The 72,089-nt window shown below is 39.4% G+C and overlaps 1 protein-coding gene across 2 annotated transcripts; it reads left to right on the top strand.

The window, feature by feature from the left end:
- Window positions 1–14,029: 14,029 nt before the first annotated feature.
- LOC112117090 (V-set and transmembrane domain-containing protein 2A) lies at window positions 14,030–42,523 on the top strand. Of its 2 annotated transcripts, none has more exons than XM_024214965.2 (5): window positions 14,030–14,108; window positions 16,107–16,273; window positions 17,357–17,407; window positions 24,343–24,679; window positions 42,435–42,523. In XM_024214965.2, exons 1-5 carry the CDS (start codon window positions 14,030–14,032, stop codon window positions 42,521–42,523), a joined length of 723 nt encoding a protein of 240 aa, XP_024070733.2. The 2 variants fall into 2 exon arrangements, with proteins under 2 accessions (XP_024070733.2, XP_024070734.2); XM_024214966.2 differs by lacking the exon at window positions 42,435–42,523 and adding an exon at window positions 42,313–42,389.
- The last annotated feature ends 29,566 nt before the right edge of the window (window positions 42,524–72,089 follow it).

Consider the following 72,089-nt stretch of genomic DNA (forward strand, 5'->3'; position numbering starts at 1 on the left):
GTTGCCTGGTGGCCAGCATGGGGGCAATTGAGAGCAGAAGAGAAACATGCTTCCTTCTCTTAGTGCCAGTGACCTGCCTCACCCCGCCCCACAGCAGCTGGGATCAGCCATTACAGGAAAAGTCTAGCTTTGCCCCTGTAAATCTACACAGGAGCACACTCAGTAACTATAAGGATGATGGTATGCACAGTCTTGTCAGCACTAGGAGCAGTGAGAGGCTCAAGCATGCTCAGTGAGGATGGACTCTGAAGATTTTAGCTGTTATAAGCAATGAAGTCTCCACTGAGCATGTGAAAAATGTGATTGTACAGACATATAACTTGGTCAGTTTTAAGTGGCTATTCATGGGACATGGCAAAAGACATGAATGCCAACTCCCTGCCAAATTTCAATTCCCTGCTCCAAAGCATAGGGATACTAGAGCATTTCAAAGAAAAGGCTTCAATATATTATGTTTGCACATGGGAATACAACATATTGTTTCCTAACCTTGTTCTTGGAAACAGTTAAACCATTTTGGCTGAAGATTTCTAAAAAAGTTCAATCTAAGTCAGATACCTGGCATGATAAATTTCATCTCAAAAGTTATACACAACTGAAGACATAATGTTATAATGGAAAGTGTTGGGTAACCTTAATAATAGTCAGCTCTACAAGTCCCACCTATAATATTCAAAGGAAAGGTTCATATTAAAAATATATTCTGATTTTTGTAAGCTCCCCTATATATCTCTTAGAATCCTCTAAAGTCTCCCCCCCCCTGCTGATGTTAATTATTTAATATTTGCATTGATGTAGCATCTGGCAGCCTCAATCAGGGATTGGAGCCCCATCGTGCTAGACAATGCCGACGCATATAATGAAAGGACAGTTCCTGGCCCAAAGAATTTACAGTCCCAAGCCCTGATCATGAAAGGTTTATGCATGTGCTTAATTTTGAGTATGTGAGTAATCCTATCGAACCCCTTGAGATTGGTGCCTAAGTAATTAGTGCTTAGTTAGATTGGCAGTAGCTTTGATAAACTTGAGGCCCAAGAAACCTTGAATAACATTTTTTTTCTTTTAAAAATCAAGTGTAATTATCAGACTTGAATTATTTTTAAATTAAATATTACCAAGATATTTAAAGCAGTGATATGCTAGAATAGACTTGCATGAGCCCCTTGTTAGCAGAGCCAGAAGGGACCCATGAAGAAACCCAACTTCTTCTTTTTTAAAAGTTTATAGCTCAATTTTTTCTTGCAAAGATATCTTTGAAATGGTAAATTGATCTCTAGGATTGAAAAGAACAACCAACTGGGCTCCACTTTTGCAGCATGAGCATGAGGCTAAAGATACCTATGCACTGACTGACACACATACACATTCTTTTACACTTACACTTGTATAAAATGAGTCCAAAATTTGGGATGTATCCAAAGGCATCACCTGATAACATTACCAAAAATGCTTAGGCTGGCTTGACTCACAGTAATGTGATAATGGTGTCTGGAAATAATTGATGATTGGGTCCCCAAATTGTTTTTTTTTCCAGGCCCATCCCAAAACACTAATGCCAATTCTTATTCAGTCCTTTCTGATGCTGGGATCAAACTAACTGCTGTTCACCCTGGTAGTTGCTGCTTTGTGAGGATATCTGACACGATGGTGGTCATGGCAGCTGCTGCAAGATTAACTCCCCCACTTTTGTTGTCTACTAAGCACTAGGAATGTCCTCTACCCCTACCAGCAGCACTTAAGGACAAGAGGCTAAAAATGTAAATGATTTCTCATATTGAGCATAAAGTTGTAATACATCATTACTGTTCAAATTCAGTGAGAGGTTAACCTAAAAACAAACAAACAAACAAACAAACAAACAAACTTCTTTAGCCCATGTAACACATGTTCAAGGATCAAAGGTATAACAATTTGTATTTCACCAGGGCAAGGATCACAATCCAATGGCCAGATGTTGAAGCTAGAATCTATGAAAAAGGGGCAGATGATTGGGCAGAGAATGGTATTACACATTCTTCAATCACACTGAACTCTAATTAGTCTTAGCAATAAAGACATTTCACAGAACAGGCTAAACAAATGGTTCCTGAGAAAGCTCTTTTTGTGCTGCTGAGGAAGCCTACATAACAGTGTGATCAGCAAAGCCCTAAGGGCCTATTCTGCCTTCAGATGCCCTTTAGTAAGCCCCAATCACTTAAATAATTTAAATTATGAATTGTACAAATGTATCACAGGGGAGGATTCATCCCCAACAGGCTGCCTATCAGCATATACCTAGACAAGTACTTTATGCAGCTATGACTGAATATGTACGTATACAGACCATGTTGCTATCAGTAATGTATTATGTGTGTAGCTATCTGCATGGTTAGGCATGGTACGTAAATCGAAAACATTGCAAAAGTACATGTAGCTATTTTTTTTACTTGTATTTTATTCCTGGAAGAAAGGAATCATTTGCTTTATACAGAAAAAAATATAAAGGCATGATTAATAGTGGCAGGGCTCACATCTACAGAAAAGGTTGCACCCTTCTTGCCAAGTGCATATGAAAAAGCACATTTGCCCACTGCTACTAACTGGACACACTCAAGCAGCCACATATCCACATATCCTTTCTAGATTGAGTCTCAGCCAGCTAAATCTCATCTACATCTCAACCAGATGCTGGATGTATTGCTCAAATGAACCATCCAGTCCAAAGACCTAGATACATGGAGTTAGATGTCATCTACTTCCAGAAGGCAACATGGCCAAAATAATTTCATTAAGGATCATGGTGACTTCACATAAGTATTGAAGGGAAGGGGAAATATACTAGAATCTTGACAAATCTCTGATGAGAGATCCCCTGAGGACAGATGATCAATTGTCCAATACCACCCTCTGGGACCATTCCAAATAAAGAAATTAAGCCATTCAAGAGCAACTTTGTCAACCCTTGCTAGGATCAGCAGACATGCCAACAATACCTCATAGACTCATAGACTCATAGACTTTAAGGTCAGAAGGGACCATTATGGTCATCTAGTCTGACCTCCCGCATGATGCAGGCCACAAAAGCTGGCCCACCCAATTTCCCTTATCTCAGCTGTTGAAGTCTCCAGATCGTGATTTAAAGACTTCAAGTCGCAGAGAATCCTCCAGCTTGAGACCCCTGCCCTATGCTGCGGAGGAAGGCAAAAAACCTCCAGGGCCTCTGCCAATTTACCCTGGAGGAAAATTCCTTCCCGACCCCAAATATGGCGATCAGTAGAACCCCGAGCATACAGGCAAGATTCTCCAGCCAGACCCACATTTTACCAGCGATGGCACGTTATTGCCTAATTGACTAAAATCACGTTATCCCATCAAACCATTCCCTCCATAAACTTATCTAGCCTAATCTTGAAGCCAGAGAGGTCTTTCGCCCCCACCGTTTCCCTCGGAAGGCTGTTCCAGAATTTCACCCCTCTGACGGTTAGAAACCTTCGTCTAATTTCAAGCTTAAACTTCCCCACGGCCAGTTTATATCCATTCGTTCTCATGTCCACATTAGTACTGAGCTGAAATAATTCCTCTCCCTCCCTGGTATTTATCCCTTTGATATATTTAAAGAGAACAATCATATCCCCCCTCAGCCTTCTTTTGGTTAGGCTAAACAAACCGAGCTCCTCGAGTCTCCTTTCATAGGAAAGGTTTTCCATTCCTCGGATCATCCTAGTGGCCCTTCTCTGTACCCGTTCCAGTTTGAGTTCGTCCTTTTTAAACATGGGAGACCAGAACTGCACACAGTACTCCAAATGAGGTCTCACCAGTGCCTTGTATAACGGAAGCAGCACCTCCTTGTCCCTACTAGAAATACCTCGCCTAATGCATCCCAAGATCACATTAGCTTTTTTCATAGCCACGTCACATTGGCGGCTCATAGTCATCCTGCGATCAACCAGGACTCCGAGGTCCTTCTCCTCCTCCGTCACTTCCAACCGATGCGTCCCCAGCTTATAACTAAAATTCTTGTTAGTCATCCCTAAATGCATCACCTTACACTTCTCACTATTAAATCTCATCCTATTATTATTACTCCAATTTACAAGGTCATCCAAGTCACCCTGCAGAATATCCCGATCCTTTTCCGAATTGACAATGCCTCCCAACTTTGTGTCATCCGCAAACTTTATAAGCCCACTCCTACATTCGGTTCCAAGGTCAGTAATAAATAGATTAAATAAAATCGGACCCAAAACCGAACCTTGAGGAACCCCACTGGTGACCTCCCTCCAACCTGACAGTTCACCTTTCAGTATTACCCGCTGCAGTCTCCCCTTTAACCAGTTCTTTATCCACCTCTGGATTTTTATATCGATCCCCATCTTTTCTAATTTAACCAATAATTCCTCATGCGGTACCGTATCAAACGCTTTACTAAAATCGAGGTATATTAGATCCACCGCATTTCCTTTATCTAGAAGGTCTGTTACCTTCTCAAAGAAGGAGATCAGGTTGGTTTGGCACGATCTGCCTTTCGTAAACCCATGTTGTAATCTGTCCCAATTGCCATTCACCTCAAGGTCCTTAACTACTTTCTCCTTCAAAAGTTTTTCCAAGACCTTGCATACTACAGATGTTAAACTAACAGGCCTGTAGTTACCCGGGTCACTTTTTTTCCCCTTCTTGAAAATAGGAACCACATTAGCTATTTTCCAGTCCAACGGTACCACCCCCGAGTTTACAGATGCATTAAAAATTATCGCTAAGAGGCTCGCAATTTCTCGCGCCAGTTCCTTCAATATTCTAGGATGAAGATCATCCGGTCCTCCCGATTTAGTCCCGTTTAGCTGGTGAAGTTTGGCTTCCACCTCTAATACTGTAATGTCAATCCCCACTCCTTTATTCCCCTCTGTCGTGCTCCCTCTATTCCTAAGCCCTTCATTAGCCTTATTAAAGACCAATGCAAAATATTCATTTAGATATTGTGCCATGCCTAAATTATCCTTAATCTCCACTCCATCTACATTCTTCAGCGGTCCCACTTCCTCTTTCTTTGTTTTCTTCCTATTTATATGGCTATAAAACCTCTTACTATTGGATTTAATTCCCCTTGCAAGGTCCAACTTTACACGGTTAGGAGTAAAAAAAGTCATCTGATAGACCTAAAATAATTAAAAGGAACACTTCATATTCCTCCGTCTCCAAAAGGAGATGAGCAGTGCATTGTCCATACAATACCACAGCCTAAAACATGAATGAGTGGTGTCACTCTGTCTGGAGTGGCTCACGAGTGAGAATAACAACCTCAGGACAGACTATTAAGAAACAGTGCACAAACCCCAAACTGGTTGTGAGTTATTTACTTAGATTTCCCCAACCAAATAACAAATTTAAACTCCTCAGGCAATATGCAGCTTTAACAGAGTCACAGAAGTCTCCTTCAGCATTCCAATCTATCTTGCCACCCAGGCAAGCTTGACTCTGTGACAGATGGTCACTTTACTTCACAAAATATTCATGTTACTCCCAGTCCCAAAGGACCAGTCACTTACCCCAGGTCAATTTGCACCTTAGACCTCACACCAAAGACATATCTTGTAGCCAATCCTATAGTAAACTAACTACGGATATTTTAACTCGGAAAAAGAAATTAGAGTTATTTACAAGGTTAAAGCAGGTAATCCTACACACACAAATGAGTTACAGTCAGGTTTCAAAAGGTAATCACAACGTCTATTGTAAACAGACTTTGAATATTCTTTAGGGCTAACCCAGGCAAAACAGCTGGGGATTCCTCGCCCCTCAGAAGTCAAGCAGCAAAGAAATACTAAGTTCTTCTTAACAGGTATTTTTATTCCCTTTCCCCAGTGTCTAAGCTGTGATGGGACAAAGGCTTGGTCATATACCCTCTTCAGTGCTCTGGGCGAAGCAATCAACAAAGTCTTTGTTTCACAATGGCTCATTTGGATGCAATAGCCCTTCCTGATGGGCACGAGATAATACCTCTTATGGAGTATTTCACACTGGGTAATGCTTCTCCCCTGGCTGTGGGGAATTTATAGTCTCAGGGCTGGTCTACACTATGAGGTTAGGTCGAATTTAGCTGCATTAGGTCAATTTTATAAGCAATGCGGCTACACAACCAACCCCGTTCTGTCGACCTAAAGGGCTCTTAAAATTGACTGCTGTACTCCTCCCTTACTAGGGGAGTAGCACTAAAATCGATCTTCTTGGGTCGAATTTGGGGTAATGCAGAAGCAGTGTTGTGCAATTTGACGGTATTGGCCTCCGAGAACTATCCCAGAGTGCTCCAATGTGACCGCTCTGGACAGCACTTTCAACTCTGATGCACTAGCCAGGTACACAGGAAAAGCCCCAGGAAATTTTGAATTTCATTTCCTGTTTGGTCAGCGTGGCGAGCTCAGCGGAACAGGTGACCATGCAGTCCCAGAATCGCAAACGAGCTCCAGCATGGAGTGAACAGGAGACACTGGATCTGATTGCTGTATGGGGATAAGAATCTGTGCAGGCAGAACTCCGATCCAGCAGAAGAAATGCTAATATATATGTCAAAATCGCACAGGGCATGGTGGAGAGAGGCTACACCAGGGACACACAGCAGTGCCGCGTCAAAGTTAAAGAGCTCAGGCAAGCCTACTACAAGACAAAGGAGGCAAACGGTTGCTCCAGGTCAGAGCCCCATACATGCTGATTCTATGACTAGCTGCATGCCATTCTAGGGGGGGACCCTAGCAGTATCCCACCACTGTCTGTGGACACCTGCAAAGGGGGAGTCTCACACAACACAGAGGAAGATTTTGTGGATGAGGAAGAGGAGGAGGAGAATGCACAGCAGGCAAGAGGAGAATCCATTCTCCCGGTAGCCAGGACCTTTTCATCACCCTGGAGCCAATACACTTCCAAGGCGGGTTCCCGGACCCTGAAGGCAGAGAACGCACTTCTGGTGAGTGCACATTTGTAACAACACTACAGGGGTTAAAAGCAATTGTGTTTAATGTTTGATTTGCCCTGAAGAATCGGGATGCATTCGTGGCCAGTACAGCTACTGGAAAAGTCTGTTAACGTGTCTGGGGATGGAGCGGAAATCCTCCAGGGACATCTCCATGAAGCTCTCCGGGAGGTACTCTGAAAGCCTTTGCAGAAGGTTTCTGGGGAGGGCTGCCTTATTTCATCCTCCACGGTAGGACACTTTACCACGCCACGCCAATAGCAAGTAGTCTGAAATCATTGCAGCACAAAGCATGGCAGCAAATGGTCTTGGGTTTTGGTCGCATTCATGAAACATTTGGTCTTTATCTTTCTGTGTCAGCCTCAAGAGAGTGATATCATTCATGGTCACCTGGTTGAAATAGGGGAATTTTTGTAAGGGAACAGTAAAAGGACCCCGTTCATGCTGGGCTGTTTGCACTTGGTTAAAAGGGATCATCCCAGAGAATAGCCACGTGGGGGGTGGGGAGGAGGCTGGGTGTGCTACACAGCCACCCCAAAACCTCAGCCCCTCCTTTTAAATGGCAAACCCAACCGGGATTGCTTGCTATGGAAAAGGAGGGTGCTACAGTTTGAAACCATTCCCACATGTTATGAAGGCAGAAGAAGCCAGTCTCACATACCCTCTGGCTTACCATGGCTGCCTGGAAACAAAATTCTGTTTCCCAGCTGCGTGTGATGTATCACCATACCGGCAGGCGCTCAATATAAAAGGCAAAATGTGACCTTGTACGTAAAGCACATGTGCTGTCTGCTGTGAATTGCTTGATTCACTGTGAAAGAGTCTCCCTTTTGTTTTCAAAAATGTATCTTAAATTTTACTCTCTCTTTTTATCCTCCCTGCAGGTACAAATGTTTCTATGCTCCCCCTATCATCTCCGTCCCAGAGGTTATCGCAGATTAGAAGGCAAAAAACCGCACTCACGATGACATGTTTTCTGAGCTCATGCAGTCCTCCCGCACTGATAGGACACAGCTGAATGCATGGAGGCATTCGGTGGCAGAGGCCAGGAAAACATACAGTGAGCGTGATCAGAACATGCAGGAGGAGGCTAATGGGGGAGCAAACGGACATGATGAGGCATCTGGTGGAGCTGCAGGAAAGGCAACTAGAGCACAGATCCCCCATGCATCTATTGTATAACCCCCTGCCCTCCTTGCCAAGTTCCATATCCTCTTCACCCAGACGCCCAACAATGTGGGGAGGGGGGGCGGAGGCTCCGGGCACCCTGCCACTCAACTCCAGAGGATGGCCCAAGCAACAGAAGGCTGTCATTCAAACAGCTTGGATTTGTGGTGTGGCTATAGTAAGCAATGTGGCCTTGTCCTTCCCTCCTCCCTCACCCCACCCGGGCTACCTTGTCAGTGAATGGATTCAAAACAATAGGGACTTTATTTCCTTTGCCAGCTGTGGTCGAAGGGGGGAGGGTGGTTGGCTTACAGGGAAGTACATTCAACAAAGGGGGTGGTTTTGCATCAAGGAGAAACACACACAACTGTATCACCATAGCCTGGCCAGTCATGAAACTGTTTTTCAAAGCCTCTCTGATGCACAGCACGCCTAGCTGTGCTCTTCTAATCACCCTGGTGTCTGGCTGTTCAAATTTGGCCGCAAGGTGACTTGCCTCAACCTCCCACCCTGCCATAAACGTCTCCCCCTTACGCTCACAGACATTATGGAGCACACAGCAAGCAGCAATAACAATAGGAATATTGGTTGTGCTGAGGTCTAACCTACTCAGCAAACAGCGCCAGTGGGCTTTTAAATGTCCAAAGGCATTCTACCACCATTCTGCACTTGCTCAGCCTATAGTTGAACTGCTCCTCACTACTGTCCAGGCTGCCTGTGTACAGCTTCATGAGCCATGGGAGCAAAGGGTAGGCTGGGTCTCCAAGAATAACTATTGACATTTCAACATCCTCAGTGGTAATTTTCTGGTCTGGGAAGAAAGTCCCTTCTTGCAGCTTTTTGAACAGCCCAGAGTTCCTAAAGATGCGAGTGTCATGCACCTTTCCCGACCATCCCATGTTGATGTTGTCCCTTGTGATCCACCAGTGCTTGCAGCACCATTGAGAAGTACCCCTTGCAGTTTATGTACTGGTTGGCAAGGTGGTCCGATGCCAAGATAGGGATATGCATTCTGTCTATCGCCCCACCACAGTTAGGGAACCCCATTGCAGCAAAGCCATCCACTATGACCTGCACATTTCCCAAAGTCACTACTCTTGATAGCAGCAGCTCAGTGATTGCATTGGCTATTTGGATCACAGCAGCCCCCACAGTAGATTTACCCACTCCAAATTGATTCCCGACTGACCAGTAGCTGTCTGGTGTTGCAAGTTTCCAGAGGGCTATCGCCACTTACTTCTCAACTGTGAGGGCTGCTCTGATCTTGGTATTCTTCCACTTCAGGGCAGGGGAAAGCAAGTCACAAAGTTCCATGAAAGTGGCCTTATGCATGCAAAAGTTTCACAGCCACTGGGAATGATCCCATAGCTGCAACACTATGCGGTCCCACCAGTCTGTGTTTGTTTGCCGGGCCAAGAATCGGTGTTCCACTGTATTAATCTGCCCCCTACCACCATGATGTCCCAATTGCCACATCCCGTGCTTTCAAGAATGTCTGTGTCCATGTCCTCCCCACAATTGTCCTCATGCTGGTGGCTCCTAGCCAGGCTCTGCACGTACTGCAGGATAATGCGCAAGGTGTTTACAATGCTTGCAACAGCTGAGCTGAGCAGGCTCCATGCTTGCCATGCAATGGCATCTGCATGGATAACCCAGGAAAAAAGGTGTGAAACGATTGTTTGCCATTGCTTTCAAGGAGGGAGTGAGGGAGGGAGGGGAGACTGATGACATGTACCCAAAACCACCCACAACAATGTTTTTGCCCCACCAGGCACTTGGAGCTTAACCCAGAATTCCAGTGAGCAGAGGGGACTGTGGGATAGCTACCCACAGTGCACCACTCCGTGAATCGATGCTAGCCACGGTATTGAGGACGTACTCCACCGACCTACTGCGCTTAGTGGAGACCTACACGATCGTCTGTATAAAATCGCTTTCTAAAGATTGAATTCTATAATTTCATAGTGTAGACATACCCTTAGGCTTGGTCACTCAGGGGTGTGGGAGATCCACACCCCTGGGCAATGTAGTTATACTGACCTAACCCCCCTCCCTCCCCCGTGTAGACAGTGGTATGTCAATGGGATAGCTTCTCCCAGTGATATAGCTAGATATAGCTACCATCTCTGGGGGAGGTGGAGTACCTATGCCAATAGAAGAAGCTTTCCCAAGGGCATAGGTAGCATCTTCACTAAGCACTACTACTGGTGCATCTGCTTTACTGCAATGTTGTAAGTGTAGACAAGCCCTTAGCAATTTTTTCTTTATAATTACAGAGCAAACATATACATATTAACTTATAGTATTGGATACGGTCATTAGGGTGAGCCAGATTGGTTTCCAGCTATGCATTTGTCAGTGTTCAGTAGGGCCTGGGGCCTTGGCATGAACTGGCACCTGGTCTTCCAGTGTCACAGCTGGGATCAAAGAAAACTAGGTGTTATTAAAGTTGGCTTTCCCACAATTTTCTTGATAACCTTCCTCAGAAATGAGAAATCTGAGACAAATCAATAAATAAGATTTTCCACATCAAGAAATGGTTTCTTGAGAAGGAACCTAATGACAGTTTCTTTAACAGATGCTGGCACCCTTCCCTTCTTAAGGAGCTGACAAATTTTCTCCAACAATAGATCTAGATAAAGACATACTGTGAATGGGATCAATAATTCACCTAGAAAATTCATAATCAATATGAACCTTGAAGTCACTCAGACCAATCAATAGAGGTATACATTTCTTGAGCTTGTAAGCTGCTTGGGTTAGAGAACCCATCTTCCTATGTGTTTGAACAGTGTACAAGGACACACTGATCCTGAATGGGTGCTACAGTGATATACATATTAAACAATAATTATAATGAATGACCATTAGAAATAGGCTGAAGCTGCAATATTCAGATCCAGATCAATAGAATTTCTGCTGCTAAATCCTTAAGCACTTTTGAAATTCTCCCTTATTGTGTGCAGATGCTCCAGCCTATGCATTGAGTGTCCACAGCCCCTCCTTGCCAGTTATACATGTCTTAGAGCCACTCTAGTGGCAAAAACATCAATTTAATAACTCCTCCCACAAGCCACCATCAGTGACCTTCACACCATATTATAGGGGTCAGCATAAAAACCCTTTCTGCAGCACAAGAGAAATGCAGAGATTCCCAGCATATCTGGTCCAAGTACTTCCCTATAGCCCCAATGTGGGACGTACATGATGCAGTTGACTCTGGGCAAGGTCTCTGCATCAGAGTGCATTTTACTCAGACAGGCAGAAGAGGATTTTTTTTTTCCTATGTGAAACTGCTTAAAGCTAATCATTTCTACTAGCAACGTTTGATAACATTATATAACACTATTACATTGTGTGAGTAAAGCAATATACTGACCATAGTCCAAGTTTTAGGATTCTTTTCACTATTTCAACTTTCTAAAATTAACAAGGCCAGATGTTATTTTGTATATTCAGTAAAGAGTCCCCTTGCTATCATGGTAGCACAAGTTTTAGTTACTTCAGCTGATTATAATACCTTTCTGAGAAATCTATTTGCTTTCACCTGGAATTGCAAATTGCAAAAATTAAATTTTGTCTGGATTGGAAAGATTGCTCTCTTTATGGTTCCCTCTTTCCCTCCAAACCAGGTGATGCTGCATAAAATCTGTTTTTCAATCTAGTTTGCATTCAATTTGACTGCTGATAATGTATGTGTAATTTGTCATTTACATTGATTACTGATGACACGTATGTAGTTAAACTGAAGCATATAATCAGTCGGCCTATATTTTCAAAGGTGAGTAGGGATTTTGGCTGCTCAGCTTGAGACACCTGAAAGGTGCCTGACTTTTCAGAAAATGCTGAGATCCCACCATTGAAAAATCAGGTGTTTCATGTTGGGCACCTAATAACTGAGATGTCAAAATCACTAGTTCCTTTTGAAAATTCAGTCTTATCATGTTTAAGGACTTGTTTTTCTCTTCCTTCTTTTTGTAGACTTTTCTCTGGTTTTCGATACATTTATCATGACCTCCATAAGAACAACCTCTATAGCAAAATAAACCCTTCCAAATTAAGTACTTTTGCTGTATCTGCAGTCATTTTTTGAGTATTTATACTGTACTTTTTTTTTTATTAAAAGCCATCGCTATACTTAAAAGGTGACATCAGTGGAACAGACCATTATCATGGGGAAATATCTCCTTCTGCTATATAAATATCGAGGGGAAGTCTGACATTCGTAAAATAAATAAATGGTGAGGTGAAATCACTTTTAAAGCTGGAGACACTTTAATCCCATGTTCAGGTTCTAAATAGTTATTTTTCTTGTGTCAAATGTCTGATGTAGATATAATCACTTTATCTGAGAGAGATTGGTGCAGTGAGTAAAGCAAAAGTTGCTCCTTAACCATTGTGGAACTGCTGCATTTCCATTGTTTTAAATGACAGACCTCCCCAACGTTTCACTCAATGGGAAAACAGTTTGTCCATATGGATATAATGCAATTTTATGGCTACAGTTCTTTCCTAAATGGCTCTAAATGTTTAGTTTTTAGCTTATATCTATGAATGATATAAATGATCTGACAGTCTGACTACTTGTCATATACCCACTTCATGTCCTGATTTTTTCGTAGTCTTTGATATCCATGCAAAGGTATTTATTGTTTCCTTAGTGCCAGGAATACTTTCTGGATGGCCCTTTCCTATAGGCAGCAGGATATTTTGGACAGAGGGGTCTTTTTAAGACTCTTTGAACACCTATTATAGTCAAGAGTTGCCTCTTGACTGCAATATGGTATCATAGTCTTATGAATCCCGGTCGATACAAGTAATGTGCAATGAATACAGTCTGGAAGGAAAAATTCTTTATGTAGTTAAAAATCTCTCTGTACTATAGTTATATAAATTTTATTATGGCACATCAATAGAATATCAAAGTGTCAAAGACTGATTTTTTTTCTGGGCAAATCACACATACACATGTATAAGTGAGTATAGGTATTTCCCCATATATATCCTAACATCATATATAAATACATGTATCCTATGAGCAACTGATTATTTTTAAATCTTGTTAATCTATTTTGGAAAAAAAAAGCTGATCAACAACATTTTGAATGAAAAATATTAGGTGATCATAGTTATTTGGGACAGTGAACAAGAAGTTCAACAGCATACTCATAATATTAACTAATATTTAACTGTTTTCCCCTACATGAGAGAGAGAGAGAGAGAGAGAGACCCACCAAAAAACAAACCACTCCATTGCCCTCTTAGTCTCTGACCGATGTGAGATGCCAGACTGGAGATTGTATCAGTACAATAAAGGCTCCTAGGTTCCACAGTCATACGCAAAAGTCGGCTTTCCTCCAGCATGTTACCCAGCCCAAGTAACAGCAGGTGGAGAGGTATGGAGAACCCAGAAGGTGTGAAGGGTTAAAGGCATCATCGCAGCCATTAGAGGGAAAAGTTGAAGCAATGCAAGCACAGTAGACTCCTCTCCCTTCCTCCCATCCCCTCCCCTTTCCCCCACTCCCCACTTCCTAAGCCGGATCAGCGTTTAGGGAGGGCAGTCATCATCACGCAATCCTGAGCAGCTGGAGCTGACGTTGGACGGAGCTGCCAGGTAGCTGAAAAAAGGCAGAGAAGGCAGCTGATACCCACTTTTCAACGTTTCTTTTTTTTTAGTCTGGGTCTGGACTTCAAGCATCACAGCGCCCGAGCCAGCTCATCTGAACCCTCAATGTATTGCAATACCCTCTCTTCCCAAAGAAAAGATTCCACTGAGTAGCAGAATGCTCGCAGTGTCGCAGCCAGGGCTACAGCGCAGAGCCTTTCTGTAAATTTGTGTGTGTGTGTGTGTGTGTGTGATTCCTTTCTTTGAGGGCACCTTTGGTTTTTGTTACCCTGATGTGACTTTTGCTTCGCTTTGGAATGATGGGGATCTTTCTGGCTTATGTTGGATGCATTTTCTTTTCCGTTTTGTATATTCAACAAGGACTTTCTACCCAAGGTAAGATCGCTCTTTGTCAAATGTGTGTGTACTCCCTAAAATCCGAAGCAGGGCTCCCAAAAAGATGCATAGGAGAATATAGATTCCAAGCCTTAGAAATTACAAACAGCAAAAGAGGGGAGAAGTTTGCCCCTAAACCGACTGCTCATACTAGATTGCAAGAAGGGAAAATGAGAAATACCTTGGACGGACGAAAATGCTGTGTGTATATTTGTAATGAATGCATACATACGCGTGTTTGGGTTGTGTATATATGTATGTTTACAGCGAATACCCACCCATGCATACGTAATTATTACATGCACACATAATGTAAGATGGCTAAATCGTGTGCCTTCATTAAATATTGCAATCTATATAGGATCTGGCTCCTTTTCCACTCTTTTCCGTGATCCTCAGTCTCAGCCCTTTGTTTCCCTTTAGTGATTATGTATAGATCTCAAAAAAAGATCGACTTCTTTGAAGACCTCACTAAAAAGGGCGTCTTGCATTCCAAGCAGCCCCAGCTCTGCAGAATCCAGTTGTTTGGGACTTTGAGGGCTGCAGTGATCATTTCAGCACCATGGACAGAGCGTCTCAGGCTGCCCGCTGAACGCTGCATCATTTCTGCAAACACAACTCCTGTCCTGATGTATATATTTTTTTAACACTGACCAGGGAGGAAAACTTCTTTCAATCCGTGAGCATGCAGAATGAAGAGTCACTTTGCCCGTTAACTAGCTGAACAGCTAGCGTTGACTAAAAAGAATGTCGGGGGGGGGGGGGGAGGCACTGTAAAATAAAAGAAATAGCAGCTTTTTTTATGCCTCTGTCTCGTAGTACAAGTGTTTAGAAAGCAAACGGGGGTTCGGTATATTCCCAAATCACCCCACAAATAAACTTCAAATGAGGAGCTTGGACGCATTAGGGAGAAAGGGGAACACTGCAAACATTCCCTCCTAAGCGTTGTCAGCCTATAACAACACACAGCTGGGAATGGATAACTGGCTGTTGAATTCTTTGAGCAATGGGTCTGTTCCTGTCCAGTGTTTCTTAGATTTGAACCAGGAGGTTTATTTTTTTTTCTTTCACTGGCCAGGATGGGGTCTACAAGATTTATCATCAAGTTTGCTCGATTTTTAGATGAGCTACACACGAGCCTAAGGAACATATAGGGTGGCTCGATGGTGACTTTTAAGAAACATTGGTGTCTTGCACTGTGTGTATTTGTAGGAATTTTGCTCAACCGTAGAATGGTGTGGGAAGATGGGAGTAGTCATATTTAAAGAGGAGGTGTTTGTTCGTTTTGGAAAGTGGGTCTGCCAGGATGAAGAATGATAAGAAACACTGTTTATTCGTTTCACTGTGAGAGCATAAATTATCATAAAAGAAATACGTGACTCAGTTAATGTGTTTGAAACGTGCATTTTGATGAGTGATCATAACGCACCTCTTAGCACATTACACATTCTAAATATCTATTTCAGTTAACCATGTAGAGTTTAATCATTCACATGCACTCACCTAGGAAATGCAATACATGAGCGGTGCTGATTTTCCAAATTGCCTTTCACTGAAATCCCTCAATGTGTTTGGTGAAATACTGCATTCCACCCAAGGATATTTGGATCTAATTATATGTAACTTTCTTAACCCAGGGGAGCGATCAGAGGGGGTACTTAGCTTTCCCATTAGCGGGACTTGAGCACAAGAGCGGGAGTTGTGCGTATTGGCGAAAATATATAAATGTGTGAGACAAAGCGGGGGGCGGGGGATGGGGGCAAGAGAAGGAGAAGAGAGATGGGGAAAGGGAGTGAGAAAAGATGAGGAACAGAGAAATGGGCGCGATAGAAATGGGGAAATGTAAAGGAGGCAGTGAGAAAAGGACAAGGAAACAGGGAGGGGAAAAGGTAGGGAGATAGAGAACAAGAAAGAAAAACAGACGAAAATGGGGGGAGGGGGAAGAGGAGAGAAGAAGGAGCGGGAGATCCCAATAAGCTGTTTGCGTTTGTTTTGCAGCAAAATTCACCGAGTTCCCCCGAAATGTCACAGCCACTGAAGGGCAGAACGTGGAGATGTCGTGCGCTTTCCAGAGCGGCTCCGCCTCGGTGTACCTCGAGATCCAGTGGTGGTTTCTGCGAGCAGCCGAGGAGCAGGAGGCTGGAGGCGAGGTGACGGGCACTCAGGTACCGATGCGCCTCCACTGGGCTTCCCCCTCCCCTCCAAGCGGCCAATCCACCCAAGCACGCCAAAAAGGGGGGGAGGGGGTAGTGGATTTCGCTGAAGGCTTAATGCTACCCATGAACGGTAGCACAGCAGGCTGCAGGGAGAAATGCCCACCCCAGGGGATGGGATCTTCGGTGCCTGCCACTCCCCTAGCTCAGCTTCACATTTTAGGAAAGCGACATGGATTTCTCAAGTCTGATTCTCTCTTCAAACAAATCCTATGTTAATAGAGTTGCTGCTTGAAGGAGTGCATTTCCCAAGTGTCAAGATACTACAACAATCCCTTATTAGCCATTGGGGCACTGGAATCTGTAAATCTAATTCGTCAGGCATGGGGGGGGGGAAGCTGTTTTTGGGGATTCACAGCTTCCAAAACAAAACAAAAAACCCACTCTTGTAGCCTTCAAAGCCTAGTGTCGAGGACTCTTTTCTGTACAGAACCTCGGTTTTTCCCCCTTGCATTGTTTCTGATTGATAGTTACACTGAAAAAATTAAATATCCTTCTAATAGGAATCAGTTTAGGATTTCAGGACAACCACACAAGCATCCACTGGGCTCAGTCCTTACTTATGTAAAGAAAGGAGAGAAAGAACTCTCCCTTTGCCTTGAACATTTTCCCTGAGATAGGATTGGGGGAAAAAAATCATTCTCTCTAACATTTTAATCCTCCTATGCCGTCCACACGAGTTTTATACTGAGGATTCTTCCTGAAGCCTGATCGTAATAGGATGGAGAATGACAGTTTAGTCTTACAAGAAGACACTACGCATCTGTTCTCGTTTTCAATACAGTGTTTTCAGCGTGCCACAATCCTATAATGCAGGCTGCCGCAATAGCACTTGTATAGAACTGAAGCTAAATTCAGTCTGTTCAACTCTCCCAATGAGGTTCTGCCTATAGGTGGCACACTTAGCATGCAAGTGTTCTCGGGGAAAGGCTGGCTGAAATAATCTGTTGCGCTTTAGTGGTTATTTTGCACAAGGGCCAGTAGCCCAGCACTGCACGGCAACAGCTCCTCACAAATGTTATCCTTTCCCAATAGGTGGAGCTCTTACCAGAGAGAGACTTGGACAATGACGGAACAAAGATAAGCGTAAGTATTTGAAAAAAAAAAAAAAGAGAGAGCATTCCTACATAGTTAATTACTTTACCTTTGGCATTAATGTAACATGCACCCAAAAGCCTGTGGGCAACCAACTAATCACAGTCATGGAACTTACTTTAGTTTCTCTGTTCCTCCCACCCCCTCTGAGGCTGGTTACTACAGGATGAGAGAGAGACTCAGAAAGAGATGCTTTCCTAGCACTCTACATATTATCACAGAAACAATATATCCCCAATGGGTTCATTAAACTGCATTGGTACAGATTTCCTCAACAAAAGCAAAATCAAGTGCCAAGGCATGCTTGCCCCAAATATTCCTCATCCTGCAAGGAAAGGTGGATCCGTATCCTCCTGAGCACTGCTCCCCTTTTCACCTCACCCCAGACCTACTTCCCCTGACCCTGCGGAAGGCTCTCCATGGGGCTGGGATCTGCCGGGGGGGGGGGAGGAAGGAGGTGGGGAACTGAGCATGCCAAAGGTGGGCAGTGGTTTAGGCACAGTTTGGCTAGTGGTGAAGGCTGGAGGTCCCTGTACCAGTGCCATGCAAATCGCCCCCCTCCTCCCAGATTTCCCTGCCTGGGACTGTACTAGCTCTGCTTTGGAGTCTCCTCTTGGTGGCAAGATCCCTCTCCCTCTCCTCCTTTTATGATGGTGCTGGGGAAGCCCTGTTACCACAGTTCCATTGGAGCCATGGTGACAGGACAAGATGGAGGGGATGCAGGGCTGACAGAAGTATATGGATTTCCTTTGGCTGGCCCTGGCCATCTGGTGATCCGTTAAATTGATGGGTGCACCCTCTGGCTTATTCAACAGGAGAAAAGCCCACTATGCCCTCTTCCACTCTGAAAATGGGGCAACTCCTCAAGGTTATTCTCACCTGGCACAGAGTCCCACCCCCAATTAGCCCCTCCTGAGCGGTTGATCCCTGGAGAGGTTGATCCAGTCCCAGAATTCTAAATGAGGAATAAATGCTGAAAGTTTGCCCTGAAACTGCATTTCCCTTCAGCTGAATATGTAGCTATTTAAATGGGTGATTTCAGAAATTAGTTAAAGCTGGCAGAGAACAGACATTGATGCTGCTGAGAGGGCATCTGACCTGATAAGAGCCAGGATGCAGTTCTTCCTATGGCAATAACTCTATTGATTTTATTGGGTATGCTCTCTGTGTCAAGCCTTCAGGGTTAGACTCTACAGTACTGGAATTAACTATCTTCCATTTGGAGATTAAAGTTTTCACACAATTATGGGTCAGACAGTGCTGGACCTGGTAGCAGGGTACAGGACCTCCCTTCCAGTGCCCCAGAGATTTAAGGAGATGGGACCATTGTTCATTCTTAACAAATACTGCAGTGTACACATCTCACATGATCTCCAGAGGGATTTTGCCTCTCAGACAGAATCCATCTTGAACTCCCACTGGGGCAGTGCAGCCCGACACAGGCACAGTCTGGCCCTAAATCAGCAACAACCACATTAATCAGCAATATATGATAATCATGCATGTTAAAACCTTCACTCCCTTCTTCTCTGGTGCCTACAAATAATTAGCCAACTAATTAATGTTAGGTTGAAGGGCAGTTGGCCATAGTTGAAGTGACATTTTAATGTATATACATTATATTAAACACTGTACACATTTTGTCCACAGCCTTCTCACTCACATTTCCTATGTTGTTTGTCACTTTACCCTGTAAACCCTTCATGGAATGGACCATTTGTTCTGATGAGGATTGATGGACCCCTGATTTGGGCATTTGTGCACTATTGCAATAGAAATACAACCATTACCAATAAACTCACTAATTACTCAGAACATACTCATTCAAAACTTCCATCAAAGTCCATAGGAATGTTGACTGAATACGAACTACAGGATTTGGCTCATCTTTGTTACAGTTCAGGCCTTTTGCATTAAAAGTATCTCTTATTATGTGTGTTGATATTTAAAGCCAGGCCATTCTATTATACAGCCCAATATTTTTATAGGCTTGTGTAATAGATATTTTATATTTGTAATAAAAAATGTTGTCTACATTACAGTGGCATTCTAAATATACTTGCTATAAAAGGAGCCTTTTTTGGATGCATGAATAGAATTCCTATTAGCATTAATGGAATGTATCCATACCAAATGGAGAATAAACCGTTAACTGTGGTTGGTAAATCCTTATCAAGAGATGGTAATATGTAAGGGCTGGGTTTTTAACAATGTTGAAACTCACCATTTCTGGTGATCAATGTCCTAACAGATAAAGCACAATATGGGACATGAGCTGGTGTCTGCTACAGACTACTAATTCACACTATGGAACAGGATAACCATCTCCTTATGCACTGAGTAATAATGCGTAGGGGGAAAAAATTGATCATGGGGGACTTCAGTTTGAGTGACATAGTACAGGCAGCATGAGAAATCCAGCATAAGGCATCATTGGAATTTCTAAACATTATAGATGACAATGTCCTAACTCAGCCAATATGGGGAAATTATATATTAGACCTTTACCTAACAGATACAGAGGAACTGATCACAGAACTAAAAGTTAATGGTAACTTAAGTACAAGTGATCATGACTTGATGACATTTAAAAAGTGCAAGAAGAATTAAGTTCAGACCAGCAATATATATAGACTATATATGCTTTAATAGAGCCAGTTTCACAAAACTGAAAAACATTTATGAACCAAATCAGCTGGGAGAAAGAATATAATCAGAAAAATGTGATGATAATTGGGAATCATTTAAGATCACCTAACTAGATGCCTCAAAAGTCACAATCTCACAACTGAAGAAGAATGCCCTGGTTAAAAAAACAAAAACAAAACCTACGTGGTTTAATGGGAAATGAAGACAACTATAAAAAATAAAACAAACAAAATATAACAAATGGAAGAAAGGGGAAGTTGATAGTAAAGAATATAAATCAGAAGTTAGGAATTGAAGAAAATTGGTAAGGGGGAAGCCAAGGGACATGAGGTGAAATCTATGGCCAGCAGAGTTAAAAACAATCAGGAATTTTTTCAATGTATTAGGAATAAAAAGAATCCTGACAATGGTACTGTTCCATTACTAGATGGAAATGCTAGAATTATCAGTAATGATACAATTGTTCAATAAATATTTCTCTTCTGTATTTGGGGGAAAAACAGATGATTCAGTCTCATCATATGGTGATGACAACACTTTTTCCACTCCACTAGTATCTCTGGAGGATATTTAACAGAAGCTACTAAGTTAGACATTTTAAAATCAGCAGATCCAGATAACTTGCATCCAAGAATTTAAAAAGAGCTGACTGAGGAGCTCACTGGTCTGCTAATGTTGATTTTCAATAAGTCTTGTAGCACAAGTTCCAGAAGACTAGAAGAAAGCTGATGTTGGGCCAATTTTTAGAAAGGGTAAACAGGATGACCTGGGTAATTATAGGCCTGTCATCCTGACATCGATCTCTGGAAAGCTAATGGAGTGGCTGTTAAGGGTTTTGATTAATGAAAAACTAAAGAAGGGTGACGTAATTAATACAAATTGACATGAATTTATGGAAAATAGATCCTGTCTAACTGGATATCTTTTTTTTTTTGTGAGATTACAAGTTTGGTTGACAAAGGTAATAGTGTTGATATAAAATACATAAACTTCTGTAAAGTGTTTGACTTGGTACCACAAAACATTTGATTAAAAAAAAAAACTATAATATAAAATTAACATGGGACACATTAAATGTATTAAAAACTAGCTAACTGATAGTTTTCAAAAAGGAACTGTAATGAGTGGGTCTGTTTCCAGTGGGGTCCCACAGAGATTGATTCTTGGCTCTATGCTATATAACGTCTTTATCAATGACCTAGAAGAAAACATAACTTCATCATTGATAAAGTTTGCAGATGACACAAAAACTGAGGGAATGATAAATAATGAAGAGAACAGGTCTCTTTTTCAGAATGATCTAGATCATGTGTTAAACTGGGCACAAGCAAACAGTATGCATTGTAATATGGCTAAATGTAAACATATGCAACTGGGAACACAGAATGCAGGCCATATATAAGGATGGGGAACTCTATCCTGGGAAGCAGTGACTTTGAAAAAGACATGGTGGTTGTGGTGGATAATCAGTTGAACATGAGCTTCCAGTGTGACACAGTGACCAAAAGAGCTAATGTGATCCTGGGATGCATACACAGGGGAATCTTGAGTAGGAATTGAGAGGTTATTTCCCCTCTGTATTTGGCACTGCTGCAACTGGTGCTGGAATACTTTGTCCAATTCTGGTGCCCATAATTCAAAAAGGATGTTGATAAATTGGAGAGGGTTCAGAGAAAAATAACGAGAATGATTAAGGCATTAGAAAACATGCCTTATAGTGAGACTCAAGGAGCTCAATCTGTCTAGCTTAACAAAGAGAGGGTTAAAGGGTGACTTGATTACAGTCTATACAGGGATGCTGGAACAATTTTTATAGGGGGGGGTACTGAGAACCATTGAGCCAAACTGTAAACTCTGTATGTAATGGAAACCACTTCAAGCCAGGCGGTGCTGCAGCACCCCCAGCATCCCTAGTTCTAGCACCTATGAGTCTCTAAGTACGTGTATGGGGAACACATATTTAATAATGGGCTCTTCAATCTAGCAGTGAAAGGTATAACACAATCCAATAGCCAGAAGTTGAAGATAAGACACATTCAAACTGGAATAAGGTGTAAATTTTTAATGGTGAGAGTAATTGACCATTAGAACATATTACCAAGGGTCATGGTGGATTCTCCATGGCAATTTTAAAATCAAGATTGGGTGTTTTTTCTAAAAGATATGCTATAGGAATTATTTTGGAGACCTTCTATTGCTTGTGTTATATATGAGGTCAGACTAGGTGATCACAGTGGTCCCTTCTGGGCTTAGAATCTATGACTATGTCATTTGGAAGAGGAACACTATATCATGAAGCATGCTTTCTTTGCATTTTAAAATGTAGAAATGGCTAAAGAGAAAACAAATTCGGCACTCAGTTACTTCTCTGCAACACCATTGACTTTGTTGATGTTGCATGGGGATTCATGACAGCAGAATTTGGCCCACAGAGACAATTTACATGCTGACTGCCCTTCCAATTTCTTTTTTTATTGTTTTTGATAACTGGATCAGTATAGGTATTATATTATTATTGATTAAGATTAACTATCCAGCACTTTCTGTGGATTTAATGTTGCTTACATTATGCTTGAAACATTTAATCTATATCGTGAGTACAGTTTGCCATATAAAATAATTCATATGCGGAGCTGGGAACAATAACATTGTATGCTTAAAAGTCTATCACATTTCTTGCTGCAGTCAGGTATCCACAAGTATTGCCCTACAAATTACACAACAGGCAGGATAAGGGCTTTGCCAAAACGGTGACTATGATATGCCAAGTTGTCAGGAACATTATGTTGAATAATCATAAATAACATATACCTGGTTGCAGTGTAATACTTTTCCTTTTCTAAGATCTGTCACATCTTCATTATCCAAATGTTTCTCTACTGCATACTGCCTTCAATCTTCTGTAGTTACATTAAATGAAGCTACATTTGCATCTGAATTTATATAACGGATATAGGCAGCAGAATTAAGGGCACTCCCTAAAACTCATAGTTTTCAATGATGATGAACCCTCAAACTGGCTTGCTGTTAGGGTAATCCATAAATGAAAAAGTGTTCTGGTATCACAGATATCAAGTAATATACAATTAAATATAAATGACTATAAGGAAAGAAGTGTACAGAAAAAATCTGCTACTTTTGCTAGTGTTTTTTAGTACCTTTCACTTATGAGTAAATTGCAATGTCTTGTTACGTCTTCAAAAATAAATAATTTGTGCTTTTAAATTAATTATATAAGGTGAAAAATGTGTTAGGCTGCCTTAGGATTAGGATACATTGCCTGTCTTGGTATTAGCTGATGCCTCCCAACATAACATAGAGTATGAGCTATTTTCTATTGTCAAATCACAGAGATGTCACAATATTTTAATAAGCACATGCTTCTATAAATAAGGGGGGGGGGGAACTGGCTACATGTCACCAGATGCCTCAGCATTACAGTTAGCAAATGCCTTGCAGAAGCCTGAAGGAGACAAATTTAATGTCAAGTGATAATTTTTAAAACAATGAAGACTACAAGATAATCTAATAAAGTGTTAAAGAAATTTAAACATTGGCAAACATCTTCAATAAGGCTGTTAATGCAGTGGTTCGAAATCTGAATGATTCAATAAAGTCATCTAATTGGAAAGGTTTAACCAAAGAAATGCACTGACATCAGCTTCATGCAAGAAAGCTCATTAAGAATGCTCATGATCTGAAAGAATTAATTAAAGAGCATGGGAGACTGGGTTGTTTGTCTGAGGCCAATTAACATTTCAGAGAAAACCATCTAAGTAGATTTGGAATTAAGTCACCAGTTGTCCCTATGCCTACAGAAAGCAAAATTCATCTTTGGTGTAATTTCACTGAAATAAGCAAAATTACATCACATTGGTTTGGCCCATGGTCTTTTAGGGTCTGTTATATGGCAGTTAGACACTTGCAGCTGGCCTTTGCCAGTTGATTCGGGGTCACAGGGCTTGGGTTTTGGGTCTGATAAATTGAAGTGTAGACTTCCAGGCTCAGGCTGCAACCTGAGCTCTGGGACCCTCCCACCTTGCAGGTCCTAGAGCCTGGGCTCCAGCCCAAGCGCAGAAGTCTGCACTGCAATTAAACAGGCCTGCAGTCTGAGTCCTGTAAGCCCAAATCAGCTGGAATAGGCCAGTCCCTGGTGTCTAACTGCAGTGTAGACATACCCTTAGGATAGCTGCATTCTGTATGTCAGTATATTCTTCATAGAGAAAGAATGTCAGAATGGTAATGTCTGATATTTTTTGTTCCTGGAAAACTTGCAGACAGTGAAAGTACAAGGGAATGACATCTCCCACAAGCTGCAGATTTCAAAAGTGAGGAAAAAGGATGAAGGCTTGTATGAGTGCAGGGTGACAGATGCCAACTATGGAGACCTTCAGGAATACAAGGCCCAGGCATTTCTCAAAGTCAATGCTAACAGCCACTCTCGGCGAATGCAGGCCTTTGAAGCATCCCCAATGTGGTTGCAAGATATGAAACCTCGCAAGAACATCTCAGCAGCTGTTCCCAGTAGCGTCCATAACTTTTCCAATCAGCGAATGCGCTCCACCGCCAGCCCTGAAGCAGCAGCTAAAATCCCAAAACAGAGTCCACAATCAGGTATGATAAGCATTTTGAGCATTTCAATGTCTTGCTAACCAGCGTGCAACATGAGGTTAACTCAAACTGGATCACTGTAATAGGGAAAGGTTGGTGCCCAATATATACATATATATGCTAAGCATAAGTAATTGAAACTAAATATGATGGGAAACATTTTCAAAAATGTGGAAGAGGCTTAGGAGTCTATATCTCATTGGAAGTCAATGGGACGTAGACTTCTAAAACCAGATCCTCAAAGATATTTAACACCCAACTTCCATTGAAATCAGTGGTGCTACAGACATTTGAGGATTTGGTCCCTAGTGTTTAACTCATTTCTGAAAATGGGACTTAAACTCCTAAGTCACATAAATGCTGTTGAAAATGTTGCACTGCGTATGCTTTAGGAATGGTTGCACAGAGAATATGCATTTGCCATTAGTCAGTCATCAGATTGAAGACACTAACATGGCAATGCCTCATTTTCTGTCACACAGAAATTAACCTCTGTTTTATTTGGAAGCTATGAATAACCTACACTGGCATGAGTGTTTGCCATCTAATATACAATGGTGAATGCTACAATTATACATACAGTGTGACCCTCCACTGTTACATGATAGTGACGGTGAGAGTGAGGGAATGAAGAAATAGAACACACAAATGATTAAAACAAGCTCTTTGGAAATGCAAAACGACCAAAAAAAAAAGTTGTGAAAAGTCAGCTGTGCAAGTTAAAGCTTCTGATACTATCTCGCACGATCTTCTCTTAAACCAACTAGGGAAATATAGCCTACACAAACCTACTATACATGGTTGTACTACTGGTTGGAAAAAACATACTTAGAGAGTAACTATCAATGGTTCACAGTCAAGCTGGAAGGACATATCGAGTGAGGTCCTGCAGGGATCTGTTCTGGGTCTGGTTCTATTCAATATCCTCATAAATGATTTTGATAATGGCATAGAAAGTACACTTTGATAATGGCATAGAAAGTAAAGTTTGCAAATAATGCCAAGACTGGAGGGGTTTCAAGTGCTTTGGATGACAGAACTAGAATTCAAAATGACCTTGACAAACTAGAGAAATTGTCTGAAATTAATAGGATGAAATTCAATAAGGACAAATGCAATGTACGACACTTAGGAAGGAATAATTAATTGCACAAACACAAAATGGGAAATGACTGCCTAGGAAGGAGTACTGCAGAAAAGGATCTGGGGGTTATAGTGGATCACAAACTAAATTTGAGTCAACAATGTAATACAAAAAAAAGTGAACATAATTCTGGGACATATTACTGGGAGTGTTATAAGCAAGACAACAGAAGTAATTCTCCCTCTATATTCGGCACTGATAAGTACTGTGTCCAGTTCTGGGCACCACACTTTGGGAAAGATGTGGAAAAAATGGAGAAAGTCCAGGGAAGAGTAAGAAAAGTGATTAAAAGTCTAGAAAACATGACTTATGAAGAAAGATGAAAAATAGGGTTTGTTTAGTCTGGAAAAGAGAAGACTGAGAGGGGACATAACAGTTTTTAAGTATGTAAAAGATTGTTGTAAATAGGAGGGTGATAAATTGTTCTTTTTTAACCACTGAGGACAGGACAAGAAGTAATGGGCTTAAATTGCAGCAAAGGGGATTTAGATTAGACATTAGGAAAAAATTTCCTAGCTGTAGAAGTAGTTAACACTGGAACAAATTAGCTAGGGAGTTTGTGGAATCTCCATCATTGGAGGTTTGTAAGAACAAGTTAGACAAACACCTGGTAGGGATGGTTCTTAGTAATACTTACTCCTGCCTCTTTGCAAGGTACTGGACTAGATGAACTATTGAGGTCCCTTCCAGTCCTACATTCCTATGATTATCTGGGTTACGTCTAATTTACTGAAAGAGAATGAAGTTGAGCAAGGTTCTTAAGCATGTGCCTAACTTTAACCATGTAAATAAAGCTGCTCAATTTTTTTCCAATTGAATGTTTTGCCATCAGAAAATGTCATTTCATTGGAATTGAAACTTCCTACGGAAATGTGTTGATTTCCAAAGAAATTCCCTTTTGGGAAATAAATTGGGAAAAATAAGTATTTTGATAAGTCAATACATTTCACTGTGACATTTTTGGAACAGAATGTTTTGATTTTTAAATAAAATAAACTTTTGTTTAGAAATTAATGTAAACATTAAAATGCAATGTTTCAATTTTATTGAAACAAAGTGTTTTGATTGACATGATTACATTTTTTTCCTGTAAATTTCATGTCACAGGAATTTTAGAAATCCTTTGTTTTCATTCAGATTCAGAACAAAACTAATTTCAAAATCACAGAATTTCCTGCAAATCAGAACCTGAAATCCTCAAACAGCTCTATCTGTGAGTAATTCCACTTAAGTCAATGGGACTAGTTAGAAGTTTAAAGGTAGACACATATTTAAGCACCTTGGCCAGAGTGTGGATGCAGCAGGTAATCCATTAAACTATTCTAGTAGCATTACAGGTATACAAGATTCACTAATTCAATAATTTATCCAACATTTTGCCCTGTAAGGGCTGTGTCCTGCCAGTGATCTGGATGCAAACCTCTCATTGATTGTTACGGGCATTCCAAAATCAAAATAACATTCAGTCATAGCTCTCAGAGGGCAAGAAGTATGCTTATCTTCATGCTTCAACATTTTCTCAAAATGATATTTATTGTAGACCAAGTACAGACAGTTCTAATAATAAAGTATTATTAATTTAATCTTTTATATTCATGTGTGGTTTCTGATGGAGCAAAGTTTCATGCTCCATTCACAAAGCCAAATTCCCCTACTAAGGAAAATTGACTTTCACCAGTACTGATTTTGACTCAATATATTTTATGTTGATTTCTCCTAATCAACACTCAAGAGCCATACTGGAACTGACAGTGGAGTCTGCACCAATAGTTTAACTTTTGAGGATCAAGATCGATTTTCCTCATATTGAGAAGACTGGGGCCTTAATTTTTACTTTCAGTCTGATTTGGTGATATTTTAGACCCACTTTGAATTCACTTTACAGAGGTGTAAATGCCTACACAAGGTACCAGGCAGTGGAGAATTTGGCCCTACATGTCTAGTGATTCCAACTGAGGAAGAGGAGGCATCCAATTTTGGGACATCAGAATGGCAGAACAGAGATAATAGTCATAGGCAGGCACATTGTGGATGATCTTTCTTACTAATGTAATTAATCAACATGTGTCTGCCCTAATTTTCTTATGTGGTTCAAAAGAAAAGTAATCTCTTTTCCCATATCGCAATGTAGTGCTCAAATACAGAAACTGGCAAGAGACAGATATTTTGGTGTTTCGTTCAATTTTATGCAGTGAAGGAACCTATCCTAGAGAATGGAAACACTGTTACAAATTAAAATATACCTGCATAATTCAAATATTTGTGATTATATTTCATACAATGGGGTAGCCCGGGATACCTTTACTTTTGTTGAGTAGTACCTTAACATCAATGGGACTGCTTGCAGAATAAAGTTTCACTCAGTGTGGGTAACGGTGTCAGAATTTAGTCCAATAATAGAGTAGGGGTTGTATTACCTTATGACCAACAGTTAATTTTCTCATTGCATTGATAAGCACATTGCAAAGAAATTTGGGTCTGTTGAACCTTTTCACTGCTCATGTTCACCCAACATTCTTTTAAGTGTCAGTTTTCAGTTGGCAATAGAGATCTAAAAAGTAGCACTAGAGAATAATTTCTCAACCCAAGGGCAGTCGTTACCATAAAAAAAAAAGCATTTGCCAGCTATTACCATTTTAAAGTACCCGAGGTTACCATAATTTCCCCCTATACTCAGGAGAAAGAATATTTGTGGTAACTGTGAGGGGACTGTATAGCAATGGTTGGTAAATGATAACTTTTTGATGGCTTATTCTGTATGTATGGTTTATGGGCTTTTATATATCTCTGTGGCTCTTGTATATCCATTATTTACCTCACAGGATGTTGTGAATCTTAATTAGTAAAGTCCACACAGCATGATGAAATGTTTAAATAAAAATGCTATATATACGTGCAAAGTATTATAATTATAAAAACAGATACAGAATAGACAGAGAGAGTGTGCACCAGAAAGAACAAAAACATGCATTAAAAAAATACACTGAAGAAGTATTAAGGTCTATTTTAAAATAAAAAAAACAACAGGGAACCAAAAGTCAGAGCTGTCATAGCTTGACCCTTTGATTTCATATGCCTGGGCTGCTGCAAATGAAGTCTGCCATCAGGCCATAAGAGCAATCTGACTAATATGACAGCCTAATATGCATATATTCAGAAAAATGTCTTATGTAGGTGGAGTGATAGACATTTTCTCTGCATAATTCATAAGAGTGTATCATATTCCAAAGGTAAAATTACACATTTCATATATCACAAGGTCTTGTAACTATAGGTAATGGTGTAATTTTCTAGAGGCAAACTGTGAAATGAATTTGGTTCTATGCAAAGGGGAGCCAAATGAACTAGAGGTACTGGGCCAGATTTGTCATTTCATTGCTGTAAATCCAGAGTAACACCACAGACATCAGTAGAGTCAGTCTAGATTTACACCAGTATAGCTGACCCATTGAAAATGTGCACATCCCAGATATTACTCCCACTCCAAAAATCTGGGACAACATTCCTAGGAAACCTGTGTGCTTCTCAGGATTCACTAACTCAAACACAGAACTGTCTACATCTTAGTAACCCTTCTGCCATCTTAGAAAGGAGATATGTGAAGAGCAACTCCTTTGATGGCTGGGGGTTCAGTATGTAACCTGGGAGGGAGCAAGCAGGGGAAGATGGGTCTTTGCATCTTGTAGCACCAACTGAATTCCTTGAATCAGGAAGACCCACAGCAAACTGCAGTACCAGGTAGGAGGACAAAGGGAGGAAATAATAACATTCTTGGAATCTGCTGATTCTGGTAAATGGATGTGTCCCTCCCGCCATTTGGGTCTGTAGAATCCGTAGTTCTGAATCTACCAGCTTTGAATGCAAGACACACTTTTATGCCCAAATTGTAGTGTTATAGAATATTCACCAACATTTTTTTCTTTCTGTCTATATATTAGATCTCCATATATAGTCAGCCTACAAAAAGCCTGCAGCCTTCACTGAGGTCACTGTCAAAATTCTCACGGATGTCACTGGGAACAAGATCAGACCCTTTGAGGCTGATTTTTGGAAGTGTTGAGCATCCACAATGCCAGCTGAAGTCAACGTAGCCGTGGGTGCTCAGCACTGCAGAAAATCAGGATCATACGTATTTGGTGTTAAATAATAAAGAGCACCATTGATTTTGTTTTCTTAAACCTTTTCTATATCTATTAATAATTCCATCAATAAGATAATGTGTAGGTAATAGGCTATCTACTATCTATTACAATTAGATATTTTTACATAGCATCATCTTTAATTTTTTTTTACTTAAAAGGACTTGCATATTCACCTTTTCTGAAAACAACAATTATTTTTAGTTAATCTCAAAGAACAGAATAAACAGTGAAATTATTAGTTGATACTCAGTAAATGTGGACCTCAATCTGCAAAGCGCTAAATGCCTTCAGCTCCCATTGTTCTCACTTGTGATGCAAGGAGCAATAATGATATGAGAAAACAAGAATGAGCAACAAAGGAGAATAAACACCTCTCTCAATTAAGGAGTGACATAACAGACTCCAAACACTTCTACACACTCTTTTCTATGAAATAAAGTGTGGTCCAGGGAATCATATTTTTTCTATTTGAATGGTATACCTTGATCACCTTCAGCACTCATATAGATTGTGATGATCACAACACTTCTTCCATTCTTCTCTTATCCTGGCCTTCCTTCCCCATGTGCAGCCATGCCTTTTCATAATAAAATCTTCCCATCTCTTTGGAGGTTGGCCGAGTGGTTGTTTCAGTTCCTGTGGGTACCACTCAGCGACAGCTGCAGTCCACTGATTGTCAGTGAGTCTAGCTATATGCTCGGCCCATCACATTTTACTATACTTGCTTTAATTACTGTATACCATTCATTCTGATTAAAGCAAAGCAGAATGGTATACAGTAATTAAAAAATTGATAGAAGTGTCTATAAATTGTATTATAAAGCTATGTCTGGGGTGAGACTATTTTTGTTCCAAATTCTACCTTAAAGTAAATTTTGATGATGAGATTTTTGTTAGGCTAGAATTTTCAAAAGAGAGGAAAGGAGTTAAGTTGCTAACATCCTTAGGGTTCTTTGAAAAACCCAGTTTAATTTATTTTGTATATATGCCTATTCCAGGCTTTGGGCACCCTGGGGGCAATCCTAGTCCCACTGAGATCAATGACAAAACTCCCATTAACTTCAGTGGGGCCAGGAATTCATCTCCTGATGCCTATTAAAATACATAAATATATTAAAACAGTAGCAACTGCCCCCAGCCTTCCATACAACTGCCAGTCAGTAAGAAAATATTATAAAACAAAAATCTCACCACCCCTCACATTCCCAATAGAGAGAACTGGTTTGATACCTGAGAAGAATGTACACAACAACAACTGCATTTCTATGTATTTGGTGATTTTCTAAATGTACTAGTAATTGCAGGGCTCAGTCCTGACAGGTGGTGAGCTCGGTGACCTGATCCCATTAAGCACATAAGCACATGTGTAACTTTAAGCACCTGTGTAGTCCCATGGTAGTCAATGAGAGTATTCACATGCTTTAGAGTTGAGCACATGCTTAAGTACATTGCCGGATGTGGGCCAAAGTGCTCAGCACCTTATAGGGTTGAGCCCTATAAGAGGATTACTTTTCTGAGGCAAGCGTGGAAAGTAATATCAGTTGCGTTGTTCTGTGGGCTCAGCACTGGGTAGTTGCCTCCCCTAAACCCAGTTCAGTATGGTGGGGCCATAGTAGAGCTGAAAATGGAAATGTTCATTTTGAAATACCTTCCCATGCTCAGAAATTCATCTCACCCTTTCTGTGACAACAATAATATTTACCAACACACACCTATATTTAGATCTATCCTATATACGTACATACCATATTTAGTGATCCATCTACCTAACTAGCTATAAATATTGTCGTGTACGTTCTTAAGTGTATCACTTATTTTTTTAGTCATTTAAAAAAATGCTTTAACCTCTATGAGCCAAAAATGATAAATTTCCTGGGGGAGCCTCTGAGGAATCTCTTTAGTAGAGGGAGCATAGAGCAAATAATTCAGTTCCACATGTCTGGTACAACTGCTAATTAACCACTGGGAAGAATACACATAGGCCATGCAGTTTTGTTTGTCTGTTCATCCAAATTACTTCTCATCACTGCTCAATCTGGTGTCTTGTACCAGGACATTGGAAATTGCAGTGCATGTGATAGGACACCCTTAGAATAATGGATGGGGTTTCCTTTCTTAAGAAACCATTACCTGACAAACACACAGCAATGTGGAAGGCATTTTTGCCTGGTTTTGGATATGAAACAGGAAACTTCCTTTCTTTGATGGAAAACCCCACTCCCTTTACAAAGGTTACAACGTTAAAAAAAAAAGGGCCAAATTCTCTGCTGGCTTAAATGGATAAAACACTACTGAAGTCAACAGAGCTGCATCTGCTTATACGAACAGAGAAGTAAGCCCCTGCAAATGTATTTTAATGTTACACAGGGGCATGGGGTGAGAGTGGAGAGTCCTGGCTTTTACCAGTTCATATCAGGTGGAGAAGCATAACAAGCTGGCTGGGAACTGAAAGACGAGAAAGAAAGAAAAAAGAACATAGCTATTTGGAATTACGTCAGAGTTTATTTTTTTCCCCCTAGATGGAATCTTTCCTAGGCAATTCACTCTGAAAGCTTAGCCCTGGTCTGGTCTAAAACACTGCACACTTAGTAATTAGTCAGTCGCTGAGATTTTTCATTGGACTAAATCATTCATAAGGCACAGCAATGCTAACATCAGATACCCTTCTCTGGGTGTGAGTAGTAGCTATAATAAAAATTATTAATCCTGGTTGGTTGTTTAGAAAGTTGGATGTCATTTGAAGAAGATACGATGATCTCTCTCCGCACCATGCACAGAGTGTTGGGGTTTTTCCCCTTTTCATTTTACCATTTCATTCACAAAGTGCCTCTGACACACTTTGTTATTGCAATTTGCTACAGAGAGAGAGAGAGAGAGAGAGAGAGAGAGATCACCCTTACCTACTGGCAAATGCTACTTGTCTGGAACAAAGCTGTCTAACATAATGAAAAGAGTTAAAACATAAAATTGAAAGATAATGGCCACAGCCTGTATTGTAGATACTACTCATACAGACTCTACATGCTCTGCAACAGTGACTAAAACACAGTTAGAAAACCATTTTGTTGCTGTTGTTTCTTCTGTTGCTACTGTTGCTATTACCTCGACTGCTATTGTTGCTTTCATGCACAGTGTCCCTGGAGAAACTGTCCAGCGAACTAATGCCTGCAGAAGAGCAGTGCCCATTGACACAATGAAAAACAAAATACACTGCTGAACACCACAATAGATCTGCTGTATTCCCCCTCCTCCAATTCCTCCTGTGCCACTGAACAACATGTTAAAATGATAAGATTTGTTGGAGCGGGGGCAAAAATTAAGAACTGAGGAAAAAGCAGTAGGTTGTCACTAAATCATTAAGGGTCTGATTCTCAGCTGATGTAGGCCCATTGGCTTCAATGGAGCAATTTTGATTTATACCAGGCCTTAAATATTATAGTACTGTACCTGCCTGAATTTCCATCTGCTGAAATAACAACTCACACATTTATTTATTTCTTGAAACATATACAAAAATATCTGTGGGTGACCATGCTATGCGCTAGGTGTCTACCACAGAATACTGGCAAAGGACAACCCACGGTTCTAACCACTGCAACCTCCATCACCCTGGGGGGGAAAGTAAAAATTAGATTTAAAGGGAATGGTAGAGAAGCTCAGTGATTTAGAATCCGTGGGAGGATGGAATTAAAACATTGAGAGAAACTCTCTAGGCCTGATTCTCCCATCACTCCATTTTGACACCAATATGACCTAATGGATTTTCATGGAGTTACTTCCAATTTACACCAGTGCAAATGAGGGGACAATCAGGCCAACCACATCTAAAAGATGAGGCTGAACATTGCCAGCTGGGGGCAAAAGGTGATCTGTGGCTTGTCTACCGAGCACAGAGCTATTTCTCTATAGTGAGCAATAATTCTTCAGTGTCTGTGACGCACACAAGCTTATTTTTGCAGATGTTCTTTTTATGGAAGTGCTTCTGAATGCTTGTGAGACAGTATTAGGGCCAAGCCTAGTTAGGGGTTTTTTTTTTTTTTTTTTTATTTTTTTGAGGCATGGATGAGTGGTATGTAGGAGAAGGAGACTGGTGCAATTAAGTTTTGAAATGTGACTCACATTTTTGTGGATAATTTGAAGGTTTATTAACCAGCCAGAAGCTGTATTGCTATTTTGGTTTGGGCTTAAGGTATAAGAAGGTGTGACAGCCATGCTTAGTTAAGATAAAGTCTGGGAAGCTGATCAGCCGTACAGCTCTCAACAATTAAAAACGTCAGTTCAAACAAATTCTAGGTCGTTGGTAAGCAAGCAGCATTAAAGCACTGGTTTATTCCTTTTTCTATCATGCTTTTAAAAAAATGTCGAAGATATTTTAAGACCACTGTTTCCAGTGTGGAAACAAAGAAGAACACTATTCAGCGCACAAGGAATCAAATAAGAATATTCACAGAACATGCTGCCCATGTTTCCCAAATATTAGGACCAAATATTAGTCCTACCAATTTACTGTTAGGATTTTAGCTGGACTACCAGAGCCTGCAACCTGCCTTGCCTATTCTTACCAACACTGGATCTTGGGCTGTTCCAGAATCCAGTTTGAGTAACCAGCAGCGACATTTCAGAGGCCACTACACAAAGGCCCCTTATATCTCAACCCTTTCCCTGAGATATATTTACTCATGCAAGTAGACTGTTGAAATCAATAGGAATAGTCATATGAGTGAAGGATATTCAGTGTGAGGAAAATATTACACAATCAGGCCCTAAATTAGGGAAGGGAAGTCAGATATGGGTCATAAAAGGCTGAAGTACAAGCATGTCTACTCATGACTGAGAACTACTGATATACACAACCTCATACTCTGGTTAGTCTGAAGTGGGTCAAGAAAGCTGTAAGATCCACACAAGAATAGAAGGATAAAATAAAGAGTGACAACAAACTAATTATATAGCTTGGACCATCCATGTTGAAGTAAAATGGTGACTAGTAGATTATACAAGAATTGAATAGGTCCTTTGCTCAAAACTTGGAATGAGCTCAACCCAGTACCTTTTCTGAGCTCTGAAAACTTTGAGTTTCTCTTTTTTTTAATGCATCAACACTTAGGTCTTGTCTACACAAACATTTAGTTTATGGCAAGCTGGGGTGTGAATCTACCCTGTACTAGCCTGCTGCACACTTATGGTCTGTGTGGAGCTTGCTGCCACACACTAACAGTTCTTTAATGCACTTTTATCTATTCCCTTTCAAATTAGGGCAGGTCAGATCATACTAAGGAACTGTTAGTACATGGCAGAAGGGTCCACACAGACAATTAGTGTGCAGCAGGCTTGTGAGGGGTAGATTCACACCCCAGCTTGCAGCAAACTAAATGTTCATGTAGACAAGCTCTTAGCCTCACAATAGTTCCTAAGACAGCTAAAGCCTATAAGTATCCGGGAGAGAAAAATATTCTTGTGGTTAGAGTACAGGGCTTGAGGACAGGAGACTTCGTCTCTAATACTGACTTGACCATTAATCCTTGCTCTTCCACAAACTCAGGCAAATCACTGGTAATCTCTCTGTGTCTCAGTGTACCAATTTGTACAGTGGGGACACTACTACTTACCTTTCTCACGGGATTGCTAGGGCTCTTTGATGTTTTTATATTTGATTTGAGATTCTCAAATGGAAGGCACTATAGAAATGCAAAGTAGTAGTATTCTCATGGGGAAAAAAATCTGTCCTTGCAAGATTTCTGGCCTCATTTCCAGACCAAAAAAAGCTTAGATAAGCTTCTCATAAGTATCTGAACAGAGTGCTGAACCTAGTGAGTTCACATCATTAGCAGCAACACACATGAATGCCACATATCATGGGGTAAATGTACTTTCATTATATCATTTCATGTCAAGATCTCCTGATCATGCTAATGGCAAAAACCTTGCCTAGTCATATATAGTTTAGTAATATAATATAAAACAATATACATTTTAAAATGAAACAGCGCAAACAGTGATTTTGGGGTTCAAAACTGAATGGATACAGTGAATTATAAAATAATATATGTTAGACATGGAACAGCCAATTAGATTGTCCAGCCCATCTTCCTGCAAATACCTGATTGCACCCAGCATATTTTCTGGGGTTTTGTCCAGTCTAGTCTGACAAGTCCCAAGTGATGAAGCTTCTTCCACTTACAAGATTATGGTTTGTTTACCTGCTGCGTCCACAGGTCCGGCCGATCGCGGCTCCCAGTGGCTGCGGTTCACTGCTCCAGGCCAATGGGGGCTGCTGGAAGCAGCGGCCAGTACGTCCCTCAGCCTGCGCCACTTCCAGCAGCTCCCATTGGCCCGGAGCAGCGAACCATGGCCAGTGGGAGCCGTGATCGGCCAGACCTGCGGACACGGCAGGTAAACAAACCAGCCCGGCCCACCAGAGGCTTTCCCTACACAAGCGGCATCCCAAGTTTGGGAAACACTGACTTAGATGATCAGAAGAATACAAGACATTCAGTGTAGTTAAAAAAACCTTTATAAATGTATATACACATGTGGTATTGAAAGCCACGTGATCTGTATTGAGACCACATGATGAACTGAAAAGTTTGTGTTTAATTGTACTAGTCCTGATCTCTGAGCACCAACCTGCACTTTGCTCATTAATCTGAGACTTAGTCTGACATTCCAAATCCTGAAGGCCACATTCTTAACCAGCCTGCATTCAGTGGGACTGTCTGTGGAATAGGATACTATTCATTGTGAGTAAAGTACTAAGAGGATCTGACCATTAGAATTGAGTATATCTTCAAGGTAATAAGAGCTGGGCGGATGAAAGGCACTCAGATACCCAAGCATTCTGCAGCGGCTAGCTGTTCCTAAGGGTGTGCCTAACTAAATTTGTTGAAGTTCCATGCTCCTAGAAGCAGACTGCCTTACACCTCAGTTAGGTAAGCACTTTCGGGACTTTGAGCAAATATATCTGCAACTAGGAGGAGCTAAAACAGTTGCAAATTTTACATAACTGGTATTTTCAACCTTAAGGGAAAACAAAAACAATTGATAAGAAACAGATTTTTTTAAAATTTGATTTTGTCTGTAAAATTTTATCTGGTCAATAACCAAATGGAAGCTGGAGACTCTACTCATTATCAGGACTGTCAGCCTAGCATGAGTCACATGACCAATTGACCTTTTTGACCAATTGTATTCTGCAGTTATACTTTTGAAATCATCCCTTCTGCTGAAAAGTAACATTTAAAATGTTAACAGTCTTTAAAAGTAACATTTAAAATGTTAAGGCTTTATTCTGTAATTACCATTAACAATAATGGTAATTACAGAATAAAGCCTTAACATTCACTAGCATATATGTACACATTTAGGTTTTATCTGTCCGTGTTAGTTTTAAAGATGGGTTTACTATTTTCAACACTAAGGCCAACATTTATTAATTTTTATTTTTCATAAGTGTGTGGAACACTGTTCAACACCCTGCCACCATACCGGCATTTAAATAAAACCACATATTTGTATCAAAGGGATTCTCAAAGATTTCATAGTGTGTGCCACATTTTAAGAGTTTCCCATGGAACCCTCTCCTCCCATTCACGCTCATGTCTGTGTGGCAAATAGAATATTTGGCTACATGGAAAAGTAATGTTAGGAAAATATTTAATGTATGTTTCACTTCTTTCAATGCACTTTAGCAGCTGGAACAAAAAGAAGACCCAGCACAACCAGCCAGCTCTCCTCTCACTACCAGGAAATGCTCTGCACCAGTGGTTCAAGGACCACAGTTTGAGAATCTCTGGTATAATATTAAGTAGCATTTCTTTAGTAATATAGCAATAGTGCACACACATGCCCTTTCTTTCTGCAGACCACTATCCTGGATCCTGACAATCATACTCAAGCTTTGCACAGCGCTTGTGTTGTGCAATAAAATCTCTTTTAGCTGTTAATTGTTAATTATAGAAAAAAGCTTTTAGAAATGGCAGGCATATGAGTGATAAACTTTGGAAATCCACAGCCAGATAAACAGTTTGTAACTAGCATTGCTGTGCTCACAGTTCCAGTGGTGGTCCTCATGCTCTGTCCAGACACGTACACTAGAAGTCCATCTGAACCAAAGCCCTGGATCTGAACATCCTGAACTTTGGAAACATTTGGATCTGGATCCAGATATGAAGTTTGTATCTGGCTTTAGTCTATATGAAGTGTTGAACCAAAAGGCCAGATTTAACCTGCCTCTGACCTTTTGGGAAATGGAGATCTGGATTTGAAATTTGCACCACAGTCAATTTCTGTTACATAGTGCTTTATCATATCATAAAAAGAAGAAATTGAGAGGAATAAAAAATAGCTTCCATCAGTGACTTAAAAAGAAACAGGATAGAAACTTAAACAGTTGCTTTTTGTTTTATTGCTTTGATGTGTTCTGTAGTTTGTATATGCTTCCCACTACCCCCAAATAGGGAAGAGAACTGTTTGAGCCAATATGAGAATGAAGAAACTTATTCAGTGCTTCAGTGAAAAATCTGACTACATTTAGACTCCTACTGTATTTCAAAGGGATCTTTGAAAAGATAAAAGTGCATTTAATCTTCACCACCATTCATACTCACTTGTATTCATTGTAGCTTAGAAATCAATTTTATTTGATAGGAAATATTACTAGAAATGTGGCTGTCATGATTGGATGAGCATTTTGAAAAGAAATAAAACCACTTAGAACAAGTAAGACTCAAATATTGCATTGGGATGCTACAGGGTCAAACCCTGAGATGGCTTATGGATTCTGATGCAGGCCCATGATGACCATGTTACATAACTAAAGTAATCTCAGATATTCCTAACAGCCTCTTTTCATTAAGAAATTTGAAATATTTTAATGTTGGGATTGTTCCCAATAAGCTCACTAAAGCTTTAACGTGCACATGCTGTATAAAACCTGATCTAAAATCTTTGAAAAAACAAACAAAACCACCCCACCACAGGCAGAAGAACCTGCAATTTGTGTGCTGGAAATGATATAATCTGGAGGATACATTTATGCAATGGTTGAGAGAAAAGGATGCCATCTTGATTATGCAGTGCATCATCAGTTCTGAGTTCTACAAAAATGGTAGCTGAAAAGAAAAGATTGGTCGCAAATATTGCAGTTTTGCCTTTTCAAAAATTGAAACACTTAGGTCAGTTTCATTTTGTATGGTAGTAGTTTCCTTCAACATTATGTTATGGTTTTCAAACTGTCAAGTCATGTCATCATTAAATAATTGTTCAAAATAGGCCCTTTTAAAAAATATCCACATGGGATTTGTGAACATTTGTCCTTAAACTGTGTGGTAGATTTCATGCAGAGAAGGTGTGATTCTGTGACTTTTTAAAGATCAATTCAAATAGGATTATATGGATGAGACAAAGATCACAAAATGATAGTAAAAATGCTTGCAAATATAAAAATAACAGGAGCTAGTCTGACTGTAGAAAAAAGTCCTCCTTTAACTAAGGAAAAGAGGAAAATCTCATGAAAATATGATGAACCATAAGCTTGATTTAAAATAATGTAAAGTATATAAAGAAAGGTTACATTCCATGATAAAAAGAAATGATGTACACAAGATACTACAAGCAACAAATAAAACTGAGTTGCAGTGGCCTTTGAGTCCAATTTGTAAACAGTTGTGGATTTGAGCAATTATTCATAGCGAGTAGATCCACTGCAGTCCTGTGAGCAAATTTACTCATATGCAGAATCAGGTCCTTAATACCATATAATATTATATTCTACTGTACATGAGACATTCAAATGGCAATAAAGAAATTAGGCTACCATCTCTTAAGCAAAGTAAGCAGTCATGGGATAAGAGGGAAGGTTCTCTCATAGATTAGTAACTGGTTAAAAGATAGGAAACAAAGTAGTAGGAATAAATGGTCAGTTTTCAGAATGGAGAGAGAGAAATAGTGGTGTCCCTCAGGGGTCTGTACTGGGCCCAGTCCTATTCAACATATTCATAAATGGTCTGGAAAAAGGGGTAAACAGTGAGGTGGCAAAATTTGCAGATGATACAAAACCACTCAAGATAGTTAAGTCTCAGGCAGACTGCAAAAAGCTACAAAAGGATCTCTCAAAATGGAGTGACTGGGCAATAAAATGGCAGATGAAATTCAATGTTGATAAATGCAAAGTAATGCACATTGAAAAGCATAATCCCCACTATACATATAAAATGATGGGGTCTAAATTAGCTGCAGATGTTGTCACCCCACCTCAAAAAAAGATATATTGGACTTGGAAAACGTTCAGAAGATGGCAACAAAAATTATTACAGGTATGAAACGGCTGCTGTATGAGGAGATATTAATAAAACCTGGAATTTTCAGCTTGGAATAGAGACGACTAAGGCGGGGATATGGTAGAGATCTATAAAATCATGATTGGTGTGGAGAAAGTAAATAGGAAGTGTTATTTACTCCTTCTCATAACACAAGAACATGGGGTCACCATATGAAATTAATAGGTAGCAGGTTTATAACAAACAAAAAGAAGTATTTTTTCACACAATGCACAGTCAACCTGTGTAACTCCTTTCCAGAGGATGTTGTGAAGGCCAAAACTATAACAGGGTTCAAAAAAGAACTAGATAAATTCATGGAGGATAGGTCCATCAATGGCTATTAACCAGGATGGGGTGGAATGGTGTTCCTAGTCTCTGTTTGCCAGAAGCTGGGAATGGGCGACAGAATGGATCACTTGATTACCTGTTCTGTTCATTCCCTCTGGGGCACCTGGCATTGGCCACTGCTGGAAGACAGGATACTAGGCTAGATGGACCTTTGGTCTGACCCAGTATGGCCGTTCTTATGTTCTCAACTCCCTTTGACTTTCAGTGGGAGTTGGGCACACAGCTTCCTTAGCCCCTTTTGGAAATCCCATGTATAAACTGCAGTGGGTATCATTACAAAGTCCTCATTTGTTCTACCCCTATATGGGTATTTGCAATACCTCAGTTAGTTCAGATAGCCTTGTGTGTTTACAGTGGGTAAAAATCCTTGTAATGGCAACTTCTGTATATAAAAGTTACAGTTCGGCCAGTTACTCATATTAATTCCATGTACTGTGAGCCACTCTTTTATTTGCAAAAGGAGGCAGTATATTGGGACCTGGAATTTAATTTGATCTCCATTCTAACGGAAAGGAAAGCAAATATTTTTGGCTTTACCTAAAACTATATTTTCTAGGCAAAAGAGGACAGATATTTAACCGGACAGACATCTATAAGCTGAAGGGGCAAAAAACCAACTTGTCCTAGCATCTTTGATATCATTAACTTCCTTTGTCTTTTAATAATACATATTATAGCTTTATGAAGTCACATGTGCACTTTTTTTGTTGTAAGGAAATTCAGGGTCACACTTGATATTGAAGTTCTATATGTAAATAGGTTATAAAGGCTTAGTAGATGTTTTCCTCAATGTTAAATCAGTTATTGGAGTTCAAAACCACAACATGTTGCTTATAAGCATTGACAGTGCTATCTACAGAGGACCTGACCGACATCTATAAACACATGCTGATCGTATTTGTAACATCTAATCAATCATTTAATAACCCTTTATAAACAGAACTTTAAAGAAGAGTATGGCCACATTCAGTTTACAACTTTCCCCTAAAGTAATGTAAGTCCTTTTGCACTTTCTGAAAACACTTATTTATGATGTACAGCAGTGGTCTCACACTTTAAGACCCAGCATGTCACACATCGAGAACTCAAAAATACTTGCTATGCCACCTTTTCAATTTTAATTAGCATAGTTCTAAGGGATCTTACATTAAATCTAGTGTCACAGTTTAAACATCATTCTCTTAGGTTTCTGAAGAGAAAAAAGAATTGGAAGATCTGATTACTCAAAAATAAATATACTTCAAACAATTTAGCATACATTTCTTCCCTTACACTGCACTGCCACTCCGCTAGGTTCCTTAGCATTGCTTTTATTTTGCAAGCAAATATTTTGCAGCCAACAATAGACTGTTTTGTTAGTAAGCAAATACCATCATTACTGAGCAACTTTAGAAATTATTTTGTAAGGAATGCTTTGAGGTGGAAGGTGTTTAGATTTGTTTTTCTCTGTATATCGTAATTGGATTACATTGTTTAAAAAGACATACAAAAAAAAAAAAGAACCTCCCTGGGACTGAAATACTTTGTATGTGTTGTTATTTGCAGTGCATGCCAAGACATTCATGGGCACCAGAGCCAAGCTGGCGAGCTAATTAAATATATAAAATGTATGTGTTTAAACAGCCTTATAAGGAGCATTGGAAATCTGCAAGATGAGCGAATATCTTATAACTTCTTCCGCAGGTGCGAGGATAGCTACAAGCCATGGACTTTCTGTCCTGCTTCTTGTTTGTGGCTTTGTGAAGGGTGCTTTGCTTTAATCTAAAAGTGCTGACTTTTTCCAATATCACTTTCTCTTCTTAAAGCAAAGAGCAAATCGCCTGTAAAATCCACGGAGCGGACAGCAAAGTTGACCCTAACCTCCAACCACCACTCTGCACCCAATGTACTCTAATTCTCTACACATGGAGCACCTTCAGGAAGTACAAAAAACAAAACAAACAAATATATATATTGTTTAAACATATAAATATATATACGAAGAGGATACCACATTTTCTTGATCTATATTATTTTCTTTGCTGTATCACTGATCATTTATTTGAAGAGAACGGGTGTGATGTAACAGGACATTTTGTAACAGCAAGACCTAGTTTCCTTTTCTTTCAGCAAGTAGAAGCATCACATCCTTGACTGCTCAGGGGTTGGCTTGCAAGTCATCAGTATTATACAAATTCACTATGGATGATATTTGGTTTCCTTCTTTGAAAGAACTGTGGCAGCCATGAGGCAAACAGTGGCCAAAAATAAATAAATAAAAAAAATAAACCAACAAAAAATCCAAGAAAACAAAATGACTCAGCATCACCTCTGACAAAAAACACCTCAGAAACTTTGATGAAAAGCCTATTTTTTTTGTGGGGGTCGGGAGTGCAAAACAAAAATACCAACATTGCAAAGCAACTAACAGGACTAGAGGACGTTGTTTCTGAAGACAAGCAAGAAGCACTATTGAGGTTTTTTTTTTTAATTTTACTTTTTTGAATTTTTTCCTCTCTTTTTTTTTCTTCCCCCTTCCTTTTCCTCTCTTTTCTCTTGGTTTGTTTCTTGTTCAATGGTGGCAGTTGCTGACTTAGGCCAACCCCTATTGACTGTGTGGTGGTAATATAAATACATTTTTTTGTGTGTGTGTGTTCTATATTTCGATGTGTTTTCTCTAATTTTGCAACTCCTGTATATGCAAAACTAACTTCAATTCTGTAAATTGCTTACAGTATGTGTGATATAACTTCACAGTAGACATACCATGGTCCTCATGCAAGACAGTTTTTAATATTATCTATATGTCGTGCCACCAACAGATATTTTTGTTTCCTTTTTTGATGAAGCATTATTTTTTAATTTGTAATTCAGTACTGTGTGGATTTTGTAATACATGCATTCACTTCCACTGGTTTGACCCCTTGCAGATGGCAATGCAGCCCTCTGTTTACTCTGTAAAATGCACATTAAAATTTGTTATGGTCTCTGAACAATGAATTATTTTACTTGTGTGCATGCTATGTTGGAGTCTGGTGGCTCAAACCCCTTTTAATTTATAATGTTTATTGAGGATGAAATGATTTTATCATCAGAGAATGTAAAATGTAAGTCTGCAGGCAAATACTGCATGCAGGCAAGGTCAAGAGAAAAAAAATCAGAATGTACTCCTGGAAGATTTTCTTTTAATGATGAGTTTTAGTCAAGTGAAATTTTTACAATGATTCACTCAATTCACCCAAGAACTCTTCCTGCTATGGCTAAAAAGGTATCTTTTTTCATCCTTTCTGTAGGTGGCTAGCCATTGTTCTTTCATACTCTTCATTATATTACTTTATGCCTATGAAGTGAAAATGAAAATGTTGCTTTGGCTGGAAGTAATTTACATAACATGAATTATATTAATTAATGAAGGAAGGGAAAACTACAAATATTTGTTGATTAAATCAGCTAGCTTTTAATGTCCTTCCCTCTTTTCACCCCGATTGAATAATCCAAATCCTTCCTGCTGTTTCATATACTAACACAGACAAACATGTTACAATACTTTACATGGTTCAGTGTACTATTTACTAGAGGACTCTGTAACTATGTCTGGTCAGCTATAAAAGACTGACCCCTCAACCTATTTTTCCCCTTATAGACAAGAAAAATTAGCCTAGCTACATTTAACATCCTACAAGTATAAGGCCTTTATATTAAATTTTAAAAGACCCACAAAGACCCTATCCTTTCCCCCTAATGCCAATAGCAAAACTCTCATTAATTTCAAATGGGAGTAAGCTCAGACCATATATCTCCAGGATAAAAGAACTATGCACTAATGCTTTGTGTCTTAACATATTCATAAATGATCTGGAAAATGGGGTAAACAGTGAGGTGGCAAAATTTGCAGATGATACAGAACTACTCAAGATAGTAAATCCCAGGCAGACTGTGAAGAGTTACAGAAGGATCTCTCAAAAGTGGGTGACTGGGCAACAAAATGGCAGATGAAATTCAGTGTTGATAAACGCAAAGCAATGCACATTGGAAAGCATAATCCCAACTATACATATAAAATGATGGAGTCTAAATTAGCTGTTACCATTCAAGAAAGAGATCTTAGAGTCATTGTGGATAGTTCTCTGTAAACACCCACTCAATGTGCAGCAGCAGTCAAAAAAACGAACAGAATGTTGGGAGTCATTAAGAAAGGGATAGATAATAAGACAGAAAATATCATATTACCTCTATATAAATCCATGGTACACCCAGATTTTTAATACTGCATGAAGATGTGGTCATCCCATCTCAAAAAAGATATATTGGACTCAGAAAAGGTACATAAAAGGGCAACAAAAATTATTAGGGGTATGGAACGTCTGCTGTATGAGGAAACATTAATAAGACTGGGACTTTTCAGCTTTGAAAAGAGACGACTAAGGGGGGATATGATGAAGGTCTATAAAATTATGATTGGTGTGAAGAAAGTAAATAAGGAAGTGTTATTTACTCCTTCTCATGACACAAGAACTAGGGGCCACCAAATGAAATTAATAGGGAGCAGATTTAAAATAAACAAAAGGAACTATTTTTTCACACAACGCACAGTCAACCTGTGGAACTGCTTGCCAGAGGATATTGTGAAGGCCAAGACTATAACAGGGTTCAAAAAAGAACTAGATAAATTCATGGAGGATAGGTCCATCAATGGCTAATAGCCAGGATGGGGAGGACTGGTGTTCCTAGCCTCTGTTTGCCAGAAGCTAGGAATGGGCGACCGGGGATGGATCACTGTTCTGTTCATTCCCTCTGGGGCACCTGGCATTGGCCACTGTTGGAAGATAGGATACTGGGCTAGATGGACCTTTGGTCTGATCCAGTTTGGCCAGTCTTATGTTCTTATGTCTGGATAATATAACGGTTCAATCTTCTTTGGGCTGTTCACAAAGGCATTTCTAGTGACTTAATTTGGAAGATTCACAAGAGTAAATGAAGCACAATTTGGAGCATAATTTATGTTTGAAAAAATATTCAGTGCATTCCTTATATATCCTAACATTAGTCTCTTTGACTGCTAGCAATTGAGCTAGCAACATGATAGTGTGGTCTTTTTTCAGAGCAGTTGCAGTGAATTTAGAACCCAAAATATACAATTAGTAGTTCAATTCATTCCTTCTAACATACATTACTTTTCCTTTTTCAACAGTGAATTTCACCTGTTACTGTACTAGCTAGATGTATTAGGCCCTTCTGAACTTCCTTCCAGTCTTCTCTAGTCTTGACTAGTGCTAGCTAGAGAACAAGAACTAAGGGGATTTGTTTTGTTTTGTTTTAAAAGAGGTTTAGAAATTTGTTTTTTTGTTCTGCATTGGAATGACACTGAAACCCTTCAAAGATTAAGAGAGAGGGAGAGCCAAGTGGCATGGGCAGTAATCTAGGCTGTGACAGACTTCAGTTTAAGTTCTCACTTTGCCTGATTCGCTGGGCTATTGGTTCCTCTGGGGTCAGTTGTTCTTTGCTTTTCATCAGAAATTCCATCTGGAACCTAAAAAGTGTCACCAAACCAATGCACTTCCACAAAGTTTCAGTTTTGACCAATCAACATTTTCCAACAACAACAACAACAAAAATTCACACACACACACAAAAATCCTGACCAGCTTGAGTCTTGACTAACCTAAATAACTTTGTGTCATCTGCACATTTTGCTTCCTCATAATTTATTTCCTTTTTGCTTTCCCTGATAAATATATTTAACACCACAGACCTTACCACAGACCCCTGGGGCTCACCGCAGTTAACTTTTTGCTGTGTGAAAATTGACTAGGTGTTACTGTTTGTTTTCCATTTGATAGACAAAAGTTAAAGCCACTCAAAAAAATTCAATACCCAGGTATTTAAATGCTTGATTGGAAAGTTTATAATATTCATTTGAATATATAGTACTGCTTCCAGAGTATATTATAAACGAAAAAACATTACAAGCTATTTTAATTATCCTTACTTGGTAATCATAGAGTCAAATCTCTCCTTTCAGTCTATCAGCATCTCAGCAACCAGAAGTCCCATTGATTTCAACAGGAGTTTTTTTGGTGTTCAAGTAGACTCAGGGTCAGGCACTGTGAATATCATGCAGTAGGCATACGTCATAATATCCAGCTTAGCTTGCTGTGCCCTAACTCTTGTTTTTCTTGTAATGTATCCATCCAATGAAATACTTGCTATAACTGATTAGTTGGTGTTGGTCCTGCTTTTAGTAGGGGATTGGACCAGATGACTTCCTGAGGTCTCTTCCACCCCTGATCTTCTATGATTCTATGAATCTATGTGATGGAGATTAATTTTCTAATGATATTTTTGTACCATTAAGCAAAGTAATAATACCTCTACCCTCCAATTTTCCACTTCATCAGCAATTAAATATACCAAAACAGTATCTTCCAAAACCAGAAACACATCGCAAACTGTGTGCGAACGAGGACAAACTGCCTGAAAAATAGAAAGAGCTTGATGTATAAACACATGGAATTAAAGAAAAGGAGAAAAGGAGAGAAGGGCAAGAGGCACAGCTACAAAATAAAAAGTGGGAGGTAGAACTGAAATTAAAAATGGGGAGGGGGAATCTCCAGATATATGGTATTCCAGGAAGTGTGTCCATTTGTGGCATATGCTGTGGTAACCATTATCCAATTCAAGTTCATATAAGACTTCATCCTGCTAGGTACTGAGCACTTCCTGCAAGGTCCTCTTCCTCAGTGCCCTCAAATCCTATTGGCTGTATTAGTAGCTGAGAACACTCCACATCCCATAAAATGCTCTGCATTTTACAAGATGAGGCCCATAAAGAATTGCTTTCCTGGGGAAAAGTAAAACGTGCACTACTTTGTAAGGTGCACATGTTGAAAAAATATTTTTCTGAGGGATTAAAATCCCAGTCCTCTGGAGAGGGGAAATGGCTAATATAAGGAACCAAATCACTGGAGCATATATATTTCAGGGGAGGAAATAGTGGTATTACTTTTATCTAACACCATTTCATCACTGTTCAGTAGCTGCCATTTGGCTCATTTCTTGATCAGTAAGAAGAGTATAAAGAAAACATGTTATTCTTCTGCAAAGGAAAAGGAATGCCTTACCTTGTGCAGATCCATCTAATGTACAATTCTTTGTGTTTTGTGTTTACACTCAAGCTGTAGGTCTAGACATTTTTCTTCTACATAGTAAATCATGTAAACTAAAATATCATATATTAAATTATTAGGTCTCTTATTTTATCCAAATTTCAATGAAAGAATAGAAATTCCAAACTTCTCTTAGAATAGTATTATGGCAATGCAGTAATTTCCTTTCCTGTGTAAAATATTAGGATTTTGTACCTTTCAAATTAGTTACCCATATAAAAGCTGGAGATGTTTCTTTCAAATAATTTTAAACATGGACTATGGTTCAATGTACATTTCACTTCATTCATCAGATATTTGTTCTGTTCAAATGTTGACATGTACTTCATGTATTAACATAACGCAAATGACAGAATGAAACCACTGGAGATAGGCTGAATGATTCAGAAGAAAGGCTACTCTTCTATGTCCACCTACGGAGGTGCTCCTAGGCAATATTGTTGTTACCCGCATATAACTTCTTATCAGTAGGGTAATCTCCAAAGATGCAAAATTATGAGTCAGACCTCCAACATCACAAGAGCAGCTTAAAAAATGAGATTTTAAAAAATCCACACAATTATTTGAAGGTTCTTGTTATTTCCCTTATTAGTTCCTCTGAAACTCAGATTTCACATTGCTCACCCAAAACCTGAAGCACTCAAAATCAGTAGCCACTTAAGAAAATGTTGGCCTTGGTGTTTAAAAATATCACAAATGAAAGTAACTCTTAAAACAGTTAACATTGAGAAAAGTCAGATTTAATTAAATGAGTTAACCCAGTGCCTTTATGCCTGAAGTAACAAAATAGGTCAGTTGAAAATCCTGAAAATTATAAAGGAAGATTTTATACACAGTGCACTGAATCCTGGTGAATTCACTTTTAAGACAAATTTATTACCTTCTTTTCACATATTAGCCTATAGCAAGCATAGGGTTATAGGAGACTGGCTTTCAGGAATGTGCATTATTATTTTCTCTGGCATTCATACTGTAGGATTAAAGATATTTCATTTTTATCTTACAGTGCATTGAGACCAATATGCTACTTTATAATCTCTTATAAAGGAAATCAATATACCTTACTGATTGAAGCACAGTCAGTTAGTTACAAACAAAGATTCCAAGCCAGCATGGTTCTTTAGTACCATGGTAGCTTTAAGGATGTGAGCCGTCATGCCATTGACTTCTGGAGGACTATTTGTGTGCTTAAACGTACACATTTGGTTAAATATGTGGCTGATTCAGGACACAAATAGACACTGTAAGATGAAATAACCAATTTCTTATCTTCATGTCTTTAACAAGCATTGCTTCTTAACACATATCATAGAGTGGTCAAGGCCAAAAAGTCAGCATTAACCTATAGTTGCCATGTGGCGGTTTTAAATAGTTAAACTTCTTAGTAGTAATCTCTGCAGTTATGTCATCATATGCTAAAAAGTAAAGAAAATGTTCCCTCCGTCACCTCCCAGCCCCAAGAGGGGGGAAAAAATGCCAACCAAAAACTTTGTAATGGAATGTTTGTTCCTGACATTACTGTTGGTAAATGTCAAATGTTGTTTATAGAGCTAAAAGTATTAAGATCCAAGAATGGGATCAAATACCTTGCAATATAAATTTTTAAAGGTTAATCTGTCAAGATTTGCTTTGCTAAACAATAAGCACACAGTAAATTGTTTAATGCAGGTCATCAGAAACTGCATCAGTCTCTTGTTTCAAACATCCCAAACATTATTTTATTTGATTTCCTAGATATGAAGTTTTGTTGAAGACATAATGGAGAGAAAAGGTTATATAGTTTGTCTAGTAATCTTTATGTCACCAATCTGAGACAGCACTAAAAAAGAAGAAAGTTAGATTCTCCTATATTGATGATTCATTAGCAAATGGAAGAATTACAGGCAAATAAAAGAGAGAGGGATCGATATTGTTTAAAAAGAAAGAATGTTTAAAAATAGAAATAATAGAAATGTAGGCCTGCAAGGGACCTCAAGAAATCATCTAGTCCATCCCCTAATGCTGAGGCAGAACCAACTATACCTTGAACATCCCTGACAGTTGTTTGTCTACCGTGTTCTTAGAAACCTCAAATGATGAGTGTTCTGTAACCTATTCCAGAGCTTAGCTATCTTTTTAATTAGAAAGTTAAGTAAGGGACTTTGTCAAGCATAGGTTAATATTTTAATTAATTTTCTCCATTCTGCAATATTCCTTTCTGTTGATATTACCCTCTCAAATATGACAATACTGTACTTCTCTTCTACAGCATAAGGCAAAATTTCCTTTCCCTTTTATGAAAGGAGCTACAATTAATTAGGCCGTTTCTGTTTAACATCAATTTAAATATATATAGTGTTATATCATCTCAAAATATCTTTGATGGAGTGGTGGGTTTTTTTTATTTTAGGGGGAGGGGAGAGAGTAGGTTTATTTTTTACCAGCTTCATCAATCATATTGTCAGTGCAGTTCTGGAAATATTGTTAGCTAATTGTAGCTGGGGAACTAAGCACAGAAGCCCAACAAAATGGATTTGGTAAGCTTTACACATGTAGTTTTAAAAGAGATTGTCAGCAATGGATTGTTCAGAGTGTTCAAAAAAAAATTACATTTCAGGGAAGTTCCATGACCTGTGTTATGCAGGAAGTAAAACTAGATGATCTAATGGTACCTTCTGGTCTTGGAATCTATGAACTATGAACCCAGAATACTTTCTCTATAGGATAAAAACAGTTTCAAGAAGGCCAGAAGTAAAGTCTAGAAACATTTTGAGAGAACACTTTAAACTAGAGATTTTTGAAAAATCTCAACATTTGAAAATTTTCAACAGAAAAAAAAAGAATTTTTGCGAAAATATTTTTCTCCCATTTCTGCCTGAAATACTGTGAGTTTGATGCTCATTTACACCACTCAAGGAATGTCAAAGTGCCCTAAGGTGGGAGAAAATGAAATGTATGCCCATTTAAAAGCACCTTTCATTGGAGATATTGGTGTGTGAAGAGATCTTAGTATACATGAGAATCAAGCCTTGTATATATTGATGGCTCACAATGAATCTGGAATGTACATAATAGACCATTAATTTCTCTGTACTCTTTATATACCATGTAACTTGAGAAATACCACAGATGATTGGGTTTGACAACTAACTACTTAAAATAAACTGCTTAATATAAATCTCAGAGGGAAGTAGAAACTCAAGTATTTCTTTCACAAAAGTCACCCACAACAATAGCCTTTCCTATGATTATTTTATTTTTCAGCTTTTGAAGCGAAATTCAGTGCAGTGTATATAAAACCTTTGTTTATAATTTGCAGGATTTGCAACTGACCTATTTTGTGACTTCAGGCACAGAGGTGCTGGGTTAAATCATTTAATTAAAGCTAACTTTTCTCAATGTTAACTGTTTTAAGAGTTACTTTAATTTGTGATATATTTAAACATCAGTGCCAACATTTTAAAAAGTGGCTACTGATTTGGGGTGCCTCAGGTTTTGGGTGACCAATGTGGGGCCTGAGTTTCAGAGGTGGTGATCACCCACAGCTGTACAGAAAGAAAAATACTCACCCACTTTATTTGTCTTATAAAATAAATTCTGTTAAAATTTACCTCACCATTATCGGAACCATTTTAATTTAATTTAAACTAGACATTGGAGCAACAGCTGTTTAGCCCATGTGCTATCGGCTTTCACAGGAGGTAGAGAAGTTTGGAGGAGGATTCTACCTGGTTCACCTACTAATTGGAGTCTAACACAACACACAGGAAATGGAGGATTGAATTCCCTCTAGTATCCTCAAACAGTCATTGAAAATGATGTCGACAGGCCAAATCTTTACCAAAGCAAAATATCCACTGATGTCAATGGTAGTTTTCTCCAAGTAAAGACTGAGCCCCGCATCCTGTAACTGACGGTGTGTGGGTGGACTGCTGCATTTGGCAGAACTCTATTGAGAGTGGGGTCCCATGCAGTCCAGCTGCATGATATCAGATGCAGAATCAGGGACTAATAACTCAAGCTTTGTGCAAGGGAAGGAGTCTGCTTGCCTAGTGCAACAGTTTGACAAGACTCTAGAGGATTCAGCCCCTCCAAAATAATACCTCTGTAGTATACTTGCTTGCCAGTGATGAGGGTCCTTAGAGGAGGAAAACAAGGATTGTGTAACCCAGTTCAGCTCATGTCAAGCTAATTTAAAAATATATAATTATGTAACTAAGTTTTATTTTCAGCTTTGACTCAACTATTTTAGGCTAGTCAAACCCTTACATCAGTGCTCAAGCTTATGCCCAGGAACATTACCACTGAGTTCAAAATGGATGACTTTTTTGAGGATTCCTGTGAAGGACTGAGACCTAAACTAATGAGGTTTGGGTTTCAAAGCTGTTGCCAATATTGTTGCCAACTCATGTGATTTTCTCACAAATCTTCCAATAATTGTACTTTTAGTTAAAAGTTTATGTCCTGGACTCATGTGAGAATCTCAGCTTTCTTTTTTTATTTAAAGAGAGTTTCCATCACTCACAATTGCAGGAATAAAGGTTGAAAATGTGACCTGAATGCCCCATCAGGGCTCAAAAAGCAGAAGGGAAATAAAAAGAAACCCAAACGATTTTTTTTAATCTACTTTTTTAAACTGCTCATGATGTTGGAGATGTGATTCATGATTTTGCGTCTTTGGGGATTGCCCTAATGATAAACTGATAAGGAGTTGTGTGGGTAACAACAATAGCCTGGGAGTGCCTCCGTAGGTGGACATAGAAGAATAGTGTCTCTATTGAATCATTCAGCCCACCTCCAGTGCTTTCATTCTGTCATTTGCATTATGTTAGATATGAAGTATATGTAAACTTTTGAACAGAAAAATATCTGATGAATGAAATGAAAAATACATAGAATCAAAACCCATGTTTAAAATTATATGACAAACAATAACCAGCTTTTATATGCGTAACTAATTTGTAATCTACAAAATCCTAATATTTTCCACAGGAAAGGAAATTGAAATTACTGCATTGTCATAATACTCTTCTAAGAGAAGTTTGGAAGTTTTATTGAAATTTAGTTAAAAATACAAGATCTGAGTATTTAGTATGTGATATTTTAGCTTACATGATTTACTAAATAGAAGAAAAAATTCTAGGCCTACAGCTTGAGTGTACACACAAGACACAAATAATTGTGCACTAGAAAGATCTGCATGAGGTAAGGCATTCCTTTTCCTCAGCAGAAGGATAACATGATTTCCTCATATTCTTCTTACTGATCAGTAGTTGCCTTTTGGTTCATTCCCTGAACAGCAATGAAATGGTGCTAGAGAAAAGTAATACCAATATTTCCTCCCCTAAAACATGTATGGCTGCAGTGATTCGGTTTCTTATACTAGCCATTTTCCCTTTCCAGGGGACTGGATTTTAATCCCCCAGAATTTTTTTTTCAAAGTATGCACCTTATATAGTAGTGCACATTTTACATTTCCTTAGGAAAACAATTCTTTATGGGCCTCATCCTGCAAAATACGGAGCTTTTTATGGGATGTGGAGTGTTCTCAGCTACTAATGCAGCCAATGGGATTTGAGGGCACTGAGGAAAAGGACCTTGCAGGAAGTGCTCAGTACCTAGCAGGATGAAGTCTTATATGAATTTGGGTTGGAAAATGGTTGCCATAATGTATGCCACAAATAGACACATTACCATGTATAGGTGATTTCCCTCCCTTTTAATTTCAGTTCTCCCCCCCCCCCCCACACACACACACTTTTGTATTCTAGCTTTGCCTCTTGCCCTTCTCTACCTTTCTCCTTTTATTTATTTCCATTTGTCTATCCATCAAGCTCTTTCTATTTTGTAGTTTGCCCTAGTTTGCACACAGTTTGCTGTGTTTCTGGGTTTGGAAGATACTGATAGTCTTTGCTGATGAAGTGAAAAATTGGAGGGTGGTGATATTAGTTTGCACCAGGTACAAAAATATCATTAGCAGATGTATCTCCACCACATGCTTAGTTATAGCAAGTATATCATCAGATGGATACACTGCAACAAAAACAAGAGTTAGGTCACAGCAAACAAAGCTGGATATTAGGACACAAGCTACTCTATGATATTCAGAGGGCCTGGCCCTATGTCAGTTTGAACAACAAAAAATCCTGTTCAAGTCAATGGGACTTCTTTTTTCACAAGGAATATAGGATCAAACCCAGAGATTCTTATAGACAGAGTACTGACACTATAATTTAAGAGTAAGGGTAATTACAATAACTTAGTATGATTTTAATTTTTATAATTATACCTGCACTCTGGAAGCAGTACTGTACTTTCAAGTGAATATTATAATCCTTCCAACCAAGTATTAAATACCTGGTACTGAACATTTTTGTGGAATGGCTTTAACTTCTGTCTATCAGACAGAAGAACACTAAGAACACATAGTCAATTTACACATAACAAAAGGTTAACTGTGGGATACCCCATGAGTCTGTGCTAAAGTTTGTATTGTTTAATATATTTATTAGGGATCACAAAAAGGAACTAAACTATGAGGAAGCAAAATTGGCAGATGAGACAAAGGTATTTAGGTTAGTCAAGACTACAGCTGATCAGGAATTTTTTGATTAACTTTTTTTTTTTTTTTTTTTTAAATGTCAATTGGTCAAAACTGAAACTTTGTGGAAGTGTGTTGGTTTTGGTGACACTTTCCTGGTTCAAGATGGAATTTCTGGTGAAAACCCAAGAACAACTGACCCCAGAAGAGCCAATATCCCAGGGAATCAAGCAGAGTGGGGACTTGAAATAGAGTCTGCCACAGCCCAGGTTAATGCCCATACCACTTGGATCTTCCTCTCTCGATTTTTGAAGTCTCAGCTTCATTCCAATGAAAAACAAAAATCAAATCTCAAAACATCTTTGTATTTTTTTCTTTGTAAAATGCAGTTCTTGTTTTCCAGCCAGCCCTAGTCAAGACTAGAGCAGACTGGAAGGAAGTTCAGAAGGACATAATACAGGTTAGGTAGCACAATAAGAAGTAAAATTCACAGTTAAGACAGACAAAATAATATGTTACAGGGAATAATTTGAACTGCCAGCTATATATTCTGGATTCTAAATTAACTGTAACCACTCCGGAAAAAAACTGGCCATTAGTGTTGCTAACTCAAACAATATCATCACTCAGTCTACACTGGGAGTGAGAGAGATAAATATTAGGAAGTATAAGGAACGGAATGGATAATAGACCTGAAAATATAACAGTTTTTATAAAGGTGTTATGTCCTGACCTGGAATGCTGTTTGCATTTCTGGACACCCTATTTTAGAAATATTTGGGGGGGAAATTGGATGATATAGTCTCATCATATGATGATAACCCTCTTTCTGTTTCACTAGCATTTCTGGAAAAAATGTTTAACAGAAGCTACTAAGCTAGACATTTTAAAATCAGCAGGTCCAGATAACTTGCATTCAAGAGTTTTAAAATAACTGGTTGAGGAGCTCACTTGACTGTTAATATTGATTTTCAATAAGTCATGGAGTACTGAAGAAGTTCCAGAAGATTGGAAGAAAGCTAATGTTGGGCCAATTATTTAAAAGGATAAATGGCATGGCCCAAGTAATTATAGGTCTGTCAGCCTGACATCGATCCCTGGAAAGATAATGGAGTGGCTGCATGGGACTTGATTCATAAAGAATTAAAGGAGCATACTGTAATTAATGCAAATGAACAAGGGTTTATGGAAATATGTTGCTATCAACCTAAAAATATATTTTTGATGATATTACAAGTTTGGTTGATGAAGGTCAGATTGATGTAACAAACTTCTGTAAAGTGTTTGCCATAGTACCGCACAACATTTTGATTAAAAAACTAGAATGACATAAAATTGACATCGCACATATTAAAAGGACTACTAACTGGCTAACTGATAGGTCTCAAAATGGAACTGTAAATTGGGAATCGTCATGAAGAGGGTGTTTCCAATGGGGTCCCGCAGGGATTGGTTCTTGGCCCTACACTATTTAAGATTTGTACCAATGACCTGGAAGAAAATATGAAACCATAATTGATAAAGTTTGCAAATGACACAAAAATTGGAGTAGTGGTAAATAACGAAGAGGATAGGTCACTTACTCACAGTGATCTGGATTGTTTGGGAAACTGGCACAAGCAAATAATATGCTTTTTAATACTACTAAATGTAAATGTGTACAAGTAGGAGCAAAGAATGTAGGCACACTTCCAGAATGGGGGACTATACTGGGAAGCAGTGACTCTGAAAATGATGTGGGGGTTGTGGTAGATAAACAGCCAAACATGAGCTCCCACTATGATGCTGTGGCCAATGAGCTAATGTAATCCTGGGATGCATAAAGAGGGGAATCTTCAATAGGACTAGAGAGGTTATTTTACCTCTGTATTTGGCACTGGTGCAATTGCTGCTGGAATACTATGCCCTGTTCTGGTGCCCACAATTTAAGGAGGATGTTGATAAATTGAAGAGGGTTCAGAGGGGAGCCACAAGAATGATTAAGGGATTAGAAAGCATGCCTTATAGTGATAGACTCAAAGAGCACAATTTATTCAGTTTACCAAAGAGAAGGTTAAGGGGTAACTTGATTAAACTAAGTATCTACATGAGAACAAATATTTATGAATGGACTCCTCAGTCTATCAGAGAAAGGTAGAACACTATCCAGTGACTGGAAGTTGAAGACAGACAAATTCAGACTGGAAATAAGGTGTAAATTTTTAACGGTGAGAATAATTAACCATTGGAACAATCTACCAGTGATCATGGTGGATTATCCATCATTGATAATTTTTAAAATCAAGATTGGATGTTGTTGTTTTTTTCTAAAAGAGATGCAGGTCAGGCTAGATGATCACAATGATCTCTGTCCTTGGAATCTACAAATATAAATCTATATATAGATGCGTTTATAGCAGAAAATGAAAGAGTTCCATGGTGAGTGTTGAAAAATGATTAGAGCTATGGATTGACTTGCATTTTAAAAAAATGAAAAAAAAAATAGCACTGTAACTTAAAGAAGAGACAAGTAAGAGTGGATATAAAAGATGGATACATAATAACAAATGGTACGGAGGAGGTTAAAAAAGACTCTTCTATTTACTCTCTCATTATTAAAAGAGATAGAATAAGAACACAAATTAACTTGTGATACTCATTACCATCAATAGTAGTAAGGCCACCACTTAGTAGAAAGGATGGTCCCCTGTTTAGAGAACTAACCTGGGACTTAGGAGATGCAGGTTAAATTCCCTGTTCTGCCACAGACTTCTTGTGTGATCTTGCTCAAGACATGGGCTCTTTCTGTTCCTCAGTTCCACATCAATAAAATAGGGAGAATAGTCCCTTCTTACCTCAGAACGGTGTTGTGAAGATAACTACATTTAAAGATTGTGAGGTGCAGTTGTAGAGGCTATATTAATACTTAAGATATAAAGTAGGATTCCAAATAGAGCTGGAAATTTTTATGGATAATGAGAATGGGTACATTAGAAAGGGTTTTAAAAGGCTTGTGTTAATTCATATAAATCCTTGGGCTTCAGACCATAAGCCAACCAGCTGTTGTTAGTAGTTAGGAAGCAACTAACTTATAGGCATTAACCATGAGGCTTCTTTCACCTTTCTCAGAAACATTTAGTACTGGCATCATTCAAAGAAAGGATATTGGATTAGGGGGACCCCTTGTCTGACTCAGTATGGCTGCTTTGGATAACAGGGATTCCAGAAATTGTAGAGATTTTTCAATGTAATTAATAAAAGACTTGGGACATGAGCCTGTCCAGAGAGGTTTTTTGGGGGCGGTAGTTGCAGTTAGGATAGTCAAAGCTGTACCATATTAAACTTTTCTTACAGCAGACCCACGGGTCTACACTATACATTGTTATCAACTCTGAAGGGACCAGGAATGGGTCTGGCTGCTAGTCGGAGCTGCCATTAAAAATACACAACAGATCAGCATTAGCAAAATCAGGTAGGTGGCTTGGAAACAGTGTAAGGGCATAAAAGGTTTTTGCCTTTTTTTTTTTTTTTACTTTATACGATTCAGTAGTAAGCCAACCCTTGGTGAAGGCTATACTCTCAATTTAGACAAATTTCACAAAGCTGCCAAAACAAAGTTAAACTCTATTTCTCAAAACTAAGAAAGAATGTACATTTCCCTTAGAGTCTAATATTTTCACACATCTATGAGAGGCATAAGAGAACAACAGTGCTACCATACCTATGCATTGTGTAGCTTGTATCTGCTTTGGCTTATTTTCTGCCCTCGCTACATGGCATATACTGTAATAAGAACAAACAGCCCAATCTTGCTCCCACTGAAGTCATTGGAATCTTGCCATTGACTTAAATAGGAGCTGGTGAAAACAGGTCATGTCTGAAAGTGAGGAAGCATAGGAATTAATATGTAAAGACTGAGTAAAGGTAGATTCACAGATGAATTACTTTACATTATTATTTCATCTCTACTAGCTCAATTCAGTCTTTCAAACAGTCACATTGAAGAATACTTTTGTCATTATTACCCCAAGCTGCTAACCTCTTTTCCCCCTCTTTTCTTTTTCTCTGACATGCATATATTGCAGAGAAATGTAAAACACCCAGCATTCAATTATTAACTTTATATAATTCAAGCCTGGCAGGCAATGCAAGAAACAAAAATACAGATGAGACTTAGAACCAAATCCCACTTCAGGAGTTTTGCCTAAATATAACTAGCTCCTGTATCAGCCACATTCTTTGACTTTTATCATTGAAACATCAACCTAGAATTCTAAAAAACATTCAAATTCAAAAGGATGTTGAGTCTCAGACTACTTGAAAATCAGGGGTTTGAAACAAGGAACAGGACTCAAACTAAATTTTGAAAACGTACATGTGACTTTGGGTGCTCAACTAGAGACACCTTAAATGAAACTGAATTTCTGAATGAGGGTACTCAGAACTTTCTAAAAAATGGGGCTTTATAACTGTCTCATATTTAGCACTCAAAAATTGAGGCAAGCCAAATCATTGTTCAGTTCTGAAAATATAGGCCAACACCTTTTGAGGAACAGTATTTAATACCAATCAGTAGTGGGCCCAAGTTAGGAGCACATATTGTTACACTTCTATACACAGGACACTTCTCTTCCTCCCACCCTACAAGAAGATTGCAGAGCCATTGGCAATTATCTTTGAAAACTCATGGCGATCGGGGGAGGTCCCGGATGACTGGAAAAAGGCTAATGTAGTGCCCATCTTTAAAAAAGGGAAGACTGTTCTCAGGGGTACCAGATGACAGAACAAGAAGCAATGGTCTCAAGTTGCAGTGGGGGAGGTTTAGGTTGGATATTAGGAAAAACTTTTTTACTAGGAGGGTGGTAAAGCACTAGAATGGGTTACCTAGGGGGGTAGTGGACTCTCATTCCTTAGAGGTTTTTAAGGTCAGGCTTGACAAAGCCCTGGCTGGGATGATTTCGTTGGGAATTGGTCCTGCTTTGAGCAGGGGGTTGGACTAGATGACCTCCTGAGGTCCCTTCCAACACGGATATTCTATGATTCTATGATTCTAAGATTTTAGGAGAATAAACTTTCCATGCTGAGGTGACAGAAGAGGATTCCCCTCACCTGCTCCCCTTCTTGTGGTCCCCACAGAAGAGGGAAGAAAAGAAATACACACTGGCTAGATTTCTTTTTCTGCCACCTTTGTTACAAAGAGTGTGTGAAGATGCCTGGCTCACTCTTCCTTCATCCCAGGGGGAGAAGAGTGAAGATGGTTCACTCCAACACCTGGATCCTCCTTCCCCCAGGCCCAAAGCTCACCTCTCTTTCCATTGATGTCTTCTGTGGGGATCTAGTGGCCTTCTCCCTACTCTATCATCTGCATGGGATCCAGACAACTTTATCTTGCCTGTGAAAAAATTGGATATGGGCCTACTTATCCCCCCAATCCAAAGAGAAGGTCTTTTGAGTTCAGACTGCTTGTCCTACAACCCATTTGGTAATAGCAAGGTTGGCTGAACATTGCAATGAGTCCTGCTGCACTGTCTCTAAGATATATTAGCCCTGTTGCCACTATTAATAGGTAGGGGATCAGTTAATAGGGATTGATAAATAGTCTGGTTATTTACTGAACAATTTCAACAAATTCTTTGGGAGGATAAGCTGTGCCAACTTCCCCACATTGTTCATCCAGCTGTCCTCAGCATTGTCCTGGAAGGATCGCCTCTAGGAAGTTAGAGGTCTTTGTGTCTAACCAGACATCATCTGTGTATTGAGACTGCTGACCAGGATGCCAATTCCTTCCCATTTCATTCTGATTCCTTTGCAGCTCTTTGTTGTTGGTATTTCTGTTAGTTAGTTCATTCACTCATTTTTCTGTTATAGTTCTTTGAGTCTCTTCTGTGATAAGATGCATCTTGATGTACCTCTTGACTACAAATATTTGTCCCCAGATACAGTTGAGCAAGACAGCTTAGTATGTGAAAGTGAGGTGAAGTGGAAGGAAGATTGTGTCAAGCCTGACAGAGAAAATGAGACTTTTTCTTCACTGGAACGTTGCCTTTTAAAAAGCTTGAGAGCAACAAATACTAATGCTTCCTGTAAACCACTTGAGGCTTGGGATTTGGAGAGTGGGGAGCCACAAAGCCAGCCAGAGACAATGGCACTTTATCAAAGAGGGAAGCTTATCAGTATAAAATAGCCTTTATATTAGCTATTATGAAGGGGGAAAGGACTCTAGAGGAGACAGAAGAACAATATTTCAATCATTTCAAATGATACCATAACCAAATTAAGATAAGATTAGGATTGCTAGCTGACAGTGTGTGCTTCAGCCAGAAATAGGGAGTAGTCACAATTAGGGCTAAGTCCTGATGTTCTTACTCTGTTCTCATTCAGGCAAGAAGGAATTTTCTAGTGGACCAGAGGCTTTTTAGGGACAAATTTTCCTCTCAGATGAGAATCTGGCCTGAAGTCATGTTTAGAATGGCCAATTGTAGGTATTGTGTAGTTGACTTCCCATGCCGCTGCGTCATCAGCTTCAGCATCTATCAGTTCCATGAGTAGTCATGATAAAGGTACTGTTAATAAGCAAGGTGACGGTGTCCAAAAGTGGCACCGCACAGAACCAGAGGAAGGTGAAAATGACTAGAAGGCCTGGTGTTCAGAGGCGTGGAGGGCAGGAGAAAATGTTCATAGAGTGTGAAGATGATAGAAAAGAGCACCTTCATACAGGGCGGGGCGGGAAGAGGGAAAACATGACAGTACTAAAACTATCAGCAATTGTTTAGGACAGGGAAAAACCATTGCATATTCTTTGATGAAATGGCTGATTATCTTAATAAATAATTGCTCCATCCCAAGAACTATACCTAAGACAGACTATAGTGCTGTTTTGTTTCTTGTTTTTTTAAAGTATATTAGCTCTTGGGTTGTCAATATACACACCTTTCAGAGAAGACAATTTATGAGGACAATGAAAGGACATATATAAGGACAATGAAATTAGCGTAAGTATACAAGAATGAAACAAACACTACAAGACACTACAAACGTGCATCTGGGGTTGTAGAAAAGGTTGTATATTATCTTGCATGTTTACACACATACGGGGTGCCATGTAAAGGTTGTGTATGCAATCCTAACAGTGCAACTACAAACATCTCTTAGTATAGATTTTAGTATGGAATATTATTCTCTATGAAGTGTTATAATGCAAACTTTTTTTCTGTATCTTGACAGGATAGGTAATGCCAACTTTCCCATGAATAAGACCATGAACTCTCTTTGGCTGCCTTTCAAGGTGTTAAATCTGACTTTAGTATCCAACTTCAAAATCCTCTGTTTTATCATTGGCTTTATATCATTTCCTTATTTCTCTCTCAATTATTACTATTTCTACTACTATTAATAATAATGATAACTTAGATTTATACAGTCTTTCCTCTCAAAGGGTTCAAATGCACTTTAAAAATTATATACAGCAGGGGTCGGCAATGTTCGGCACGCGGCTCGCCAGGATAAGCACCCTGGCGGGCCAGGCCAGTTTTATTTACCTGTTGACGCGGCAGGTTCGGCCGATCGCGGCCCCCACTGGCTGCGGTTCGCCGTCCCGGGCCAATGGGGGTGGCTAGAAGCCGCGGCCAGCACATCGCTCACCCGCGCCACTTCTCGCCGCACCCATTGGCCCGGGACAGCGAACCGCGGCCAGTGGGGGCCGAGATCGGCCGAACCTGCCGCGTCAGCAGGTAAATAAAACTGGCCCGGCCCTGGCGAGCCGCGTGCCAAACGTTGCCGACCCCTGATATACAGTATTGGAATCACTTTACTTGCCCCTGAATTGCAGCCACCTCTCAAATGAAACCTGGCAACATTTTAACAGCACTCTGCAACACCATCACAATGGTTTAAGACAGTGGAGATTACCATATCAAAATGAAAATGCAAAAAGAATTTTATGTGTATGGAATGGAACTATGCAAGTTGGAATATGGCTGGAACACTACCTAAGTTTTGCAAAGAGTGCCAGGGAAAATGTATGGACTGCAAGTGGTCACAGCTTTTCATCTTATTTGACATTCTTATGATTCTCCATCTTATTCAGTGTTCATTGTTAAAAAGTGAACATTTACCACTCAATGGTGCATGAGATAAAATATTTATTTTCTGCATTGATGTTAGAGAATGCCTATCACATTTCAGATACAGTAACTGCTGGAAAATATGGACTTGTAATGGCAACAACTCTATAACACTGGTATATAAACAATCTAGAAAAAAAAATAAGTTATTGTACTACTATGCACAGTTTGTTTCTGTGCAAGAACAGTAAGTCTCTGGTAGGGCCTTGGTTTCATATCTCTTAAGAAAGAAAGACTTCCAGATTACAAGAGCAGAATGTCCCAGCCTTAACATTTGTACAATATTGACTTATAGCCCAATTGCATTGGAATGCATTGGAATCCTGTGGTGCAGACTATGCAACGCTCCATTATCTTCATTGGCTGCACCCCAATATGTCCTTTATTCCAGTGGTGGATTGCTGCAAACCAGACAGGAACCACAACCAATGACATACAAGTTATGTGGTTATTAAAAACCAACCCAGCTCAACATCTGAATAGTAATGCAACAATTTGCTGCAAAATCTTGATAGTCATCATGGCAGTCCCATAAAAGCTTTTGCACAAAATATTGCTAAACATTAAAAAAAAATCTTAAAACTGCTCCAATTTCCCAAATATTTCACTAACTTACACCTAGACAAATTTTAACTTAAACATCACCGTTAATATTTCCTTCAAATCTATTTGATATATTGCGTGATCTGGTGTCATAATTCACTATCCATTAACAAACTTCTATAATAGTCTTGAAATCAAACCTCACTCATTAAAGTTCAATCCATGGCAAAGTCAAATGGTAAGGATGACTTGGGCACTGGTGCCAAATCCAATTAATGGCAGCCTTTCAATTGACTTCAATGAATTCAGGATCAGGCCCCTTGTTAGAAAATCCAAAACTTTTACAATGCTCCTCATCTCCTTCAATAGCTTTGTAAGATGTCATACAGATAATAGATATTGCAAATAACTTTAACTATATATATAACACACACACACTCCATGGAAAGTATCACATAGTAGCAAGTAATCTAAATGATCAAATGTTTTTGAAAAGCTATGTTTATGGCCTACTAGAACCATTCTATGACCTGTTGAAGGGGAAACATCTGGATCATTATAGTATCTGTGTGAACAGAAAATAGTTGATTTCACAGCCATTTTTGACTTCTGAATAATTTCAATCTGACTATGCAAAAACTCTTCCCCTAGCAGACAACAGCATTGTACCCAGGCCAATTATTATACTCAGTCAATGTATGGTTGCTGAATAAGTGATTTAGCTCCTTGGAAAATTGGTATTTAGATTTGGCATCTGTCTTTCTTGGCTTCTTTCTCTGCTGAGTCTGCCAGCTTCTTAATCTAACTTCCTTTCTCTTACATCCATCAATGTTTTTTCTTTACCTTCCAATTTTCTGCAGCCAACAACATATTACCTTGTCTGCTTTTCTCTAATCACCTTTTCAAATCTAGTGTGCAACCCCTAATAAGGATTTTTCAAGTTTCAGCATGTTGCTCTTGTTGGTTTCTTGCTTTATATTGCTCCAGATGCAAAAGAGATGTGAGATCACAAATTAGCATGGATTTTTGTTTTCAATGCACACACAGTAAGTACTTTATTAAACAGATCACCAGAACACCATAAAAACAAGATTCAGAATCAACAGCTTCAGCACTGTAAATAATCTAAAGAAATTAAATGGTACAATTTTTAAAGGTATTTATGCACCTATGGAGGCAGATAAATGCTCCATGGGATTTTCAAAAAAGTGTCTAGCGCCTAACTCCTGAAATCAATGGCATCTATTTGCATCCTTACATGCTTAAATACCTTAAAAAATTGGCCCTCAGACTTCCTAGAATCTGTGTGCATGAATCCCATTAGACCTCTGTGTGCTTCTGGGGAGGAGGTGTAGCATGGATGTTCAATGTGAAATAATTATAGCCAAAACAATTTCCATTGTAGCGTTTAGGTGCCTAGAACAGCACAGTATTTAGCTATCTAATTCTGCTTTATGCCCCCATATTTAGGCTCACAAGTTTAAAATTTAAATCCATTGGTAGTGGCCACTGTTGCAGATAGAATATTGTACTGATGGATCAGAGGTCTGATCCAGTATGGCAATACCTATGTCCTTATGTTAATCCACAGCATTAACTAAATTCCATTAGAAGTAGTAATTAAATAGTTACGGTTCTTTATAGGAGTATAGCTTCCATCCACTCTGACGCGTGAGCTTAATCACATGACAGCTGCACTCATTCTTACTGCTAGCAATAAGACAAAATATAATCATCAAAGGCACATTTAAAGTAGATCAATGCAAAGGAGAGGTGTTTTGTTTATGTGGCAGTTGAAAATGAACTGAGCAATGTCAGGTTTCAGAGTGGTAGCCGTGTTAGTCTGTATCAGCAAAAAGAACAGGAGTGCTTGTGGCACTTTATAGACTAACAAATTTATTTGGGCATAAGCTTTCGTGGGCTAAAACCCACTTCATCTGAAGTGTAAAATACAGTAGGAAGATATATATATATACACACACACACAGAGCATGAAAAAATGGGTGTTGTCATACCAATTCTAATGAGACTAATCAATTAAGGTGGGCTATTATCAGCAGGAGAAAAAAAAACTTTTGTAGTGATAATCAGGATGATCCATTTCCAACAGTTGACAAGAAGGTGTGCGTAACAGTAGGGGGAAAAGTAAAGTAAAAACTATTTCCCCATGCTAATTTTCCCCCTACTGTTACTCACACCTTCTTGTCACTGTTTGAAATGGGCCATCCTGATTATCACAACCTCCAGAAAATCAAACAATGCACTAACATGTTTGGGGCAATATCTCCATGAAAAGTTCTCCCATTAGATATCACCCAACCTCTTTGCAATCAGAGACTTGTATATAGTTCTACAGGCTGGCTGGCTGGTGTTCACAACCAGAAGCTGTCTTCTCTATACTGTATTGGGATAATCGACAAGCATTGGAAAATGAAATGACAAATCTTTACTACAAGCACATACAGTCATTTAGGGGCTAAGCTATTCAAAGTAAATCTGAAGACCCACTGAAGGCAAGCAAGCTGCCAGGCGTGTCAACAACCCAATCCACAGCAGGAACAACAGACAAGGACACAAAAACATTAGCATAATCAGTCATGGCTCGCTCAAGAAGGCAACTGTCCAGACTGACAATACTGCCCCTAGGAAGAGTTGATTCTACTTTTGACAAAAAACAAGAAACCCAGCAAATGGAATGAAAACCAAGCTTGGCAGCCAAGGTAACTACTGAGATCCATTTTAAACTAGTAAAGTCAATTAAATGAACCAATTTTTGTTACAACTGCTGCAATAAGGGAAGAGTGAAGACTCCTGAAACAAAATTAGGAATCCCCATGGCAGGTTTATCAACAAAAGGTTCAGCAAGTATCCATGGAAACCCCAGCCACGTATCCTGTGGCCTCAGTTTAAAAAAAAAATCTGAGTGTTAAAAAGGTTTTGATAAAACCCAGTAACACCTTAAAATTGAGACACTCAGGACCCAACCAAAAAAGATTCTGATCAAAACCCAACCCCCTACCCGCCGAAGAAAAACAAAAGGCCAGTTCCAAGGAACAGGCTCATCCACAAACAGCTGCTGTGGAGACTGTCATCTAAAAGTATCAACTCTTCTCGAAAGATCAAAGAGAACTTGACGCCCTTCCACAATGGACAGATACAAAATACTCCGTTTCAACCTTCAGAATTTTTTTCTAAAAAGAAGGGAGGGGGATCCAAAACAACACACTTATGCCACAACATAGTCTTTAATAATTTAATTGCCTCTAACATCTGCACTCAGAAGGATAGTTGAGGCAAACACCATTTCCAATTTTGCAACCTCCCCTCTAACTTTTCCATAACTCCCTCCCAATTTCAACCCAAAATACCATCCAGTCCTCGCATAATTCCCAGTGCCTTTATGCCAGTCCAGCTCCACAATACCCCCTTGTCTCCCTCCCTGGCAAAGTCGGGGGTGGGAGATCACCCAAGCCCCCAGCAGGACTGTGTCACACTTCCCCCAATTTATGCAAGCTGAGGAAGCTGGCTCAAGAGTGCTGACATTCAGTTAAAACCTGGATATCACAATCATCATTAATAAACACACAGTCAAATTGTCAGCATATGTGGAGGCTCACCCAAGTACAAGCTGGAACGGGCAGAGAAAGGCCAGAAAGGTACTTTTGCAATATGCATAACAGAGGCTTGATAGAAAGAGCATACAATAACCCAGTCAGGGAACAACCCAATTTGATTCCCATACAGCCTGCAAATGGGGTACTCAAAACACTATTTACTGTAAGTAGACATATCATTATACAGTAACTGAATACAGGAGGCAAACCTGGACCCAAAACCAAAAGCACAAAGGGTGCAAAACAACTATCCATGATCTAAATGATCAAAAGCCTTCTCTTAATCCAGGGAAATCAACTCAATGTGCAAATCAAACATTTTTGAGGCCAAAATTTTGAGGCAATGGGAAAAGATTATAACAAATGGACCTAGTTGAGGACACAAAAGTGGGATCAGGGTGCATGACTGATCCAATCATAATTTTCAGTTTATTTGCCAAAGCCTTTGATAAAAGTTTATAGTCAAAGCAAAGCAGGGACACAGGTATCCAATTTTTCACTTCCCCAAGGTCTCCATTCTTAGGCAACCGAGGAAGAGCTGCTTGATGACAACTGTGTGGCAATATCTTCTTTTTTATGTACTCCTGAAAAGCCTGAAGCAAGCCAGGCCCAAGAAGGGTCCAAAACACAGATAATACCAGGTGCCTTCCCTGGAGTTAAGCCGTTTAGGACAGAAGTCAATTCTGAAAGTGTCAGGTCCTGTTCAAGAGACAAGGTGGGTGAGGTAATACCTTTTATTAGACCAACTTCTGCTGGTGAGAGAGAGAAGCTTTCCAGCCATGTCTTTCTCACCAACAGAAGTTGGTCCAATAAAAGATATTACGTCACCCACCTTGTCTTTCTAGTATTGGCTACAACTACACTGCATAGGTTCTGTTCAAGTTTATCCACATCTAATACTGAAATCCTAGGAAGATCTGCAAGGGCCCGCCAAGCCTCAGATGGGCACACAGCTCTGAGGAAAAAAATTCACAGCAAAGTTCCTAATCCTCACTGGATCTGAAAGCACTCGGCCCGATGACATCTTGAAGTAGCCAATCCTCCTCCTCCACGCATGTTTCTTTTCCAGGGTGAAGAAAAACCGAATAGGTGCATCCATTTGAAAAAAAGGGCCCTGAAATCAAGCCTTAACCAGTGCACTCAACTTTCCTATGCCACGTGTTCTGCAAAAGCTGGGGGTTTTTTTATATTTCAAGCTCTCATGCAACCCAGCATTATTATTTCTGTAAAAAGCTTTTTCAAGTTCCACAAACACCAACTCTACCTTCCCCATATTCCAGTGAAAGCCCCGGGTTGTCTGCAGAGTGTACTACTGACACAAACATTTAATGTCCACTTCACCAACCTCTCACCATTGCCTCATTGAGAGGGAAAACATCCTTTGAGGCAACTCAGGCTCCCCAAATATAATTGAAAGAGTCTCGAAAGTGAACATCCTGTAAAAGGCCAATGTTAAAATGCCAATATGGATAATGGTCTTGAATAGAAGGAACAGACAACACAAATAAGAGCAAACTATGATCTGAAATCCCAGTAGGGACAATACAACCAGAAAACAAATGAGACAAATGCTGATTAAATACATAAAAATGGTCCAAACAAGCCATAGAAAAAGATCTGGCATTAGCATTCTCCCAGGTGTACTGCTGCACATTGGGGTGAAAATGTTGCCACACATCAGTCAGGTCAGAAGCCTGTAAGAGAGTGTGTCAAGTCAGCGAACAGATAGTGCATCTGTTTCCAAATGATTCCTATTCAATTTCTCACTAAAAATACAATTACAATTGCCCCCCAAAATTAAAACAATGCTTGTCAAGCAATTTGTCAAGAGAGCACCCAAATTCTGAAAAACAAAAACAAAAACAAAAAACCCCCACCCTGTCTTTCCCTACAGTAGGAGCATAGACATTAATTAAAAAAAAAAATGATGATGTTCAAAAGTAGCTGAACCATGAACAAATGGCCTGGAACAACTTTCTGCACAACCATTGAATCAGGTTTCACCCTGTCCACAAAGAGAATGGTAACCCGTGCGCTTGCAGCAGAATATCACGCAGAAAAATCTCCCTGCTCCAATCAACAAGCCGATCAGTTTGTCTGTATCTGTGTGCATCTCTTGCAAAAATGAAGGTGTTCATTGTTTTCTGGAACAGGTACTCAAAAAGAGCCATCTGTTTTTTAATGTACCTGTGTCCATTCACATTCAGAAAGCCATATACAAAATTATCCATCAGACCAGTACTTACCAGAACAAAAATAAGAAAAAGGACACAGAACCTGCCTCCTACCCCAAAGCTCAAAATAATAAACACCAACTTTTCCTATATCCATTAATCCTCAACATTTCCATAGGGAAAGAGACACACATTTTGGACATAAGATTTTTTTAGTCTGAAACAATTCTGTGTCTCAAACTCAGACACAGAGACATGTCTCATAGTATACCAAGCTGGCAATAAAAAAAAGATTAAGGTTAGGAAACCAATCTTCCACCTCTACTCTACATTTCCCCTTAGTTTAATTCAGAAACCTACGAATAGCATATATCCCCTCTCGGGGAGTTCAGAACCCAAAGAATCTGTAAGTTCATCATCCCCCCACATTCTGAGTCAGAGTCACTGCCAACCTTGGGGGCGAGGGACCTCAGAGAGACCAGAGGAAAGGAGCTGCTGGGATTGAGGAGGCAAAACTAATACTTGAGAATCCTCCAGGAAAAAAACAGATACATCTTGGAGGTGAATGTCTCGCTGTGAGGCCTTTGGCTTCCTTGACCACGAGATGCTCTTCCAGGAAGAAGGACTGCTCAGCAGAAATGGGGTCCACCTATCAAGGAAGGGGAAGAACATATTTGGATACAGACTAGCTAACCAAGCGAGGAGGGCTTTAAACTAGGTTTGATGGGGGCAGGTGACAAAAGCCCACAGGTAAGTCAAAAACACGGAGAGCTGGAAGAAGGGTCAGAATCTGGGCCATTATAGCTGGGATAAGGGAGAGGAAAAGAGAGAATATGGGGAAAAAGCAAATCAGTATCTTAGATGTCTGTATACTAATGTGAGAAGTATGGGGAATAAGCAGAAAGAACTTGAAATGCTAGTTAATGAACATAACTATGACATAGTTGGCATCACAGACACTTGGTAGGATAATACACATGACTGGAATATTGGTCTAGAAGGGTACAGCTTTCTCAGGAAGGACAGGAAAGGAAAAAAGGGAGGTGTTGCCTTTTATATAAAAATGTATAGACTTAGATGGAGGTTGAGATGGAAATAGGAAACAGATTTGTTGAAAGTCTCTGGGTAAGGATAAAAGGGGTAAAAAACACAGGTTATGTAATGGTAGGGGTCTACTACAGACCACCTAACAAGGAAGAAGAGGTGGATGAGGCTTTGAAAAAAACCCAAAACAACAACTAACAAAATCATCCAAAGCACAGGACTTGGGGATGATGGGGGATTTCTACTACCCAGACATCTGTTGGGAACATAATACAGCACACAGATTATCCAGAAAGTTCTTGGAATGTATTGGAGACAATTTTTTTATTTCAGAAGGTGGAGAAAACTACTAGGGGAGAGGTTGTTCTAGATTTGATTTTGACAAATAGGGAGGAAACAGTTGAGAATTTGAAAGTGGAAGGCAGTTTAGGTGAAATCAATCATGAAATTGTAGAGTTCATGATTCTAAAGAATGTTAGGAGGGAAAAGAGCACAATACAGATAATGGATTTCAAGAAGGCAGACTTTAGCAAACTCAGGGAGATGGTAGGTAAGATCCCATGGGAAGCAAGTCTAAGGGGAAAAACAATTGAAGACAGTTGGCAATTTTTCAAAGAGACATTATTAAGGGCACAAGAGCAAATTATTCCACTGTGTAGGAAAGATAGGCTTTATAGCAAGAAACCACCCTGTCTTAACCAGGAGATCTTCAATGATCTGACATTAAAAAAAGAGTCCTACAAAAAGTGGGAAATAGGTCAAATTACAAAGAATGAATATAAACAAATAACACAAGTATGTAGGGACAAAATTAGAAAGGCCAAGGAACAAAATAAGACTAAACTAGCTAGAGACATAAAGGGTAACAAGAAAACATTTTAGAAATACAGTAGAAGCAAGAGGAAGACCAAAGACCAGACAGGCACATCACTCAATGAGGGGTGGGAGGACGACAATAACAGAAAATGTGGCAATGGCAGAAGTGCTAAATCATGTTTTTGTTTCAGTTTTCACCAAAAAGGTTAGTAGTGATTGGACGTCTAACATAATGAAAATGAGGTAGGATCTGAGGCTAAAATAGGGAAAGAACAGGTTAAAAATTACTTAGACAAGTTAGATGTCTTCAAATCACCAGGTCCTTATGAAATACATCCTAGAATTCTCAAGTATGTGACTGAGGCGATATCTGAGCCACTAGTGATTATGTTCAAAAAGTCATGGAAGATGGGAGAGATTCCAGAGGACTGGAAAAGGGCAAATATAGTGCCAGTATATAAAAAGGAAAATAAAGACAACCCAGAGACTTACAGACCAGTCAGCTTAACTTTAGTACCTGGAAAGATAATGGAGCAAATAATTAAGCAATCTAAGACTTAGACAAACTAGGGAAATCCAATCTAGATGGAGCTACTACTACAAGGCAGGTGCATAACTGGTTTGAAAACTGTTCCCAGAGAATAGTTATCAGTGTTTCACAGTCAGGCTGGAAGGGCATATTGAGTGGGGTCTCGCAGGGATTAGTTCTGTGTCTGGTTCTGTTTAATATCTTCATCAATGATTTAGATAACGGCATAGACAGTACATTTATAAAGTTTGCAGATACCAAGCTGGAAGGGATTGCAAGTGCTTTGGAGGATGGGATTAAAAATCAAAATGATTTGGACTGGAGAAATGGTCTGAAGTAAATAGGATGAAATTCAATAAGAACAAATGCAAAGTACTCCACTTACGGAGGCTCAATCAATCAGTTGCACACATACACAATGGGAAATGACTGCCTAGGAAGGAGCACTGAGGAAAAGGATCTGAGGGTCATAGTGGATCACAAGCTAAATATGAGTCAACAGTGTAACACTGTTGGAAAAGAAGCAAACATCATTCTGGGATGCATTAGCAGGAATGTTGTGCACAAGACACAAGTAGTAATTTTTCTGCTCTACTTTGCGCTGATTAGGCCTCAGCTGGAGTACTGTGTCCAGGAAAGATGTGGATAAATTGGAGAAAGTCCAGAGAAGAGCAACAACAATGATTCAAGGTCTAGAAAACGTGACCTATGAGGAAAGATTGAAAAAAACCTGAGTTTGTTTAGTCTGGAGAAGAGAAGATGAGGGGGGACATGATAACAGTTTTCAAGTACATAAAATGTTGTTACAAGGAGGAGGGAAGTAAATTGTTCTCCTTAACCTCTGAAGATAGGACGAGAAGCAATGGACTTAAATTGCCTCAAGAGCAATTTAGTTTGGTCATTGGGAAAATCTTCCTGTCAGGGTAGTTACGCAGTGGAATAAATTGCCTAGGGAGGTTGTGGAATCTCCATC

This window comes from Terrapene carolina, unplaced genomic scaffold (genome assembly GCF_002925995.2).
Source record: "Terrapene carolina triunguis isolate 2854851 unplaced genomic scaffold, T_m_triunguis-2.0 Scaffold179, whole genome shotgun sequence".
NCBI lineage: Eukaryota > Metazoa > Chordata > Testudines > Emydidae > Terrapene > Terrapene triunguis.

Coding starts and splice junctions, on each gene's coding strand:
- LOC112117090 (XM_024214965.2), top strand. CDS start 14,030: ATGATGGGGATCTTTCTGGCTTATGTTGGATGCATTTTCTTTTCCGTT. Junction 16,274..17,356: donor GCGAGGTGACGGGCACTCAG/GTACCGATGCGC, acceptor CTTTCCCAATAG/GTGGAGCTCTTACCAGAGAG. Junction 17,408..24,342: donor ATGACGGAACAAAGATAAGC/GTAAGTATTTGA, acceptor GAAAACTTGCAG/ACAGTGAAAGTACAAGGGAA.